Here is a 72089-nt window from a genome sequence, read left to right as displayed (position 1 = left end):
AGATGGTGACTGCAGCCATGAAATTAAAAGACGCTTACTCCTTGAAAGAAAATTTATGACCAACCTGGATAATATATTCAAAAGCAGAGACATTACTTTGCCGACTAAGGTCCGTCTAGTCAAGGCTATGGTTTTTCTAGTAGTCATGTATGGTTGTGAGAGTTGGACTGTGAAGAAGGCTGAGCACCGAAGAAATGATGCTTTGAACTGTGGTGTTGGAGAAGACTCTTGAGAGTGCCTTGGACTGCAAGGAGATCCAACCAGTACATTCTGAAGGAGATCAGCCCTGGGATTTCTTTGGAAGGAATGATGCTGAAGCTGAAACTCCAGTTCTTTGGCCAACTCATGCGAAGAGTTGACTCATTGGAAAAGACTCTGATGCTTGGTGGGGTTGGGGGCAGGAGGAGAAGGGGACGACAGAGTATGAGATGGCTGGATGGCATCAATGACTCGATGGACATGAGTCTGAGTGAACTCCAGAAGTTAGTGATGGACAGGGAGGCGTGGCATGCTGCGATTCATGGGGTCGCAAAGAGTGGGACATGACTGAGCGACTGAACAGAACTGAACTGAGAAGAGGTTTAAAAAAAAAAAAAGTCTGCTTTCATGAACGAAGCTAAGATGTAGTGGAAAATACTAGAATGGGAAAGACTAGAGACCATTTCAAGAAAATTGGAGATACCATGGAAATATTTCATGCAAGAATGGACACAATGAAGGACAGAAATGGCAAGGACCTAATAATAGCATAAGTTGTTAAGATGTGGCATGGATACACAGCACTATACAACTATGCAAAAGAGATCTTAATGACTTCGATAAGCACCATAGTGTGGTCATTCACAAAGAGCCAGGAATCCTGGAGTATGAAGTTGAATAGGCCTTAGGTAACATTTTTACGAATAAACCTAGTGGAGATGATGTAATCAGTGGAGCTATTTAAAATTCTGTTTCTGATTATTTAAAAGCTATTTTAAAAGATTATGATGTTAAAGTGCTGCACAGATGTGAGAGTTTGACCATAAAAGTTTAAGTGCCATAGAACTGATGCTTTTGAATTGTGATGTTGGAGAAGACTCTTGAGAATCCCTTGAATAACAAGGAGATCAAACCAGTCAATCCTAAAGGATATTCATTGGAAGAACTAATGCTGAAATTGAAGCTCTCATACTTTGGCCACTTGATGGGAAGAGTCGACTCATTGAAAAATATCCAGATGCTGGGAAAAATTGAAAAGGGGAGGAGGGCAGCAGAGGATGAGATTATTAGATACTATCACCGACTCAATGGACATTAATTTCAGCAAACTCTGGGAGAAAGTGAAGGACTGGGAATGGAAAGCCAGGCATACTGCACTCCATAGGTTGGCAAAGAGTTGGTGCCAACTTAGGGACTGAACAACAACAACAACATAGCATAAATATATATGATAATTCTTTATACTTTCCAAGCAATCTAAACTGCGTACACACACACACACACACACACACACAGATACGTACATACACACACATCCAGAAATATTGGCTCCCAAATAAATGGATTTCTAATTTCTATCATTCCTACAATTACCAAGATTGCAGAATTTAGAAGTGTTGGCATGGTTACCTGTGAGAGCTGCTACATAAAACTAGCTTACAAACAAAATTCTGTAACATTAAAGTTTCAGAATATCAATCCTGTGAGTTTTATTCATGTAAATAATCAAGGCATAATATGCATAATATTACTGTTTTAGTTTAATGTCAAAGATAATAATGGTTAGTTCAGTTCAGTTTAGTTCAGTTGCACAGTCGTTTCTGACTCTTTGCAACTCCATGAATTGCAGCACCCCAGGCCTCCCTGTCCATCACCAACTTCCGGAGTTCACTCAGACTCATGTCCATCGAGTCCATGATGCCATCCAGGCATCTCATTCTCGGTCGTCCCCTTCTCCTCCTGCCCCCAATCCCTCCCACCACCACAGTCTTTTCCAATGAGTCAACTCTTCACATGAGGTGGCCAAAGTACTGGACTTTCAGCTTCAGCATCATTCCCTCCAAAGAAATCCCAGGGCTGATCTCCTTCAGAATGGACTGGTTGGATCTCCTTGCAGTCCAAGGGACTCTCAAGAGACTTCTCCAACACCACAGTTCAAATGCATCAATTCTTCAGTGCTCAGCCTTCTTCACAGTCCAACTCTCACATCCATACATGACTACTGGAAAAACCATAGCCTTGACTAGACGGACCTTAGTCGGCAAAGTAATGTCTCTGCTTTTGAATATGCTATCTAGGTTGGTTATAACTTTCTTTCCAAGGAGTAAGCATCTTTTAATTCATGGCTGCAGTCGCCATCTGCAGTGATTTTGGAGCCTCCCCCGCCAAAAAAATAGTCTGACACTGTTTCCACTGTTTCCCCGTCTATTTCCCATGAAGTGATGGGACCGGATGCCATGATCTTCGTTTTCTGAATGTTGAGCTTTAAGCCAACTTTTTCACTCTCCTCTTTCAATTTCACCAAGAGGCTTTTTAGTTCCTCTTCACTTTCTGCCATAAGGGTGGTGTCATCTGCATATCTGAGGTTATTGATATTTCTCCTGGCAATCTTGATTCCAGCTTGTGTTTCTTCCAGTCCAGCGTTGCTCATGGTGTATTCTGCATATAAGTTAAATAAGCAGGGTGACAATATACAGCCTTGACGTACTCCTTTTCCTCTTTGGAACCAGTCTGTTGTTCCATGTCCAGTTCTAACCGTTGCTTCCTGACCTGCATACAGATTTTTCGAGAGGCAGGTCAGGTGGTCTGGTATTCCCATCTCTTTCAGAATTTTCCACAGTTTATTGTGATCCACACAGTCAAAGGCTTTGGCATAGTCAATAAAGCAGAAATAGATGTTTTTTTGAAACTCTCTTGCTTTTTCGATGTTCCAGTAGATGTTGGCAATTTAATCCCTGGTTCCTCTGCCTTTTCTAAAATCAGCTTGAACATCAGGAAGTTCTCGGTTCATGTATTGCTGAAGCCAAAGGTATAAGAAATAAGAATTTGAACAAATGACATGTAAATGTCTGGACATACACAGTCATTACTGAATAGCAAAATTATTCAAAATTAACTAGACAAAAATGTTCAAATAAATGAAAGCAGGCACAAATGAAGTTAAGAGTATGATTTTGTTAAGTACGATACAGTATCCTCTTGTTTTTTGTGAGGACTTAATCAATGATTCCTCAATTGATAATGAAAACGTCAAGGAAGAAATCTTCAAATAAGTTAGATCGTAATACATTTATGTTTATTGACTGAATTGAGAGAAATTCTAAAACACCACTTAGGAGATACATATGTGAATATATACATGAAGGAGGTTAATACCAATGAAGATGACATCACTGTTATAACTCAAGAAAAGTAGAACATTGAATCTGAATATTGAAAACATCTTTAATAATATATAGTATTTGTTGGTCTATTCAAACACTGCCTCTTATTTTATATTATCACAGACAGAACTGCTTCATGCTTGTGGCCTTAAGACATACATGAGAGTTTGCATTTACAATAATATTCGATAGTTGTATTGAGTTTTAATGAATCTTAAGTACGTTTAATTTAGCAAGGAACTTCCAGATTGTGCTGCAGAAGAGTAAGATTTTTTTTTTACCCACAGTAAACAAGAAAAATAATCCTGTTTCTGCTTTGCAACATTCACACTAAAATTATGTGTCCTTCTGATTTTTATCAATTGTATATTTGCAATTTTATTTTAATTTTCATGTGACTTTTTCATTAATTAAACCAATCAACTTTTCAAATACGTGTTAGTCATGAATTATTCTCTTTGAAAAATGTCTATTTTTATGATTCATCAGATTTTCACACATAGTTTTACTTTTCTGTTTTGTTTTTGTTTATGGAAACATCTAAACTTGTGGCCACAAGTATATGTTACAAAACTATGCATGGACGGTTTTGTTTTTGTGTGTGTGTGTGTGTGTGTTTATGCTTGCTTTTGCTTCTAATTTACATGTTGTACAATTTATATATTGTGATGAAATTGTTAGTACTCAGTCATGCCCAACTCTTTCCAACCCTATGAATTATATCCCACCCGGCGCCATTGTCCACAGAATTTTCCAGGCAAAAATACCAGAGTGGGTTGTCATTTCCTTTTACAAGGATTAAATATATTACTCTTAATATTTCTATTGTTTTCAATAGAAATTTTCTAATAGCATTTCTAATTAGGTCCTATTTTTACTCCTAATATTCATTATTTGTAATTTATTTAGTATTGTTTAGATTATCTTAATATTTTGTCTATTTCATTATTTTTATTTCAAAGAAAAATTATTTGTTCTTGGACTATTTTGTTTTACATTCATTAATTTATGTTTATAGAATTTTTATCTGTATCTTCACAAAGCCTATTTTGTTGCTTTTTTTAAGGTCTATTCTGTGGCTTTTCATAAGATCTGTTATGTGTTCTCTCTTTGTATTTTTGCTTGTGGTCCACTTAGTTAAAATGTTCCATCATTTAAGTCTATTAATATTCTTTAATTACTACTTTAGCTAAATTCCCCAAGTTATCACTTGTTATTTTAAAGATTTCACTATGGAATATTCCATAAATTTCCATCATCATTTCTTTTGTAATCAATTAAATATCCAGGTGTGTGTTATTGAGACCCAAGCTTCTTGTTTATTTTTGTACTTAGTTTTTTGATATTTTTCAGAGTTCTAGTGTATATTATAAAATATTTACATTTTATAAATTTTTCATGAGTAAACAAGGAACGTTTTCTAACTGTGAGATACAGGGTTCTACATATTTCTATTAACTGAAACACAGTGAGTATATTGTGCAGAAAGATACATTCTCTTCTTTCTAAATATACTTTTGCTTTCTCATTATTTGTAAAAGTATGTTAGAAAACCTTAACATTCTTGATGTTTAGACTGTATTATATTAGTTGTTTCATGCAAAAAAATATGTGTATATAAATGTAATACTTTATTACAATTTTATTATTTTATTCTTTGTAGTTTAATTCTGCTTTTTTAAAAAAATTTTAATTGGTGCAAAATTACTTTACAATGCTGTGTTACATTGTAAGTGCTGTTCTGCTATACAACAATGTAAATCAGCCATCATTTTATATATATATTTATATATCCCCTCAAATTTGAGCCTCCCTCCCCTCCCCATCCCACCTTTCTAGTTCATCACAGAAAGCAGGGATCGCCAGGCTGGGCTCCCTCTGTTATATAGCAACTTCCTGCTAACTATCTATTTTATGCATGGTAGTGTATATATGTCAGTATATATGTCAGTGCTACTGTCTCAATTCATCTCACCGTTACCTTCACCCTTCTGTGTCCACAAATCCATTCTCTACTAAGTTCATCAGTACCATTTTCCTAGATTCTATATATATGTGTTAATACAAAATTCTTATTTTCTTTTTTTGACTCACTTCACTGTGTTTAAGAGGCTGTAGGTTTATCTAACTTACTACAGCTGACTCAAATTTGTTCCTTTTTAAACTGAGTAATATTCCATTGTGTATGTGTACAACATTTTCTTCTTTATGCATTCATCTGTAGACAGACATCTAAGTTGCTTCCATGCTCTGGCTATTACAAATAGTTCTGCAATGAACAATGGAGTACGTTTGTCTTTTTTAAAATTGTGACTTTCTCAGAGTATATGTCCTGTAATGGGATTGCTGACTCTTATGGTAGATTCAGCCCTATTTTTTTTTTGTAAAGAATCCCAAACTATTTTCAATAATGACTGTATCAGCTTACATTCAGACCAAAAATACAGAAGTGTTTCCTTTTTTCCACATCTGCTTCTGCTATTTTTTAGCTTAATTTTCCCTTTTTTTGATAGTCAAATTTCTGTTCTGTTCAATTATCTCTAAGGTAGATGCATTTATTTTGAGTATATTTTGACATTTTTCAACACACATGATATGTTGACTAAATTTCTATTGCTGGGTTCTATTGAGATTTTTTTTTTTTCCAAAATACTAAATAACAATTTTTATGTGTCTTACAAGTATAGTCAAAATGAATGCACATTACTTCTGGAATCTGAATGATTTTTATATTAAATCATCTTGTTAAAACATTAATAACTTTTATACTTGTATCAACTTTGTAATTTTACTCTTCAACTTTAATAGACATGATCTAAAATATTGTACTCATAATTGGATAAGTTTTGGTTAAGATTTTGAGCCTTTTTCATCAAGAACATATCAATTTATGATATTTCATAATATATGTGATCTATTCCTTTCAGTATTATATAGTGACTTCTGTATCAGTCATTGTCAAGAGGAAACAGGATATATTATCTCATTAAAAAAGCTGAAAATAGCTTCTTTTTTCAAATACGACTAATGACAAATGTGTGGGAACTGTTTAGAGAAAATCTAAAGGATGATGAATGAATGCAGGGTCAAAATGTGAACTTGGAGGCCTAGAGGGCTGTGGGAATAAACAGAAAAGCTTTTCTTCAGGGACACATTCAAGAGGCAAAGTCCATCACAGGAAACTTTCAGGAAGACAAATTGATCATTATCTAGGTTCATTCTCCTCTCTCCCTTCAATTTTCCATAGAGATTCCCCCTTGCCTAAACTCAACCAGAAAGCACTAGTAATGAAGGCCATGTAATTTCAATGCCTTGATCCAAGTGTAGGTTGGAGAAAGATGGGGACATAACACAAAGGTCCCAAGAACATCCATGCACCCTTTACTATCATAATAGTGACACTCCTAAGTATCAATAACTATTATAAGGTTTCTATCATTTATTAATTTTAATCTTAGCTGTATATTTCACAGCTAAGTATGGAAAACATTTATAGTACAGATCTACTATTAAATATGTTAGATTCAAAACATGATCTATATCCTAACCTCTTTACATCTTTCCTAGAGATCCTTTAAATCCTTCCTTAAATCCTTCCACACTCTCACTCAGGTCTCTAAAGATCAGTATAAGTTCAGAGTTAATATCTAATAACTCGAATAATATTATTATTTCTCTCTACCTGGTACATTACTTACTGCTGATTTCTCTTGGGAAGGTAGGAGAAAGATCTGTATACTTGAGAGTACACTAAAGAATATTTCCTAAAGCAGATCTGGAATACTAATCAGGTGACTGTTTCTTGGTCTTATGAATTGCTCTGTGAACTGAGATATGAAAAGAGTGTGTGAAACTTCACAGTAGTTATTTCAGTTAGATTTCTGTCCAGTTTTCTTCCTATATATACTACATAGAATCTTAGCACACTGTTCTTTATTTCATTTCTAGGATTCCAGTGTTTAATCAGCTATTCACTAAGATGTCTGAGAATCAAAATAATCTGAGAGCTACTTGTTCTCGTGATCTATAGTTATAATTACTATCATTTCTGTGGTGATGGATAAGCAACAAGATTATCTGTCCTTCTCTACTCTGGGATCCCAATATTCTTATTGAGATTAGAAATAAAATTTCTCTGAAGAATAAATCACTGTCAGCCCTTGATATAGTCTGCAGCTACCATAGTGTACCTAAGGGATGCTATTTCTTCCTTCACTACAAATTAATTTCTTAAAGAAAAAAGTATAATCCAGACCTTCTTGGAAGCAATGATAACGGCAATACAGAAAAACTTGCCATAACAAATTTATCTGAGTATGTCCATTTCCCTGAATCATTGTAAATCTTCATTTGCATGCCAGGAATGTCCTGACATTTCCACTTCCACTTAATAGTTGTGCATGGTTTCGTCTCGGCTCTTAGTAAGGAATCTAGAAGACCAGTCCTTACCTCTCTGTCAAGAATATGTTTAACTTGTCTCATTATTAACTTAAAACCAGAGGTGATAGAAGTGTATCCTAAGATCAAGGATGATATCAATAAGCTGTTTCCCCAAAGATAGTCATTGAAAGATTTTATGTGAAAGTTGCAAGAAATTCTTAAGTTAAAAATTTTCTTCCTCATTTATGTTATCTTGGTCTTCCCTGATAAGCTAAGTTGGTAATGAATCTTCCTGTGATGCAGGAGACCCCAGTTTGATTGTTGGGTTGGTAAGATCCTCTGGAGAAAGCATAGGCTACCCACTCTAGTATTCTTGGGCTTCATTGTGGCTCAGCTGGTAAAGAATCCACCTGCAATGTGGGAGACCTGGGTAGATCCCTGAGTTGGGAAGATCACCTGGAGAAGGGGAAGGCCACCCATCCCAGTATTCTGGCCTGGAGAATTCCATGGACTATATAGTCCATGGGGCTGCAAAGAATTGGACACTACTGAGTGACTTTTACTAAGTATTTTACTATTTGCTCATCTCATGCCCTAGTTCCCTCTCCATCCACATAAGTAACTTTCACTGTCTTCAATGTAAGCAAATTCATGAGACTGAGCACTAATCAGTATTGCAATTCACAGTTAAACCCTAGGTTTGGCTTTCAGCCTTTCTGGGTACAACTACAGGAATTGAGAGCTCCTTCAACCAGGGATACCGATGATTTGTGACACACAAGTAGGTATATACTTATATGCCGGGGTCCAGCCCCCACAGGATCCAGGGGAACTCAAAGGAGAAACAGTGTCGGTGGATGATTTAGAGAGAGATAAGGAAATAATGTTTAGATAAGAAAATAGAGGAGAGAAAGAGGCTGATATTCTTTGGCTTACACAGAAAGCTAATAAAGTCTTAGAAGCTCAGGCAGGAAAGTGAATGCAGAGAGCCTCTGTGTTCCAAGGGATCAGCCTGAAAAAGAGAGGGAGGGAGAGGGAGGGAGAAAGAAAGAGAGAGAGAAAAAAAGAAAAACACGGGGTGACCAAGCTTCTTCAGTGAGTGAGGCCCTTTATTTTATTTTTTAAAAGGGACTTTTATACCTTAATTTGTACATAGAGGGAAATGAAAGATGCAAAGTCATACAGAGTCAGCCCAAACATTACATCTGTTTTGTCTTTATCTACACCAGTATTTTTTCTGCATACCTTTCCCATAAACAATATTGTGTACATTATCTTCTGGCCTTGGAGGCCTGTGAACATTTTATGACCCTCTTTTGATAAAGGCTGTTCAACCAGAAAACTTATTTTCCCTTGAAATGTTTTTTTCTCTTTACATTTCTAATCTATGTCAGCCTCAGAAAATGTTAAACAGAGTTCCATTTCTCATGGAGCAAAGGTGCAGTACAGATCAAAGGTGCAGTGAGTTACAAGAAAGAACAAATTAGCTTAAAAGTCTGATGTGGTTAATTTCAAGGCTACATTTGTTTTTCTTACATTCCAACTATGTTAACTAATGCACTCCCAGGTGCACAGTGGATAAGAGATATGGGAACTTAGCAACAAGCATTGGCCCAATAATGAAATCTTACACCAGCACTACTCTAATAACTTTTAACTCTTTGAAAGGCTCTATGTTTTAGGCTTCTTGTGCCTCTCACAGTTGGGAGGCTGTAAATAATCACATGCATAGCTGTAAGAGTCTGGATAAACCTGCCAAGCAAGCTAGAATGCTAACAGAGGGGGTTTGATTTGAAATATTCCTCTCATGTCCAGGAGACTTATTAGCTAGAACCCTAAGTTGATTTTCTCCAGAGAAAGGTGGTCGGGGATGGCCCCCTGTATGTCAAGAGAGTTGGTGAAAGGCACAAAATAGTAAGACAGACAGATTCTGATTTTGGGGTAGATGCTCAAGCAGGTCTAGGGAGCCCCTCAAGTCCTGAAGCCTTGCTTAACAATTCTCTTCCACATGACCTTTGCCATGGGTGGGATCTCCCATGCTGGCTCCTGGGACTTATATTATAGCTTTTAATTTTGTATTCTCAGTATAGATGCTTTAGATTCTTCACAGGAAGCCAGAGGATACAGTTCTTATAAGTTTTGCCATAGTGATAAATCTGCATATCCACTAAATTTTTCAAGTACCTCCTCTCCATTTGCCTTTTATCACATGATGCCAACAGTAATAAAATTACTTGTGCTGCTAACACAAATCATAGATTATTTGTGTCCCATCTCTTATGATAAGCAAGATATTTATCTCTACTCTTCTTATATAGGTGTTCAAGCCAATCCATGAAGACCATTTTTGAGTTGTGGCCAGTTTCCACTTCCTAACTTCTGTATCTGAACTTCTCTGGTGATTCAGTGGTAAAGAATCTGCCTGCTAGTGAAGGAGACTTGAGTTCAATACCTGGGTCAGGAAGATTCCCTGGAGAAGGAAATGGCTACCCACTCCAGTATTTCTGCCTGAGTAACCTTTGGACAGAGAAACCTGGTGGGCTACAGTTCATGAGGTTGCAGAAGAGTCAGACATGACTCATCTCATGGCCACTGCTGAGTTTTCCAAATTTGCTGGCATATTAAATGAAGCACTTTCACAGTATTGTCTTTTAGGATTTGAAATAGCTCCATTGGAATTCCATCACCTCCACTAGCTCTGTTTGTAGTGATACTTCCTAAGGCCCACTTGACTTCACATTCCAGGATGTCTGGCTCTAGGTGAGTGATCACATCGTCATAATTACCTGGGACATTAAGATCTTTTTTGTATAGTTCTTCTGGATATCCTTTACACCGCTTCTAAATATCTTCTGCTTCTGTTAGGTCCATACCATTTCTGTCCTTTATTGTGCCCATCCTTTGCATGAAAAGTTCCCTTGGAATCCCTAATTTTCTTGAAGAGATCTCTCGTCTTTCCTGTTCTATTGTTTGCCTCTATTTCTGGGCACTGATCACCGAGGAAGGCTTTCTTATCTCTCCTTGCTATTCTTTGGAAGTCTACAATGAAATGGGTATATCTTTCCTTTTCTCCTTTGTCTGTTGCTTCTCTTCTTTTCATAGCTATCAGTAAGGCCTCCTCAGACAACCATTTCGCTTTTTGCATTTCTTTTACTTGGGGATGATCTTGATCCGTGCCTCCTGTACAATGTCACAAACCTCTGTCCATAGTTCTTCAAGCACTCTGTCAATCAGATGTAATCCCTTGAATCTATTTGTCACTTCCCCTATATAATCGTAAGAGATTTGATTTAGTTCATACCTGAATGGTGCAGTGGTTCTTCTTACTTTCTTCAATTTAAGTCTGGATTTGGAAATAAGGAGCTCATGATCTGAGCCACAGTCAGCTCTTGGTCTTTTTTTGTAGAATAGAGTTTCTCCATCGTTGGCTGCAAAGAATATAATCAATCTGATTTTGGTATTGACCATCTGGTGATATCCATGTGTAGAGTCTTCTCTTGTGTTGTGTGAAGAGGGTGTTTGTTGTGACCAGTGCATTCTCTTGGAAAAACTCTGTTAGCCTTTGCCCTACTTCATTCTATATTCCAAGGACAAATTTACCTGTTACTCCAGATGTTTCTTGACTCCCTACTTTTACATTCCAGTCCCCAATAATGAAAAGGACCTCTTTTAGGGGTGTTAGTTCTAGAAGGTCTTATAGGTCTTCATAGAACCATTCAACTTCAGCTTCTTCAGCATTACTGGTCGAGGTATAGACTTGGATTACTGTGATATTGAATGCTTTGCCTTGGAAAAGAACAGAGATCATTCTGTCATTTTTGAGTTTGCACCCAAGTACTGTATTTCAGGCTCTTTTGTTGACTATGATGGCCATTCCATTTCTTCTAAGGGATTCTTGCCCACAGTAGTGGATATAATGGTCATCTGAATTAAATTCACCCATTGCAGTCCATTTTAGTTCGCTGATTCTTGAAATGTCGATGTTCATGCTTGCCAGCTCGTGTTTGACCACTTTGCAATTTGCCTTGATTCATGGACCTAACATTCCAGGTTCCTATGCAATATTGCTCTTTACAGCATTGGACTTGACTTACATCACCAGTCACATCCACAACTGGGTGCTGTTTTTACTTTGGCTCCATCTCTTCATTCTTTCTGGATTTATTTCTCCACTGATTTCCAATAGCATATTGGGCACCCACCGATCTGGGGAGTTCATCTTTCAGTGTCTTATCTTTTTGCTTTTTCATTCTTTTCATGGGGTTCTCAAGGCAAGAATACTGAAATGGTTTGCTAATCCCCTCTCTAGTGGACCATGTTTTGTCAGAAGTCTCCACCATGGCCTATCTGTCTTGGGTGCCCCTACACAGAATGTTTTATAGCTTCATTGAGTTAGACAAGGCTGTGGTCTATGTAATCAGATTGGTTAGTTTTCTGTGATTGTGGTTTTTAGACTATCTGCCCTCTGATGGAGAAGGATAAGAGGCTTATGGAAGCTTCCTGATGGGTGAGATTGAGGGGGAAACTGGCTCTTGTTTTGATAGGTAGGGCCATGCTCAGTATATCTTTAATCCAAGTTTCTGTTGAAGAGTAGGGCTGTGTTTCCTCCCTGTTATTTGACCTGAGTCCAAACTATGGTAGAGGCAATGAAGATAATGATGATCTCCTTCAAAAGGTCCCATGAAGGCACTGCTATACTCAGTGCCCCTAAACCTGTAGCAGGCCACCACCAACTCATGCCCCCACCAGACATTCCTGGACACTCACAGGCAAGTCTGGGTCAGTGTCTTGTGGGTCCCTTTTTCCTGGATCCTGGTGCACACAAGGTTCTGTTTGTGCCCTCTAAGAGTCTTTTTCCCCAGTCCTATGTAAGTTCTGGCAACTCTATGATGGGGTTAACGGTGACCTCCTCCAAGAAGGTTTATGCCATACCCAGGTCTACTGCACCCAGAGACCCTGACCCCACAGCAGTCCACTGCTGACCCATACCTCCTTACGAGACATTCAAACACAGTTCTGTCTCAGTCTCTGTGGGGTCTCTGGGTCCTGGTGTGCACAAGGTATGTTTGAGTCCTCTGAGCATCTCTGGCAGGTATGGGGTTTGATTCTAACCATGATCTTGCTCCTCCTACCATCTTGTTGGGGCTTTTCCCTTGCCCTGAGATGTGGGGTATCTCCTCAAAGTCACTCTAGCACCATACAGCCACTGCCCTTGGATGTGTGGTATCTTCTCACAGTTTTCCAGCCACACAGCCTACAATTAGGGGTAATATATTGACTCAATGGACATGAGATTGGATAAACTCCAGGAGATGGTGATGGACAGGGAGGCCTGGCATGCTGTGGTTCATGGGGTCGCAAAGAGTTGGACATGATTGAGTGATTGAACTGAACTGAACTGAATATATTGTGGCTAAAAATGTGATCTCCTACAGTGATACTTTGTGATTAGTATCCACTCCTTTATTTTATCAGCCCCTTATTTTCTCTATTCTTTCACCTTCTGGTCTTCTGTGAAGTTGATTTCTTTTCTTTTTTTTCCTCATCCCTTTCCTTCTCTCTGATATTTTGGAATTTTTTTTTTATATTACTTCTATTTGAGAGCATAAAATCTATAGATACTCATGTAATAATGCAGTTTTATGACATATTCTAAAGTAATAGAATATATGCTTTATTGCATGTTGCTATGTATCAGTCCAGTTCAGTTCAGTCGCTCAGTCGTGTCTGACTCTTTGCGACCCCATGAATCGCAGCATGCCAGGCCTCCCTGTCCATCACCATCTCCCAGAGTTCACCCAGACTCACATTCATTGAGTCTGTGATGCCATCCAGCCATCTCATCCTTGGTCGTCCCCTTCTTCTCCTGCCCCCAATCCCTCCCAATATCAGTCTTTTCCAATGAGTCAACTCTTTGCATGAGGTGGCCAAAGTATTGGAGTTTCAGCTTTAGCATCATTCCCTCCAAAGACATCCCAAGGCTGATCTCTTTCAGAATGGACTGGTTGGATCCTTGCAGTCCAAGGGACTCTCAAAAGTCTTCTCGAACACCACAGTTCAAAAACATCAATTCTTCGGTGCTCAGCTTTCTTCACACTCCAACTCTCACATCCATACATGACCACTGGAAAAACCATAACCTTGACTAGATGGACCTTTGTTGGCAAAGTAATGTCTCTGCATTTCAGTATGTTGCTATGTATATACTATATTAAATGATCTATATGTACATAAAGTTATTCTACCTTTCTTTCCTTCCCCTAAGATAAAGGCCTTATCATGGTTAATCTCACATTAATCAGTTAACTTTTTCTTACTTTATGATTTGATACATCACCAATGGATATGAGTTTGAGCAGGCTCCAGGAGTTGATGATGGACAGGAAAAGCTGGTGTGCTATAAACCATGGGGTCACAAAGAATTGGACATGACTAATTGACTGAACTGAACTGAATTGTATTTTCACCATTTGCTTGTGATGTGCTCAGTTGTGTCTGACTGTGATCACATGGACGGTAGCCCACCAGGTTCTTCTGTCCATGGAAATCCTCAGGAAGAATGCTGGAGCAGGTTGTCATTTCCTTCCCCAGGGGGTCTTTTGGACCCAGGGATTGAAACTGCAGCTTCTGCAGCTCCTGCGCTGACAGCCTGATTCTTTACCACTTGAGCCACCAGGAAGCCCATTTCTACTATTCTGCCCCCATCTCTTTGTTCCCATCTCCCCTTCTTCTCCCTTTCTCCTCCCCTCCTTACCTCCTCCTCCTTCTTCTCCTCGTTCTTTGTTTTCTCTCTCTTTCTCTCTTGGTCAATATTTTTGCCTCTTTGTGTTGGTTTCTACACGACATATCAACATTGTCTTTTAATACACTATGTAGTGCAGTACAATTATTAGTGCATCACTAATTTTTTATTGATTCTTCAATTCTGCCACCCTTTATTTTTAGATCGATTTTACTCTCCTATAATTTAAGCACAATAAACCACACACATTTTGAATGTATAGTTTAACAAGTTCTGACAGTTGCACAATCATGTAACCACCTCATCACACATCACTCAAAATATGAAATACATCTATTAAATCAGAAATTTTATCCATGATCTTAATGGTGTTTTGCAATTAATCAACCATCTCCCCACCCAGGGAACATAATCTGATTTCTGTCATGACAAATTAGTTCAGCCCGTTCTAGATTTTCAAACAAATTGAGCTATTCAATATTTACTTTTCTGTTTCTGGTTTTTAATAATATATATTAGATTCACCATTGTTGTGTTATGGATAGATGGCTCATTTCATTTTACTGTTGAGTAGTATCAAATTGTACTTATCCATCTATCAGTTGATTGACATTTGGGTTGTTTTCTTTTGAGCTATTATGAATATAGCTTTTATGTGTATTTGCATATAAACATTATAAGCATTACATTTTCTGATTATATGGTTAGTGATATTTCACTTTATGAGAAGCTGCAAACTAGTTTTTGAAAATAGTTTCATGTTTTAGACACTCACCAGCAGTGTGTAAAAATTGTAGTTATTCTGTATCTTCACATTTTATATTTTAGACCAGCGGTCCCCTACCTTTTTAGCATCAGGAACCATGGACTAAGGGGGTAGGGGATGGTTTTGGGATGATTCAGGCACATTATACTTACTGTGAACTTTATTTTTCATGATTATTACATCAGTTCCACCTCAGAATACCAGGCATTGGATTCTGGAATTTGGGAACTTCTGTTTTAGACAATTCTAGGATTTCCCTGATAGCTCAGTTGCTAAAGAATCTGCCTAGAATGCAGGAGACCCCAGTTTGATTCCTGGGTCAGGAAGATCCCCTGGAGAAGGGATAGGCTACCCACTTCAGTATTTTTGGGCTTCCCTTGTGGCTCAGCTGGTAAAGTATTCACCTGCAATGCAGGAGACCTTGGTTCAATCCCTGAATTGGGATGATCCCCTGGAGAATGGAAAGGCTACTCACTCCAGTATTCTGGCCTAGAGAATCCCATGGACTGTATAGTCCATTGGATTGCAAAGAGTTGAACATGACTAAGCAACTTTCACTTTCACTTTCAATGCATTTAAAGTGGTGCCTCATTGTGGTTTGAATTTGCATTTTTTGGAAACTAATGATGATGAAAAACTTTTTTTATTAATTTTGGTTATTTGAAATCTTCTATTGTGGTGTTTCAGCTATTTGCCCACTATAAATTTAGCTATTTGTTTCTATACTTCTTGTGCATGTCTAATTTGAATGACACTTTTTCACTGTCAAGCTTTTTAAACATTTTTGTACAAAATAAACTCTATTCCAAATATGAATTTTGGTCTTTTTTTTTTTTTTTGAGTGTCAGAGTTTTTCATGAATTTTGCAATTACAGTCTGTGAACTCATTCTAAGAGGAACATTTTTCCCCTGGTTTATTTTTCTTATTTTTTATTTTATTATTATTTTTTTTTCTTCTCAATATAAACTTCAGTGAGGGAAACTTTGAGTGGTTGACTCAGTATCTGTTGGTCTGTATTTTCCAATAAGCTTTAGTTACATTAATGACTTAGCAAGTTTTTGTTGTTGTTGTTGTTTGTTTATTTGTTTGTTTTTCACTGGCAGTGAGCCTGCATTAGCTTTTTCTTCAAAAATGAGGATTTTTGCTTTCAAAATTTCATGAAAGTTGTCAAACTTTAAATCCACAGCTTAAGCCATATTCACTGATTTACACTGTTTCATTTCTAGGTCTTAGAAAATTTTATTTTGCATTTGATTCTGAATACTTCATTTCTGGTTGTCTTTTTTTATAGGATGGCTGCATTTTGATATGTTTCCTTAGGATAGTGAAGCAATGGGTGCTATCTTCCTGCTTTTACACTTTTTTAAGGAAGATTATCAATAAGAAAATATATTTTGAAAAAAAAAATTAGATGACCTTTTAAATTTTTATGGGAGAATGAGTAGTAAAAGCATAAGAGTGTAATCTTCATACACACAAACAAAATGAGATAAGTAATAGCTCATTGGTTAAGATATTGTGAATAGAAGTGGTGAAAATTCTTTGCAAATAGAAAAATTGTGCTTTTCAAAAATTATTTCTGATAAACTATAGGTTAAAATAATCAATGTGTACATAGACTTTTAAATTTCTATTTTGCTCTGAAATTTACTAATTCTACATATATCAACTCAAGTTAATAACTGCAATGACAAATGCAGTATATTTGTACAAGTATGTTTTTAAATAGATAAATCATTATATTCCTTGTGGGTATATATTTGTGAATATATGATATTCAGGTAGTATATTCACATATATGTTTATTGTATATAAAATGCATACCTTCTTAAAATATAAAAAATATGTGTTCACACTTATTTTAAATTATTTTTTAATTTTAATTCTATTTATTTTAATATAAATTTATTTTAATTTTTAATTTTTCTTAAAATATAAATTTATTTATTTTAATTGGACGTTAATTACTTTACATTAATTGTATTCATTTTGCCCCAAACTCAGCAATATTTTTTTGTCAAATCAAATCAAAAATCTACTCTGGGACCAATACACCATTACACTTTAAAAATTATTTATTCACTATAGGAAGCAACAGTTAGAACTGGAGATGGAACAACAGACTGGTTCCAAATAGGAAAAGGAGTACGTCAAGCCTGTATATTGTCACCCTGCTTATTTAACTTATATGCAGAGTACATCATGAGAAATGCTGGACTGGAAGAAACACAAGCTGGAATCAAGATTGCCAGGAGAAATATCAATAACCTCAGATATGCAGATGACACCACCCTTATGGCAGAAAGTGAAGAGGAGCTAAAAAGCCTCTTGATGAAAGTGAAAGAGGAGAGTGAAAAAGTTGGCTTAAAGCTCAACATTCAGAAAAGGAAGATCATGGCATCTGGTCCCATCACTTCATGGTAAATAGATGGAGAAACAGTGGAAACAGTGTCAGACTTTATTTTTGGGGGCTCTAAAATCACTGCAGATGGTGACTGCAGCCATGAAATTAAAAGACGCTTACTCCTTGGAAGAAAATTTATGACCAACCTAGACAGCATATTCAAAAGCAGAGACATTACTTTTGACTAAGATCCATCTAGTCAAGGCTATAGTTTTTCCAGTAGTCATGTATAGAAGTGAGAGTTGGACTGTGAAGAAGGCTGAGTGCCGAAGAATTGATGCTTTTGAACTGTGGTGTTGGAGAAGACTTTTGAGAGTCCCTTGGACTGCAAGGAGATCCAACCAGTCCGTTCTGAAAATCAACCCTGGGATTTCTTTGGAAGGACTGATGCTAAAGCTGAAACTCTAGTATTTTGGCCACCTCATGTGAAGAGTTGACTCACTGGAAAAGACTCTGATGCTGGGAGGGATTGGGGGCAGGAGGGAGAAAGGGACGACAGAGGATGAGATGGCTGGATGGCATCACTGACTCCATGGACATGAGTCTGAGTGAACTACAGGAGTTAGTGATGGACAGGGAGGCCTGGCATGCTGCGATTCATGGGGTCACAAAGAGTCGGACACGACTGAGCAACTGAACTGAAATGAACTGAACTGAACTGATATGATAAATATATTTTCCCAAAGTGAGGCTTCAAGTGTAATAATAATCCTATTTAGTCATACCATTTGAATTCATAATCTGAATGATGGAAAGGGCTGTGGTTATTACCCTGTAATTACATCAAGTGATTTGAAGCATATGGTATTGATGGTGTTGCTTCAGCACAATACTATAGTCAATGAATACAAGTATTCATTATAAATAGTAAGGATATCATGAATGACTGAGCAGATGGAAAGATGACTTTTAATAGTTCAGTTATGCCACCTGCCAGTCTTAACAAATGACCAGAAAAAGTCAAAACTATCACTTTTAAAAACTCTTAAATATGGTTTAAATGCAAAAACTTTGAATTTTGTATGCTCATTTTGCATATTAAAATACTGCCCATGGATATTTGTTTAATAGTGTGTCTTCACAGATGTGTTGTTTGGTCCTAAACTTGAACAATATAATGTTTTCAAAATAAATACGAATCAGATTGTTGAAAATATTTTGACATTATTTTGAAATTTGACAATTTTTTACATGAATCTTTGTTTTCTAATAAGTATACATTCACAATCCATTTATCTCTTCATGTTATCATAACAAATTAAAGAAGCAAACTCACTTTGTTGACTTGTTTTCCAAAATAAAATTAAATTACATTAAAAAGTTAAGAAATGTGGTTATTTGCTATAGAATATAGAAAAATCAAAATGTCTATCTGGTGACATCAAACTTCCAGCAGAGAGAAATAGAAAGATGATGAAAGAGTTATTTTTGGAGTGAAAAGAGCACAGAGTCTAAAAGGTTATATAATCCTGGAGTTGAGAGGAACATCAGGGACTTCTTTTAAATATAAACGAATGGTGGGGAATATCTGAGTCAAAATATATGGAGCTCAAAGTACTGGTGTAGCTAGTTTACTTTTGTGAATTTATCCCTATATTTCGTATATTATTTATACATATTCTGCTTTATCTGGAATATACTCATTCTAGTTTCCAGAGGAAAGAGGATGTGTTCCAACTACAAAAGTCAAAATTCTAAAGCAGTTCAGAAATGCTTTGTATGATGAAAAGCTGAAGAAATCAGGCAAGTTTACCTTGTAGAAAATCATGTAGTGTTATAAAGACTTTTTATTGGGAAAAAAAATAATAGAAAGATGTTTGTCATGAAGAATCTTCTCTTACTTGAGAATTTCCTACATTTCCATCATAATTTGAAGCTTTGTTGATATCATCTCCTCTACTTAGCTTTATTTGATCATTTTTTCCTGGTGGGGAAGTAATCTACATCAATGTGTGTATTATATTTATAACATATTTTAAAAAACACATATTTTTTCTGGAAATTAAAAAAAAAAGCTTATGAATTCAATTATATGTATATGTGTATATATCTACACACACACACACACATATACACACATATATTTGTCAATTTTATTTTGGGTCTGGAAATACCTATACCAGCAGTGATTATGAGAACTTTAGCTTTTATTTTGGAAGTGTAGTATTTTTAAAGGAAATTACAAAGTTTCTCGAACATGAGTTATTTTTTTTATTTTAAAGAATTTATTTATTTTTTAATTGAAGGATAATTGCTTTACCAAATTTAGTTGTTTGAAGTTTCTATAATAAATGAACCAGTGAGTTTTTCAGAGACAAAAGCTATGCTTTTCTCATTAACTTCTTGCATAGAGAATAGATTTTTTAATACATATTTTATTGAAGTACAATTGAATCACAGTGTTTCAGGTGCACAGCAAGGTGATCCATTTATACACATGCACACATATTATTTTTCAGATTGTTTTCCATTATAGGTTATTGAAAGATATTTACTATAATTCCTTGCACTATACAGTAAACCTTTGTTGCTTTTTGAATATCTATTTTCTTTTAATTCAAAATCTAACGTTCTACTCGTATTAAGTGAAACAATAGGAATGCAAATGTCATAAATTTAATAGTTAGGCAAAAAGTCATAAGTTTTCTAAAATATATATATTATACATTCTATTCATATGTATGTGTGTGTGTGTGTGTGTGTGTGTGTGCAAAAGCTTTTCTACTATTCTTAATAAAGACTTGAGAAGGAATATCATAAAAGAGAGATGGAGTAATTAGAAAATATGAATTAAATGAATTGGGAGTACTGAATATGAGATAGAAGAAGTGAAATAAACTAGATAGCAGTAAAAGATCACCATATAGTCAAGTTGATTTTAAACATGTTTGCTCATTAGAAATATATCTGGAGCTTTGAAATTCAATTGTTTTTCTATTGACTAATCATGATACAATGGTATTAAGTGAATAATACATAATCACAATAGTAAAAGATGTTTATCAGTTTTCACAATCAATAGCCAGACCAAAAAATAAAAGATAATTATAATTGCAAGCCATAATGAGAACATGATTAACCTAACAATATAACATAATTACATATAATTGGGAGGGGGGTGTCAAGCAGAGTGGTGTGGCAAGTGAAAGTGCATACATGCATATGTTTTCATCTTCCTAGCCAGCCTATGTCACTTGGTTGGTGCGTTTAATCCATTTTCATTATATATGATCTTATTACCATTTTGTTTTGGGTTTATTTTTTTGGTCTTTTCCTTCCCTTTTCTTGTATTTCCTGCTTAAGAAAGTTCCTTTAGAATTTGTTTTAAAGCTGGTTTGATGGTGCTGAATTCTCTTGACTTTTGCTTGTTTGGAAAGCTTTTGATTTCTCCATCAAATTTGAATGACAGTCTTGCTGGGTAGAGTAGTCTTGGTTGTAGGTTCTTACCTTTCATCACTTTAAATATATAGTGCCATTCCCTTCTGGTTTGTAGACCTTCTGTTGAGAAATCAGCTGATAACCTGATGAGGATTCCCTTGTAAGTTATTTGCCATTTTTCCCTTGTTGCTTTTAATATTTTATCTTTGTATTTGATTTTTGTAAGTTTGATTACTTTATGTCTTGGTATGTTCCTCCTTGGGTTTATCTTGCCTGGGACTCTGAGTTTTCTGGACTTGGTTGACTATTTCCTTTCCCAAATTAGGGAAGTTTTCGGCTATTATCTCTTCAAACATTTTCTCAGGTCCCTTTTCTCTCTCTTTTCCTTCTGGGACAACTATAATGCAATTGATGGTGCACTTAATGTTGTTCCAGACTTCTCTTATGTTGTCATCATTTTTCTATACTTTGTTCTATGGCAGTGATTTCCACCAATTTGTCCTTTGGTCACTTATCCACTATTCAGTTTCAGTTATTCTGCTATTGATTCCTGTTAGTGTATTGTTCATCTCTGTTTGTTTGTTCTTTAGTTCTTCTAGGTCTTTGGTAAACATTCTTTGCATCTTTTCCATTGTTTTCCTGAGATCTTGAATCATCTTCACTATCATTATTCTGAGTTCTTTTTCAGAATGTTTGCCTACCTCTACTTCATTTAGCTGTTTTTCTGGGATTTTACATTATTCCTTCTTTTGGGACATAATTATCTGCTTTTTCATCCTGATTAACTTTCTGTAATCTGTTTTTTTGTTCTGTGGGATTGTGATTCTTCTTGCTTCTTTACAGTCCCTTTTGTCAGATGCCCAGTCTGAATCCCCTGATGTGGGGCTCAGAACTTTCACAGCAGTAGGAGAACTTTTTTGGTATTATTGTTCTCCAGTTTCTGGGTCACTCTCCTGGCAGTTATTGGATTTGATTTTATTGTGATTGCACCCCAATTACCATTTAACTGCACTATCTTATTTGTCTTTGGACATGAGGTATCTTTTTTTGCAGATTCCAGCATCCTTTTGTCAATGGTTGTTCAGCAGCTAGTTTTGATTTTGGTGCTCTTGCAGGAAATGAGCACACATCCTTCTACTCCTATGTCTTGAACTGGAAGTCCATACAAATTGAAGGAATTTCTCTTTGGATAGAGTGGTTAGCCCATGCTCAGTAGAAAAGTGAGAATGGATTCTTAATAAATACAATATGTTGGAAGTGATTGAGTTGATAAATGACAAGATTTATTTCTATTTGACACACAAAATAAATTGCTAAGAATCACAAAGAGCTAACATTTTAAGTGAATTTTCTATTGTTCTCCAGTTGCATGTAAGGTTTTATGTACACTATTGTTCACTATATAGAAAAAAATATGTAGAGGAAATTCAAATATTTATGTAGTAGTTGCATTAAGTTTTCTTCAATTCTGCTCTCTGAAAATTCCAATCATTCTCATATCAACAAAACACAAAGAAGCAAAAAACAAAAATAAAACAAAAAACCTTTCAAATATTTAAACTTGCCAAATACATGTTAAATGACAAATGATTCTTTGAATTTCCATGTAAAGCCTTCTTTCTGTATTGTCAAGTCTGTCATCTGGGCCTTTCTATGTATATGATGAGTTCTGGTCTTCATCCATGGTCATAAAGGCATTTACATGTTGTTGACATTAATATGTCAATACTTATGATCCATACACTTTTTTATTCCATCTTTGGATAGATAAAAATAATTTATGGTAATGTTTTCCTTTCCTAAACTACTTTTACACAAGAAGAAAACAAGTCACTATTTTATCAATGGCTTTGAAGTATACCCAAGTAATGCACAAAAATATTGAAAGAGAAATATTTATACCTTATCCAATTTCACCTATAACATCAGTATTTCACCTTTTACCACTGTGAACTGACTGTACATATATGCAGTCCTGCAACAGCATTTCAAGTGCTGAACTCATTATCTTCTCACTGCAAACAGGTTCATTTTTGAACTACTGCTGTCTTTAGAATATTCTTCTGCCCTTCTTTCTGACCTTGAGATCTTGAAGTTTCATCATTTCTGCTGGTCTTAACTGTTTCTTGCAGAAATATAAGATTTTTTAAAATTAATTTGAAGTCTCTCTTAAATGGCTAAACAGTGTCTATTTAAAATATTGTGTTATAGTTCTAATGCTAGTAATTTAAAGCACTTTTCATAGTAATACATTAGAAATAATCCAGTTATTGAGTTTAGATCTAAGTGTTTAGATAACTATTTAATAACTCAGATTATTAGTTTCTTTGTCTGCATTTTCTTTTGTTATACAGGTTTTATTTTCAGTTATTCATATTTGGATGGTAAAAATATAAAATTGTACAATATAAGGAAAGGCAAAAACATCACAGTTTAATTGATTAAGCAATGTAAAATATATTGCCATTTGATTAATTAGAAGCAAAACTTTCTAAATATTAAAAAGGGAAATACATGTCCAAATACCTTTAAGTAAAACAAGTTAAATATACATCTTTTTTTTGAAATTTATAACAGTTACATCAGGCCATAAAATGTAAAGAACTCATGGGCTTCTCTGGCATCTCAGTGTCAAAGAATTAACTTGCAATATAGGAGATTCATCAGACACAGGTTCAGTTCCTGGGTCCAGGGAAGATCCCCTGGAATAGGAAATGACTACCCACTCCAGTGTTCTTGCCTGGAGAATCCCAATGACAGAGAAACCTGGCAGGCTACAGTCTACAGAGTCACAAAGAGTTGGACATGATTAAACACACAAGCACTGAGTTTCCAAAGCCTCAATAAGATAAAAAATATGAAATATTAAGAGAAACAAAATGAAGGCAAAAACAAAGAGTTTCACCTTCAGGCACAGTTCCTCAGGCATCTTTTCAGTTGCCAAAGATACATTGTATATTTGCTTTGGGAATCACAGTATACACATGAGAAGAGGCAAAGCACCTGTTCACTGAGGCATTTGAATACTCTACTGGTCATGTATCTAAAACCAAGCTCTGTAACCTGTTAGGCCAGATGAAAATCATCTATGTTTTCAATAAATAGCGTAGACAAGGTGGTAAAGCAATACTCCAGGGTACTTTCAAACTTTAAATAGCATATTATAAATTGCTAGCTAAGTCATTTTATCCTAATTTTAGCCAAGAGTCAGTACTACGGTTTCAGGCATTTCAGAAATAAATGGGGAAATACCACAGACCAGCTGCAAGTTAACCCTATTTTAAACAAAATTGAATTTAATAAGAAGTGATATGTTGAATAATATGATCCATTCAGTTCACATTAATAATTTTTAACAGTAGCAACAGTGGATTTTTTACTGGAGACCGTGGTAGAGTCTTTTAATGATAATAACATTCCTTGGAAGATTTAAGGATAGACAAAATGTCACTAATTTTCACAAAGGATTAATTTATAGAAGAATTAATCCATTGCTTTATATGATTATTGTAATGTATTTGAAATATAATATTGTGCAAATTTGAAACATACAATGTGTTGATTTGTAATGTGATTGCCATTGTACCTATGGGCTTTCCAGGTAACTCAGATTGTAAACAATCTGCCCACAGTTGGAGAGAACTGGATTCAACCCTGGGTCAGGAAGATCCCCTGGAGAACAGAATGGCAACCCATTCCAGTATTATTACCTAGAGAATGCCATAGACAGAGAAGCCTTATGGGCTACAGTCCATGGGTTGCAAAGTCAGACAGTTGAGTGACTAACACACACACACTTTGTATCTATGTTTAGCACCTCCATCATATCACATAATTATGGTGTGTGTGTGTGTAGTGGAAATAACTGAGATATAGTCTTTTAGAAATGTTGATGATTATAATACAGTATTGTTTATATTCATTATCCTGTACATTAGATCTCCAGGACATATTTATATCCTAGTTGCAAGTGTGTTAACGTTAAACAACATCTCTTCCATTGCCCCATCCTTCGGTTTCTGGTAATTACCATGTTACTCTCTGTATTAAATAGTGTGACAGCAAACCAAGAATAACTTATAAAGCAATAAATGATGACTCTGGGATCAGTAGATGATTGTAACATGGAAACATACAATCTTCAGTTGAATAGCTAATAAGAACCAAGGATGTGGAAGTACTTACAATTAGAGAAATTCAGCTTTCTTTCATGGATAGAGTCTTTTAGTTATTCAAACTTTGGTGCATTCAATAATTATTCAGTGTTTGCTTACAAATTGAATTTTATCAGCTGAATATTTAAGAGATATCAATAAATAAACAGTAGTAGCATTGTTATATTAGTTAACTAACATATGTGAATGTAAGTACTCATCACTTTCATAGACTACTCCATTCTGATGGATTGAAAAAAATTAAAACCTTCATTAGTTTTACAAACGGTATTATGAAAAGGAGATCATATCTGTTAAAATGTATATCCTATATGCAGGACAGCAAAAAAGACACAGATGTGTATAGCGGACTTTTGGACTCAGAGGGAGAGGGAGAGGGTGTGATGATTTGAGAGAATGGCATTGAAACATGTATAATAACATGTAAGAATCAAAGTGCCAGTCTATGTCTGATGCAGGATATGACACGCTTGGGGCTGACGCGCGGGGATGACCCAGAGAGATGTTGTGGGGAGGGGGGTGGGAGGGGGGTTCATGTTTGGGAACGCATGTACACCTGTGGTGGATTCATGTCAATCTATGCTAAAACCAATACAGAATTGTAAAGTAAAAATTAAAAATAAATTAATTAATTAAAAAAAAATAAAAAAAAAATAAAATAGCAAAAAAAAAAAATGTATATCCTATTGTACTTGCATGCTATTTGTTGGTTGTCCTTGTCTAATTCGATGATGCATATATAGTGCTGAACAGAAAAGAAGACAAGAGAAGTATCTCTGTAAGCTTTGAATCCAAATCTATGGATTTAATGTTTTATTCCCCTCTAGTTATTGATTATAAAATATTTTTCTAGTAGTATAAAACATGCATTCATTTTATATTTGTAATGATTTAGCTTTCATTAAACAAATCTTTAATAATGGTAGATGATATCTTAATTTTACAGATACTTTAACTGAGAATCACATAGACAGATGCAAATTAACATGCAGACTATGTTCGATGCAGGATACAGGATGCTTGGGCCTGGTGCACGGGGATGATCCAGAGAGATGATATGGGGTGGGAGGTGGGAGGGGGGTTCATGTTTGGGAACTCATGTACACCCGTGGCGGATTCATGTCAATGTATGGCAAAACCAATACAGTATTGTAAAGTAAAATAAAGTAAAAATAAAAATAATAATTAAAAAAAGCATATCAGCTATAGAACTAGCCTTTGCTGAAACAGGGATTCAGTGCCTTTCATTATCTAGAGGGTAGTTTCCATCTTTTCCACATATTCAAACCCTCTGAATCCTTAAGTCTCATTCTCACCAAAATCTTTTCCAGATCATTGGCTATAAATCTTTTTTTCCCTTTTCAAATGCCTATGGGATTTACTCTTTTTATCAGACATTTAGATGTGATATAAGAGACAAATAATGAGTTTATTCATTTTCTCTATGGCATTTCTTGGAGTAAGCTCTCAACTTTCTGGTATAGTATTACCAGTTCAATTGCTCAATTGGATAATTATTGCCTCTGGAGCAGGATTTTCTCTGAAAGTACCGATTAGACTTCAGCACATTGATAATTTATCAGGGGATATGATTTGACTAGTTACTGCCACAAACATGTGAGTGGATCACTGACCCCAAGAAGGGCTACCAAAATGTTACTTGATGAAGCTCATATTCACCTAATGTGTATAGTGGCTCATTAGTGTCACTGAAATAAAAAGAAGTATAACGTTAAAGTCATTTTCAGGTTTCTTTTTCCAATTCCAATAACAAAATGCTAAATGTCACAGAATAACAAGATTATCTGACAAGTCCTGTCTATGTAAATCATTGACCTTATTTCTGACCATCCTGTTTTGGTTAAAGAGTTTATAGATCTGCCAGAATCTCACAAATTGTTCCAGTGCAAGATTGACCCTCCAAGAATAATAAAGAAGTGAGAGATGTATTGCAATTTACATACTATTCTTATAATTGGCATGTGAATAAATATTTTTTTTCTGTCAAAGCAATATTATTTCAAGAAAATTCAGTATCTGTTTAAACAAATTTCAATAATTGTCTACCTGTAATCCCTGACTAACTAAATCTACAATTCCAAATGTTCTAAAGATCTGAGGATGCTTGTTAAACAGAACTTGAGAAGGTAATGTAGAAGCTGCTAATTAGTAAGAAATGCATTATTTATGAATATCTAACATATTATTTAAATAACCCTTAATTTAACTATGTAGTAGAATTAAATTTTAATTGGATATGGTCTCAATGTTTCTGAGCTCTAATTGAAGTTTTTTTAAACATACTTTTTAATAGAGAAAAAAATATAGAAACATCATTCTGCCCAAAGTTTCTTTGCTTAAGACACTCTCCATTAGAGATCCTATCTTACTTGCATAAAAGAGCTCTGTATGGGTGTATAAGCATGAATGTGGTAATTTGTCTAGAAAGTATATGTTCAAAATTATATTAAGTATGTTTCTTAAGTATATTAATTAGACATGTTTGCTGCATGTATTCACTAAATTGTAGAGAATATCCTTGGTATATACTTACTCAACATAGTTTCCTCCATTTTTCCTAACCCAGCTATAATTTGCAAAAGTAAAATAGACACTACATACTACAGGCAATAAAGAGAATACAGAACCTATCTGGCCTTCCTGAAAAGCAAATGATGGTAAAAGCTAAACAACTACAGAAACAATCAAAGTAAAAAATGAAAGAAACAAAGTCACCCTACTGAAATGAGCAAAGGAGGGAATGATGCTAAAGCTGAAACTCCAGTACTTTGGCCACCTCATACGAAGAGTTTACTCATTGGAAAGACTCTGATGCTGGGAGGGATTGGGGGCAGGAGGAGAAGGGGACGACAGAAGATGAGATGGCTGGATGGCATCACCGACTCGATGGACATGACTTTGAGTGAACTCTGGGAGATGGTGATGGACAGGGAAGCCTGGCGTGCTGTGATTCATGGGGTCACAAAGAGTCGGACATGACTGAACGACTGAGTACATTATATTTTTGTTTTTATGTTTTATGCAGCTATACAGGTTTTGGACGTTTTTAACAATTGTATATTATTTCTATACAATTGACAAATTATTATTTTGTTTTAAAATCTCTGTGTGTGTAACAGTACTGGCATCTCTATGTTTCAAGTGCTGACATAGATTTTTTTTTTTTAAATATTTACTTATTGGCTATACTGGGTATTCATTGCCGTGCACAGACTTTATCTAGTTGCTGCCAGCCAGAGTTACTCTTCATTACAGTGCATGGGTTTCTCACTGCTATGGCTTCTCTTGTGTGGGAAACAGGCTCTAAAGCACACAGGCTCATAAATTGCAGCACCCAGGCTTAGTGCTTCTGCAGCATGGGGATCTTCGCAGACCAGGGAAGGAAACTGTGTCCCTTGCATTGCCAGGCAGATTCTTAACCATTGCACCACCAGAGAATTCCTAGATTAGGCATTCTTAAGGGTCAAGTTTGTGCCCTTCTGTGAGCCATCTAAATTGAAGATTAAATACTGTGATTCTCTGAACAATGTGATATAAGTTAACTCCTGCTCCAGTGTTTCATTTTTTTCCTTGGAAGAAAGACAATGTTGACATACATATTCACTATGTGCTAGTATCAATCTTTTAGGAAGCGTTATGCAGTTTTCTTCATTGCTTAGGACAGATATAATTCTAGATATTTTCAATCATAATGTAGAATTATTATAAAACATAATGAGATATTAAGCAATGTTAAAGAAGATGGTTTAATAAGCCATATCAGATTATATTTTCCAACTCTTTTTGTGTCAAAAACTAAAACTAACTTATTTTCAGTGCACTGAATACCACTTCATTGTAGCAACTTTTTCCTTATATTCAATTAGTAGTTTTGAGAATGTAAATATATCATACATATGAAAGTGAAAGTGTTAGTCACTGAGTCATGTCTAATCCTACAGTGTCATGGACTGTATCCCACCAGGTTCCTCTGTCCATTGTATTCTCCAGGCAAGAATACTGGAGTGGGTACTTGTTCCCTTCTCCATGGGAGCTTCCCAAGCTAGGTATCAAACCCAAGTCTCCCATATTGCAGACAGATTGTTTACCATCTGAGCCACCAGAGAAAGCATGTTATTAAAGATATTACTTCAATGATTTAATTCTTCTATCTACTAATAAATAAATAAATATATGTTATACAAATAATATACATATATGTATTGTTTTGTTATTGGGTAAAATAAATAAATCATCGAAGTAATATCTTTAATTCTCAACTACAATAATCAAAATATAAAGGTGTGTATCAATTATAAATTCTCATTATGGATATTGTTTGCCTGTTACCTAAAATGTTTATCCACCTTGGTCTGTGTTAGCTGTAGTGTGTTCCTGTTTTGTTTTTTTTTTTGCTTGTTTGTTTGTTTGTTTGTTTACTGGTACTTTTATTGTGTTGGCAGATATACCACAATTATTTTATCCATTTACCTGTTGATGGATATTTGTGTTAGTTCTCTTTCTGGATATTAAAAATAAGGCCTCTATAGCCATAGGCTCGCATAAGCCCCAACAACCCTGAGAATCAACCCTTCTCACTAGAGAGACCAGGATCCAAACTATCACACGAGTGAAATAATAACAGTCTCAGTACCAGAGGCACTCCCCTGCAACCCCAAGCCAGCTGTCTTTGGATTCAGCTCTGCCCACCAGTGAGTCCTCACTAACTCCAGAACAAGCCTCAGTCTCAGATGACCCAAGCATCACACATCAGAGGACCAACATCAGTTATGGACTCCAATAGTCACAGCCAGCTGCCCCAGGATCAGCTTCATAAGAAATATTAAAGAGAATATTCTTAAGTCAAAAAAAGGCCAAAATTAGAAATATGACACATAGACTGGGATGCAATACATCTTTCTATGGTCTGCATACAAATAACATGTTAGATGTGTTTATAACAATCATGTAGAGTGCTTTGGGACTATGTTATTGTTCAGATGCTCAGTAATGTTCAACTCTTTGTGACCCCATGGAATGCAGCATGCCAGGCTTCCCTGTCCCTCACCAACTCCTGGAGCCTGCTCAAACTCATGATTGAGTCAATTATGCCATCCACCACCTCAACTTCTGTCACCCCTTCTCCTCCTGCCTTCAATTTTGCCCAGCATCAAGGTCTTTTCTAATGAGTTGGCTCTTCATGTTGAGTGACCAAAATTTTAGAGCTTCAGCTTTAGCATCAGTCGTTTCAATGAACATTCAAGGTTGATTTCCTTTAGGATTAACTCATTTGATTGCCTTTCAGTCCAAGGAACTCTCGAGAGTCTTCTTCAACACCACAAAAGCAACATGTTCAAAAGCATCAGTTTTTTGGTGCTCAGTCTTCTTTATGGTCAAACTCTCACATCCATACATGCCTACTGGAAAAACCGTAGCTTTGACTATATGAACCTTTGTCAGTAGTGTCTTTGATTTTTAACACGCTGCCTAGGTTTGTCATTGCTTTTCTTCCAAGGAGCAAGTGTCTTTTAATTTCAAGGCTATGGTCACCACCTGCAGTGATTTTGGAGCCCAGAAAAATAAACTTAGCTACTGTTTCCACTGTTTCCCCATCTATTTGCCATGAAGTGATGGGACCAGATGCCATGATCTTAGTTTTAAGAATGGTGAGCTTTAAGCTAACTTTTTCACTCTCCTCTTTCACATTCATCAAGAAGCTCTTTAGTTCCTCTTCACTTTCTGCCATAAGAGTGGTACCATCTGCATATCTGAGGTTATTGATATTTCTCCTCCCAATCTTGATTCCAGCTTGTGCTTCATCCAAGCCCTGCATTTCACATGATGAAATGACTACCCACTCCAGTACTCTTGCCTGGAAAATTTCATGGAGGGAGGAGCCTGGTAGGCTACAGTCCATGTGGTCTCAAAAAGTCAGACACAGCTGAGCGACTTCACTTTCTTTTTCTTTCTTTCTTTCTTTCTTTCTTTCTCATACCTCAGTTGGTGAGGGATCTGCCTGTAGTGCAAGTGACCCAGATTCAATTCCTGGGTTGGGAATATCCCCTGGAGAAGGAAATGGCAGCCCACTCCAGTATTCTTGCCTGGAGAATCCCATGGACAGAGGAGCCTGGCAGGCTACTGTTCATGGGGTCTCAAGAGTCGGACATACTACTACTGCTCTGAATATAAGTTAAATCATCAGGGTGACAATATTCTGCCTTAACGTACTCCTCTCCCAATTTGGAACCAGTCCATTGTTCCATATCTGGTTCTCAATGCTGCTTCTTGACCTGCATACAGGTTTCTCAGGAGACAGGTAAGGTGGTCTGTTATTCCCGCCTTTTTAAGAATTTTCCACAGTTGGTTGTGATCTACACAGTAGAAGACTTTAGTGTAGTCAATGAAACGGAAGAAGATGTTTATCTGGAATTCTCTTGCTTTTTCAATGTTCCAACAGATGTTGGAAATTTGATCTCTGGTTCCTCTCCCTTTTCTAAAACCAGCTTGAACATCTGGAAGTTCATGGTTCATATACTATTGAAGTCTAGCTTTAAAGACTTTGAGTACAACTTTCCTAGCATGTTAAATGAATACTTTTGTGCTGTAGGTTGAAGATTTTTTAGTATTGTCCTTCTTTGGGATTGGAATGAAAACTGACCTTTTCCAGTTCTGTGGCCACTGCAGACTTTTCCAAATTTACTGACATATTGCATACAGTACTTTAACAGGACTATCTTTTAGGATTTGAAATAGGTCAGCTGGAATTCCACCACCTCCACTGGCTTTGTTTGTAGTGATACTTTCTAAGGCCCACTTGACTTCATATTCCTGGATGTCTGGCTCTAGCTGAGTGATCACATCATCATGGTTATCTGGGTCATTAAGATCTTTTTTGTATTTTGTGTAGTCTTACCACCTCTTATTAATATCCTCTGCTTGTATCAAGTCCATATGTTTATTGTGCCTATCTTTGTATGAAATGCTCCCTTTGTATTTCTATTTTTTAGAAGGGATCTATATTCTTTACCATTCTGTTGTTTTCATTTATTTCTTTGTATTGTTCATTTAGGAAGGCTTTCTTATCTCTCTTTGCTATTTGTTTGGAACTCAGATGTGTATATCTTTCCTTTTCTCCCTTGCCTTTTGCATCTCTTCTTTTCTTAGCTACATGTAAGTCTTCCTCAGACAACCATTTTTCTTTTTTGCATTCCTTTTTCTTGGGGATGATTTTGATCACAACCTCCTGTACAATTTTAAGAACTTCTGTCCATAGTTCTTCAAGCACTCTGTCAATCAGATGTAATCTCTTGAATCTATTTGTCACTGCCACTGTATAATAATAAGGGATTTGATTTAGGTCATATCTGAATGGCCTAGTGGTTTTCCCTACTCTCTTCAATTTAAATCTGAATTTTACAAGAAGGAGTTCATGATCTGAGCTACAGTCAGCTTCAGGTCTTGTTTTTACTGACTGTAAGGAGCTTTTCCATCTTCGGATGCAAATAATGTAATCAGTCTGATTTTGGTATTGACAATCTGGTGATGTTCATGTGTAGAGTCGTCTCTTGTGTTGGAAGAGGGTGTTTGCTATGACCAGTGCGTTCTCTTGGCAAAACTCAGTTAGTCTTTGTCCCGCTTCATTTTGTGCTCCAAGGCCAAACTTGCCTGTTACTCCAGGTATCTCTTGCCTTCCTACTTTGAATACCAGTCTCCTATGTTTAAAAAGGACTTCTTTGATTGGTGTTAGTTCCAAAAGGTCTTATAGGTCTTCACAGAACTGTTGTTTAACTTCACCTTCTTGGCATTAGTGGTTTGGAGCATAGACTTGGATTACTGTGATATATAATGCTTTGCCTTGGAAACAGATCGAGATCCTGAACTTATATTCTTATGTCATTGTCATCCACACTATTAATTTAGCATTTTTTATACTCAGATAATTGAGTTTTCACTATATTGAATCACAATATTTTAAATGTTTGGCTAATAAATAATCATATGATTTAATGTAATCTTTCACTTTATTTCATCCCAGTTTAAACCTCAGTGGCACTGTCACTGTTTCCAAATTTAACAAATTTGTCACTTGGGGAAACTATGGACTTTGAATGTGAATTTGGGGTAAGATATATCACATGTTAGCATTTTGACTATGTTCATTTTTCATGAGTTCTGTAAGATTTACTTCTTCATTTGCATGATGCACAATAACATACCTGACTTTCAGAATGATATGCAGATAAGCAATGTTCAGTTCAGTTCAGTTCAGTCACTCAGTCATGTCCGACTCTTTGCAACCCCATGAATCACAGCACACCAGGCCTCCCTGTCCATAAGCAATGTAATACAGGTAAAATCTGAAGCAATTTGTCTGAGATAAAGTTAATACCAGTAGTTATCACCATCATCAACTTCACCACTCTTAGCTGTAGATGAGAGGAATATATATATATATATAATGATATATAATATATATTATAATATATAACAAATTATAATGCATGGTATATATTATAATATATTATATGTAATATAATACATTATAGCTCATATATTCATCTCATATGTATTATGATAATTTGTATATTATGTGTATTATAGTATGTTGAATATTATATATAATACATACATAATACAAATTATAGATATAGCATTTAGTATAATTTTATATATATATAATACAATGTAGTACAATATATGATGTGATGTACAATACACAAGTATATATTAGAATACAGCATATATTTATTTTATCATGTACCATATATTTATAGTATTATATAATATATGTAATATATTATACACATATAATCATAGGGACAGCCCAGCAGTCCAGTTCTTAAAACTCCATGCTTGCAATGCAGGGGTCAAGGGTTCTATCTCTTCTCAGAGTACTAAGATCCCACATGTTGCATAGCATGGTCAAGAATTAAATTAAAAATTATCATCTCTCTCTATATATATACATATATATATATGTATACACACATCTATATAATTATAAAAGAATGTGTGAGTATGAGCATATCTGCTGGCAAAAATGCATATATATATTTATATATATATGTATGATGTAAAGATGGGTATTGTCAAGAGAAACTTGGTTTACAAAAGGAAGTATTGGAGACCTTTTAGTGTGTTTTGCTATATCCATTCTATTTCTTTCTTTTTTGTATAGTGAGGAGAGGAAAGACTTTCTGGAAATAAAACAAATTTTGGGTTTGTACCTTAGTATGATGTAGTCATTATCCAGGCCAATGAAACCAGTGGAGTAAAGAAGGTTTGAGTTATGAGTTATGATTTCCATTAAGTATTTTGGTTAGGGGTAAATTTAACTTGGTAGTTTAAAAATTCATCCTCTGTGTATTCTTGCTGTTATATAAATTCACCTAAATTAACTCATTTTTTAAAGAAAACCCCTTAAAATTTAAAAGTACCAATCACATGAGTATTAAAAATAAATGTTACTTAGTTTAACAATCAAATAACTTTTGACAGATTATTCTCTGTATCCACAGTATACTTCCAAAGATATACAGACTCTCAAATAAAGTGTCTTGCTATGTAAATCTTGAAACAGGCAAATAAATTATGCTGTTAAATAAACATTGGTTAAAAAAAAGAAAAAAAAGATAAAAGATAAACTCAGTTGCCTTACAACAATTAATCAACCCTGTGTAGACAGCACCATAATTTTTTTTTTTTGCCTTTCTTTTTTTTTTTTTTTTAATTTACTTTTTTATTTTACTTTACAATTCTGTATTGGTTTTGCCATACATTGACATGAATCCACCACGGGTGTACATGCGCTCCCAAACATGAACTCCCCTCCCACCCGCCTCCCCACAACATCTCTCTGGGTCATCCCCGTGTACCAGCCCCAAGCGTGCCGTATCCTGCATCGGACATAGACTGGCGATTCGATTCTTACATGATATTATACATGTTTCAATGCCATTCTCCCAAATCATCTCACCCTCTCCCTCTCCCACTGAGTCCAAAAGTCCTCTATACACATCTGTGTCTTTTTTGCTGTCCTGCATACAGGGTCATCATTGCCATCTTTCTAAATTCCATATATATGTGTTAGTATACTGTATTGGTGTTTTTCTTTCTGGCTTACTTCACTCTGTATAATCGGCTCCAGTTTCATCCATCTCATCAGAACTGATTCAAATGTATTCTTTTTAACGGCTGAGTAATACTCCATTGTGTACCATCTTTTGTAAAATTTTTGAAATTAGAATTTTGTTGTTTTTTAATTGATCCATAGGTACTCTGAGTCAAGTTGCAATAAATGTGAAATTCTTGAATTGATATACTATGTATGCATTCTAGCATGGCTAGTTAAGTTAATGAGAGTGTGAGGTTCAGGAGGCAAGCCATTGGTTATTCTCCCCACACTGTCTGAGCCTCAAGTAGTTACACACTAAATATTAACTTTATGAACTCTGGTCATCTGTCTTACAAATGTGTGTCATTGATGATAAAAAATTACCTTAATAGTATAGATAGCACTATTTACTCATTCTAATATCTAGCGAATAAAGCAATAGTCTGTCGCTCAAAACGCTGAGTTTTCATTCTAAGGAAAAAAAAATCTGTTTTCAAAGACTGCAGTTATAAGATTTTGGACATATTTTTCTTTCTTTTTTTATTTTGTTCAAAGATACTCAAAACTGGTAAAAATACGAAAAGCTGTCTGAATATATGTTTTGGACATAACTATAAGGCCTAGAAAGCAAAACTTCTGAAATATTTTTAAATGAGAAAATTAATTACCACTGTCAACATTTTGGTGCTATTTTGTTGTCTTGTTCATATAGACATCACTACAAAAATCCCTTTTTTCCATAGTTTAGTTCAGTCACTCAGTCGTGTCTGACTCTTTGCGACCCAGTGGACTGCAACACGCCAGGCCTCCCTGTCCATCACCAACTCCCGGAGTTTACTCAAACTCATGTCCATTGAGTTGGTGATGCCATCCAAACATCTTATCCTTTGTCATCCCCTTATCCTCCCACCTTCAATCTTTCCCAGCATCAGGGTCTTTTCAAATGAGTCATTTCTTCTCATCAGGTGGCCAAAGCAGTGGAGTTTCAGCTTCAGCATCAGTCCTACAAATGAATATTCAGGACTGATTTCCTTTAGGATGCACTGGTTGGGTCTCCTTGCAGTCCAAGGGACTCACAAGAGTCTTCTCCAACACTGCAGTTCAAAAGCATCAATTCTTTGGCACTCAGCTTTCTTTGTAGTCCAACTCTCACATCCATACATGACTACTGGAAAAACCACAGCTTTGACTAGATGGACCTTGGTTGGCAAAGTAATGTCTCTGCTTTTTAATATGCTGTCTATGTTGGTCATAACTTTTCTTCCAAGGAGTAAGCATCTTTTAATTTAATGTTGACCAAAAAATAAAGTTGACAAATAAGAATTTTCCTACACTGATTCTTAGTATCCTGATTTTTAAAAATGGGCATTACTATATGCCTAGAAATGTTGTAAGAAATAAATATTTTTTATGAAGTAAGTATTTTCTGGAACACCCTTGATTTTCTCCATGATCCACTGAATGTTGGTAATTTGATCTCTGGTTCCTTTGCTTCTTCAAAACATAGCTTGTACATCTGAAAGTTCTTGGTTCACATATTGCTGAAGCCTAGCATGAAGGATTTGGGGCATAATTTTACTAGCACATCTAATGAGTGCAATTGTATGGTAGTTTGAACATATTTTTACATTGTGTCTCTTTGAACTGGAATGAAAATTGACATTTTCCAGTCCTGTGGGCACTGTTGAGTTTTCCAAATTTGCTGGCATATTGAGTGCAGCACTTTCACAGCATCATCTTTTAGGATTTGAAATAGCGCAACTGGAATTCCATCACCTCCACTAGCTTTGTTCATAGTGATGCTTCCTAAAGCCCACTTGATTTCACACTGTAGGATGTCCAGCTCTAGCTGAGTAACCATACTGTCATGATTGTCTGGGTCACTGAGACCCTTTTTGTATAGTTCTTCTGTGTATTTTTGACATGTCTTCTTTATCACTTCTGCTTTTGTTAAGTCCTTGCAATTTTTTCCTTTATGATGCACATCCTTGCATGAAGTGGCCCCTTGATATCTCCAGTTTTCTTGAAGAGATGTCTATGTTTCCCACTCTATTGTTCCCCTTTTTTTTTTTGCACTGCTCATTTAAAAAGGCCTTCTTATCTCTCCTTGCTGTTCTATGGAAATCTGTATTCAGTTGGATATGTCTTCCCCTTTCTCTCTTGACTTTTGCTTCTCTTCTTTCCTCAGCATTTGTAAAGCCTCCTCAGACAACCACTTGGCCTTCTTGCATTTCTTTTTCTTTGAGATGGTTTTGGTCACTGCTTCCTGTACAATGTTGCAAACCTCTGTCCATAGTTCTTTAGGCACTCTGTCTATCACATTTAATCCCTTGAATATCTTGACTTCCTACTTCTGCATTCCAGTCCCCTATGATGAAAAAGACATCTTTTTTGGTGTTAGTTCCAGAAGGTCTTATATGTCTTCACAGAACTGGACAACTTCAGCTCCTTTGGCATCAGTGGTTGGCACATAAACTTGGATTGCCCTGATATGAATGGTTTACCTTGGAAATAAACCTAGATCATTCTGTCGTTTTTGAGATTGCATCCACATAGTGCATTTTGGACTCTTTTGTTGCCCATGAAGGCTACTCTATTTCATCTAAGGGATTCTTACCCACAATAACAGATATAATGGGTTTATCTGAATTAAATTTACCCATTCCTGTCCATTTAGTTCTCTGAGAGCTTCCCTTGTGGCTCAGCTGGTAAAGAATCCACTTACAATGTGGGAAACCTGGGTTCAATCTCTAGGTTGGGAAGATCCCCTGGAGAAGGGAAAGACTGCCCACTCCAATATTCTGGCCTGGAAAATTCCATGGACTATAAAGTCCATGGGGTGCCAAAGAGTCAGACACGACTGAATGATTTTTGCTTTCACTTTTCACTTAGTTCTTTGATTCCTCAATGTTGATGTTCAACCTTGCCACCTCCCACTTTATCACATTCAATTAATCTTTATTCATGGACCTAAACTTCCAGGTTCCTATGCAATATTGTTCTTTACAGCATCGGACTCTACTTTTCAAAACCAGTCACATCCACAACTATCATTTTCACTTTGACCCAGTCACTTCATTCTTATTGGTACTATTAGTAATTGCCCTCTGTTCTTCCCCAGTAATATACTGGATACCCTCCAACCTGGGGGTGCTCATCTTCCAGTATCATTTTTTTTCTTTTCATACTATCCATGGGGTTCTCCAGGCAATAATACTGAATGGGGTGGCCATTTCCTTGTCCAGTGGCCCTCATTTTGTCAGAACTCTTCACTATGACCCATCTACTTTTGTGACCCTTTTTCCACATTTTTCCTAGTTTTCCTAGTAAATGGCCAACAGTTCTATGTTGAGGCCGTCCTGGGACAGGACTTCCCTTATATTCTCTGCTTTAACTCCTGTCTGAAGAACCTACATAATAGTATGTACGTGTGAGCAGGCATGCATGTGTGCTTAGTCATGTCAAACTCTTTGTGACCCCAAGGACTGTAGCCTGACAGACTCCTCTGTCCATGAAATTTTCCAGTCAAGAATACTAGAGCGGGATGTCATTTTCTCCTCCAAGGGATCTTCCCAACTCAGAGACAAATCCTCCCTCATCTCCATGAGACTCCTAGGAAGCACAGACCATGTTTATTTTTCTAAACTCTATTGCCTATGACATTGCTTGACAGAGAAGACAATGTTTCATAGATCATTGTTAAATGTGTGATAGAAAGAAATAGTTAATGAATAATTAAATTATTGTTGTTACAGTAATTGTTATACATGTGGAACTATAAAATTGATTCTCACATAATAAGGTCAAAAACATTAATTTTCACATAGACAAAGATATACATGTGGATTTTAAAATTTATCAGTGTAGAAGAAAATATAGAGCATACTTTCAACTTTATAACTGGATGGATTTAAAGATAAAAACACAAATATTGAATAATGGAACCTGCTTACCAAAGATTTTAAATAATTTTAGAACAGAGGTACTATGAGCAGAATGAAAATCTGAGATACATGCTGGAAGAAGATACCTACAATATTAAAAAAAAAAAATAGTACCCAGGGAAGCCCTGTATATATACAGGGAGTGAATCATATATGCTTTTATATCTTATGCATGGCATGCATTCAACCTCATAAAAATAGTTGCATGGTAAATTAAAATAAATTCACATTTGAATAGTAGTTGATTATGTATAAAATATACAAGTTTATAAAAGTAGCTTATATCAATAAAAACTGATAAATCATTAATAATTCATTTACTTATTCTGCCATATTATTCTTTGGATATAATCATAAAGGCAATAACATTTGCAAGGTGACACACAGAAATTAAAGTTCAAATTTCTTTTTCCAAACATTCAGGCTTCTAACTGACAAAAAAGAATCTTTGGCATCTTATTCTATCATCAAGATTTTTCCACAAACATATTCTAATATTTATATTTTATTAATCAACAAGAAAAGAAATTCAGATACTGAAATAGACAAAGTAAATGAATATACAATTCTTATGATGGAAATATGACCAGGCAGTAAAAGTAAAGACATAAATCAATAAAACTTATTAGAGAAATTACAAAATGCAGATTAAAACAAATATGATATACTATTTAGTTGGCAAAAAATGTAAAATCTTATAATACACATTGTTGGAAAACTCACAGAAATTAAAACTTTCACATTGTCTTTTATCTATGGGTGAACTTCCTAAAGCAGCTTTGAATAGCAAAGCTAATTATCAATTAATTCAGTACAGTGCAGTCACTGAGTCTTGTCCGACTCTTTGCGACCCCATGAATCGCAGCACGCCAGGCCTCCCTGTCCATCACCAACTCCTGGAGTTCACTCAGACTCATGTCCATCGAGTCAGTGATGCCATCCAGCTATCTCATCCTCTGTCCTTCCCTTCTCCTCCTGCCCCCAATCCCTCCCAGCATCAGTCTTTTCCAATGAGTCAACTCTTCACATGAGGTGGCCAAAGTACTGGAGTTTCAGCTTCAGCATCATTACTTCCAAAGAAATCCCAGAGCTGATCTCCTTTAGAATGGACTGGTTGGATCTCCTTGCAGTCCAAGGGACTCTCAAGAGTCTTCTCCAACACCACAGTTCAAAAGCATCAATTCTTCAGTGCTCAGCCTTCTCCACAGTCCAACTCTCACATCCATACATGACCACAGGAAAAACCATAGCCTTGACTAGACAGACCTTAGTCGCCAAAGTAATGTCTCTGCTTTTGAATATGCTATCTAGGTTTGTCAATTAATTAAATAAAACTATATTAAAGGTAAAAGTGCACTTGTCCTACCACTATCAATTCCACCCTAAAATGTTATTTCTGAGCAATTCTAAATGTGTGTTTAAGAAGATATTTACATACATTTTTAGTTTTGAAATGTTTATAATAAAACTATTTGGAAAAAGCATAAATGTCAAAAACTGGTGATTGTGAGGTATGAGATAGATGAGCCCCTTACTGGACGCCTGGTAATGTCAAGTGGAGTATAATTCAAGCTTTGTTCTCAACCAGACACTCCAAGGATAAAGCTAGTGGCAAAAACTGAACTCTGCTAAAGCAAAGAAATAAAATGGCCACTTCAGAGATTAACGGGGACTTCCTTGTCAACTCCCAACTGGAAAAGTGGGGGTTGAAAAGTAAGGTGGCCCTATTCCATAAGAAGTTTGGACATGTGCCCATAGGCCTCTGCGGTGGGATCTATCTTAGAAAAAAGCTGCACGTGCATCTTGGGGAGGATTCATGGACCTAAGGTGTGATGAAAGAAAGAAGATAATAAGCCAAAGGTAAACAAACACCTGGAAGGACTGTTCTACATAACTAATTTACACTGCCACCTTACTGTGCTCCTCCTCACTCAGAATGCCAGCACTCCTCTCAGGATGTGTATCTCTGCCTAGCTTCTGAGTGCTGATGTACTGTTCTCCTCAATAGGGAGGGTGCTCATATCCTTTATCTCCAGGTGTGTAACTCTGCCTGGTTTTTGACTGACTGCACTTTTGACTTAGGATGTCCCCACTCTCTTCGGGTGTGAAGTTTTGCCTTGCTTTTGGCTTATATAAGCAACCTGCTTTTCTATGTGCTCCCCTATACATTATGCCATGTCTCTAATACTAAACTTTTTACTGTTTTTACAGTTTTTGCCTCCTTGAGATATTCTTGCTTTCACACGGGGTAAACAACCAGGGCCACTTTGCCTCTAGCCTCTAGCCCCTGGTGGTATAGTGTCTAGGACTCTTAGTTTTCATCCAGGTTACCCAGATTTAATCCTGGGCAAGGAACTAAAATCTCTTTTCAGGATGTTCACTGTTCTCCTTCCAAGATAAATTGCATAATTAAATTATAAAATAGTCACAAAATGTGCTATGCACTCAGTCACTCATTGTGTCTGATTCTTTGTGGTCCCATGGACTGTGGTCCACCAGACACCTCTATCCATGGAATTTCCCAGGCAAGAATTCTGGAGAGAGTTGTCATTTCCCACTCCAGGGAATCTTCCCAAATCAGAGATTGAACCCAGGTTTCTTGCATCTCCTGCGTTGGCAGGAAAATATTTTACCACTGTGCCCCCTGGGAAGCCTCATTCACAAAACATAACAATGCAAAATATTGATGTATTGCTACAGATATATTTAAGAATTATTTTTAAATTTGTAGTTAAAAAATAAGTTTTAGAATCATACATGTGAAGATGATTTATATTGTAAATCATACATGTGAAGATGATTTATATTGTACTTTAAAATATTAAAACAATTATATTTTACTAATATTATGCTATATAACATGTATATTATATATATATATGTATATATATATATATACACACACACACATATAAGGTTTACATAGCTTTAGAAATATTTAACTTTATAGTAGTTTTGAACCTTGAAGTAGGAGAAAAAGGATAAAATCAGGAAGAGACATATTGTGGATCGAACTTTATAATTCTATACCTTAAGTCTGCAACCTGATTAAGATATAGAACAGACATGAAACTATTATTTGAAACGAAATATATAAAAATTAAATATATGAAACTTGGTTGAATAAATGAATGTTCAGGTATATGGAACATGCAGTCTCATTGATCACATAATTGTGTTTTATTCTTATTACCCAACATTTTCTACATAGGGACGTGGTAAGGACTAAGTGTATTTACACTGAAAGCATTTGAGACTTATAAGCAGTGCTTTGAATCTCCAAACTATTATTCCTTCTTTCTACTGTATCAAGTGGGAAATTAAGGGGAAGGAAGAACCAAATAATTGAGTTTGTGATCTCTGACTACCAGAGCCAGTGCTGGAGATGCTCTTCCAAGTGAGTCCATATCTATAATGAAATCACTAATTGAATCTTCTACATATACCTTTCTGCCTAAAGTATGAAACATGTATTAAGAGATATCTAATAATACTTATACAGCCAAGAAAATATCAAATATGTCAAAAATATTAATATTTTAAATAATTTTAATACTGTTCTTCCAATGTTAACATGGGATTTTTTTTCATTTGTTGAAGTTCTTTATTTATTTTGTACCAATTAATATTACTTATTTTAATTTTTTCCTCCTTTTTTTGCACCAAGATTTCTAACAATTATTTTCCCAGGCAGTCATGTCTACCATACACAATTCTCAAAAACAAACCATGAGACAAGTAATTGAATGCTGGTAGTTTTTATGGAAAGTGATTTTGGGAAGAATCAGTGAAGATCAGGCAGAGTGTGACAGGAAGGGAAGATATGCAATCCTTAGTTCCCACTTAGCAGGTTACCACTGTGGATGCATGGCATGCATGCATGTGTGCTCACTCATGTCTGAATCTGTGAGTTTATGGGTTTTAGGCCACCACCTCTTCTATCTATGAAATGTTCCAGGCAAGAATACTGAAATGAGTTACAGTTTCCTACTCCAGGGGATCTTCCCACTCCTGACCCAGGATAATTGAAACTGAACCCTTTAGAAGAACCCCAAGAAGCTGGTAAAACCATCTCAAGATCAAACAACCATTAAATGTGAAAGTAGCATTTATTTGAACGTCCAGTCCTTATTTCTTACTTATATGACATTCATTTATCATCAAATCAGGATGCTTTGCTAACACTGAGCAGATCCTCATGGTGCCAGAGGAAGACTTTGGATCAAGAAGCAGCTGAGAGACTTGAGTGCTTGAGATAAGAAGCTACGGGCAAAGCAGCTGTCCACCAGCTTTGTACCTGAGGGTGAACTCGGGTGTGTAGAAGGAAATGGAGTGAGACATCAACTGCATTCACTTCAGCCAGCCTCCCAATTTTCCTTATACCTATGTTTTCATTTTCTTATTTTCAAGACTTATACAATTTCCACTTTTCCAATATTTTTAAAATCTCTCTTCCATTTCTTTAAATATCAGATTCCCTAATTGGCCACAGTAAATTACAGGATAAGAGAACCCTGAGAATTTTAAAGAAGAATGCATTTTTCTCTACAGTATATGCTCTTCATTGTTTTAATACTACTAAAGTTTGGAGTCATATTATGTTTTTAGTCAGGAGAATCTTCACTGAGCAAATGATATTCAATAATTTATTGCTCAACTGCTCAGTCATGTGTGACTCTGTGACCCCATGGGCCAGGCTTTCCTGTCTTTCACTCTCTACTGGAGTTTGCTCAAACTCATGTCTGTTGAGTCGGTGAGGTGATTTAACCATCCCATCCTCTGTCATCCCCTTCTTCTCCTGCCTTCAATCATTCCCAGCATCATGGTCTTTTCCAACGAGTCAGCTCTTCACATTAAGTGGCTGAAGTCTTGAAGTTTCAAGGACATAAAACAATATGGATTCAGACATGTAGATCCTACAGGATCACAGTCAAAGGCTTATAGATGCAAAATATTAGGCTACATATCCTGTGTGCTATAAATTCAAAACACTTTCTGTGGCTTATAAAGTACTCTCTTACCTGTTTCACAGATGTTTCGCTAACTCTCTTCTCCCTAACTTTCTCCCTAATTTGCTACACTCAAGCCAACCAGCTTCCTTTTATCTCAAACATATCAAAAATGCTTCTGCTTCTGTGCTTTCTTTTTCCCCTACACCAGGAACTCTGCTTCCAAGGACTTTGCAAGAATCTTTCCAATTTGTGTGCATTATTTGAAACAATGCTCAAACATATCACCTCTTCCAGGAAGTCTCCCTTGATTCTACTATTAAAAAAGAGCACCACACAGATGACTCTATATCCCATTTACTATGATTTTTTTTTCTTCAAATAAACAAGCCAAAAATATTTATTTTTTACTGCTTATTAGCTATGTCACCCATCTTGAATGTAAGCTACTTCATAGGAAAGACATTGTCTCTATTTATTGCTGTATTTCCAGTATCTGGTAAAGTTTCTTGGATACAAATAAGCAGAAAATATTTTTGAATACATAAACATACCACTTCTTAATTAGTTCTTTCATAGTATTAATGTATAATATCAGTGTATATAATCTCTAAGGAGGATCTTTGTTTTATTTGCTTTTACCGCCAAGGCATAATATAAACTCAGGTACATGTATTTACTCAATGTTGAATATATTAATCACGACCCTAAAAAAAGCAATGTATCTAAGGTACCCATATAACTGAAGTCAACAAACTATCATTAGACTAAAGCTTTATGTGCCTCTACTGAGTGAATAGTCATTTCTTTCATTAAATGCATCCTGCTCTTGGGAATACTAAAAACTACCTAGAATAATGAAAGAATGGTTTAATTGCTTACACAGGAAGTTTTGTCCACCAAACTGATGAAGACATTGATATTTTCTGAGGTCCAGAGTTTTGTTTTGTTTCTTTGCTTTGTTTGATCTTTGAGTTCTGAAACTTTTTTTTTTAACACAACTATCTGCAGTCACAATATAATAATCAAAGATAATCTAAATATCAACAAACTAATTCTAAAGTTTATATGGAAAGGAGAAATATCCTGAATAGCTAATACAAGATTGAAAAAGTTGAAGAGCATTGGAGAATTGACACTATCATACTTCAACAGTTATATAAAGTGACGGTAATCAAGACAATGTGAAAGAAAACACATCAGTGAAACAGAACAGAGGACCCAGAGGTACAACAAAATAGACATAGTAAAATATACACTGATCTTTGACAAAGTAATGAAAGCAATACAATAAAGCAAAGAAATATTTTCAACATATGTTGCTGAAAAACTGGATATTCACATGGGGATAAAAGACCTTACACCCTTCATAAAAATTAACTAAAAATGGAAATTAAATATAAATGTAAAATACAAAACTACAAAGCTTCTTAAATGCAACATAGGAGAAAAATTGGAGGATCTTGGGTATAGTGGTGGTTACTCTTTAGATAAAACTCCAAAGGCATGACACATGAAGAAATAACTGATTAGCTGGACTGCATTAAAATTAAGAACTTCTGCACAGTGAAAGAAAATATAAAGAGAATGAGAAGACAAGTCACACTGGGGGAAGAAGGTTTGCAAGACACATTTGATAAAGTTCTGTTATCCAAAAATACACAAACATATTTTAAATTCAACAGTAAGGAAGTAAATACTCTGATTAAAAATAGACAAATTGTACAGGAGGCAGTAATAAAAATCATCTCCAAGAAAAAGAAATGCAAAAAGGCAAAATGCTTGTCTGAGAAGGAATTGCAAATAGTTGAGAAAAGAAGAGAAGCAAAAGGCAAAGAAGAAAAGGAAAGATATATCCATCTGAATGCAGAGTTCCAAAGAACAGCAAAATGGAATAAGAAAGCATTCCTAAGTGATCAGTGAAAAGAAACAGAGGAAAACAATAGAATAGGGATATCTTCAAGAAATTTTAGAGATCTCTTAAGAAAATTACAGATATACCAAGGGAACATTTCATGCTAAGATGGGCACAATAAAGGAAAAAATGTTATCTACCTAACAGAAGCAGAAGATATTAAAAAGATTTGCAAGAATACACGGAAGAAATATACAAAATATCCTAATGACTCATATAACTGCAATGATGTGATCACTCATCTAGAGCCGGACAACCTGGAGCGTGAAGTCAAGCGAGCCTTAAGAAGCATCACTACAAACAAAGCTAGTGGAGGTGATAGTATTCCAGCTGAGCTATTTCAAGTTCTAAATGATGATGTTGTAAAAGTGCTGCTCTCAATATGCCAGCAAACTTGAAAAACTCAATAGTGGCCACAGGACTGGAAAAGGGCAGTTTTCATTCTAATCCCAAAGAAAAGCAATGTCAAAGAATGTTAAATCTACCAGACAATTGCACTCATCTCATATGCTAGCAAAGTAATGCTGAAAATTCTACAAGCTAAGCTTCAACAGTGCATGAACTGAGAACTTCCAGATATTCAAGCTGGATTTAGAAAAGGCATTGGAATCAGATATCAAATTGCCAATATATTTTGGATTATAGAAAAAGCAAGAGAATTCCAGAAAAAGATCTACTTCTGCTTAACTGACTACACTAAAGCCTTTTACTATGTGGATCACAAGAAACTGTGGGAACTTCTTCAAGAGGTGAGAATACCAGACCACCCTTCCTGCCTTGTGAGAAACCAGTATGCAGGTCAAGAAGCAAAAAACATTGAACAGACATTAGAGCAACAGACATTATAACCAGACATGAACAAAGGACTAGTTCCAAATTGGGAAAGGAGTACATCAAGGTTGTATATTGTCACATTGCTTAACTTTTATGCAAAGTATATCATGCCAGGCTGGATGAAGCACAATCCAGAATCAAGATTGCCAAGAGAAATATCAGTAACCTCAAATATGCAGATGACACCATGCTAATGGCCAAAAGCAAAGAGGAACTAAAGAGCCTTTTGATGAAGGTGAAAGAGGAAAGTAAAATAACTGGCTTAAAACTCAACATTTCGAAAACCAAGATCATGGCATTGGGTCCCAATAATTCATGGTAAACAGATGGAGAAACAAGGGAAAAAGTGACAGATTTTATGTTCTTGGGCTCCAAAATCACTGCAGATAGTGACTGTAGCCATGGAATTAAAAGACACTTGCTTCCAAGAAGAAAAACTATGACAAACCTAGACAGTATATTAAAATGAAGAGTTATTACTTTGCCAACAAAGGTACATACAGTCAAAGCTATGACTTTTCCAGTAGTCATGTACAGATGTGAGAGTTGGACCATAAAGAAGGCTGCACACCAAGAAACTGATGCTTTTAAACTGTGGTTTTGGAGAAGACTCTTGGGACTCACTTGGACTGCAAACCAGCCAATCCTAAAGGAAATCAACTCTGAATATTCATTAGAAGGACTGATTCTGCAGCTGAAGCTACAATACTTTGGCCATGTGATTCAAAGAGCCGACTCATTAGAGAAAGTCCTTATGCTGGGAAAGAGTGAAGCCAGGAGGAGAAGGGGATGACAGAGGATGAGATGGTTGGATGGCATCACCAACTCAATGGACATGAGTTTAAGCCAGCTCCAGGAGATGATGAAGGATAGGGAAGCCTGGCATGCTTCAATCCATGGAGTGGGGAAGATTTGGTATGACTGGGCGACTAAACAATAGCAAAGATCTTAAGAGGCATGTCACAAAAGAAGATCTAAAAATGGAAAAATTAGCATGTGAGAAGATGCTCCATATTTTATGTCATCAGGGAAATGCAAATTACAATGAAATTCCAGTACACATCTATCAGAATGGCCAAATTCCACACCACTGACAAGACCTGATGTTAGTGAAGCAAGAGGAAATCTAATTCATTGCTGGTGGGAATGCAAAATGGTACAGCCACTTTGGATGCAGGGTGCAGGATGCTTGGGGCTGGTGCACCGGGATGACCCAGAGGGATGGTGTGTGTGGGGGGGAGGTGGGAGAGGGGTTCGGGATTGGGAACATGTATACACCCATGGTGGATTCATGTTGATGTGTGGCAAAACCAATACAATATTGTAAAGAAAAAAATAATAATAAATAAAATTTTAAAAAGACATATTTGGAACACTGAACATATTCTTAGACAATCCAGCAATTGTACTCTCAGGTGTTTGCTCAAACAATTTGAAAATTTATGTCCACACAAAATCTGTATACAAACATATAGCAGCTTTATTAATAATTGTAGTAACTTGGATTCAACCAAGATGTGTTTCAGTAGGGGAATGGGTAAACTGTATTACAGTCACACACTGGAATATTTTTCATACTAAGCAGAAATGAGTTATCAAGGCATGAAATTACATGGGAGAATATTAAATACATTTTACTAAATGAAAGAAAATAATGGGTGCTATATGATTCTAAGTATGTAATAGGCCTCCCTGGTACCTCAGACAGTAAAGAGTCTGTCTGCAATGCAGGAGACCTGGATTCTGTCCCTGAATTTGGAAAATCTCCTGGAGAAAGGATTGGCAACCCACTCCAGGACTGTTGCCTGGAAAATCCAATGGATAGAGGAGTATGGTGGGCTACAGTCCATAGGATTGCAAAGAGTTGAATACAACTGAAGGAAATGACAACCCACTCCAATGTTCTTGCCTGGAGAATCCCAGGGACAGAGGAGCCTGGTAGGCTGCCGTCTATGGGGTTGCACAGAGTCGGACACAACTGAAGCGACTTAGCAGCAGCAGCAGAGCAACTAACACACACACAAGTATGTGACATCCTGGAAAAATATGAAACTACAGAGACAATAAAGAGATCAGTGGTTGTTAGTTGTAGGTAAGGTGGGTTTTGAGATAAACAGGTAAAGCAAACAAGATATTTAGGATAGTGAAAATATTCTGTATTATACAAATATGGTAGATACATATCATTATAGATTTTCTAAACCCATAGAATGTATAACACCAAGAGTGAACCATAATGTAAACTATGGTCTTTGAGTTGCTATGATATGTCAGTATAGGCTCAGCAAGTATAACAGATGTACCACTCTCAGGAGAGATGTTGATAATGTGGGAAGCTATGCATGCATGGGAGGCAGAAGATATGGGGAGTCTCTGTGCTTCTACCCTATTTTTCTGTGAACCTAAAGCTGCTTTCAGAAAAGGAAGTCTTATGAAAAACAAAACAAAACTAGCAACTTGTTATAGGAATGGGATTTAGAATTTGTCAAAATATCTTGAGCTTTTGTAGTCCCAATTGACATACAAAGTAGAGGAAAGCTTTTGAAATCTGAGAAAAATCCTTGGTGAGGATATACAAGATGCTTACGTGCTTAGGAAGCAGTGATAAAAGGCACATAATATCTCTCCAAATGTAAGTAATGAAGCTTAAGGTGTCCTTACAATTGCTGAGTCTAATATGAGCATATTTTAGTGAAATTTTAAAATTTGAAATCCCAGAAAAATTCCTTATTGGGTCAGGAAGCTAAATAAATTCAGGGCATTCAGACAGCATTTACAAAAGGGTCAAACTTTGTCCAAATGTGTTTCCAGATAGGCCGTGTATCAAAATCAGTGTGTTGTTGCTGTGTTTCCATCTAAATTGCAGTGAGAAGTTTTTGTTTTGGAGGCTTTTTGTTTGTTTGTTTGTTTCTAATAGAGTCATTTTATGAATGCTATGGGCCTACCCGGTGGCTCAGTGACAAATAACCCAACTGCAATGTAGGAGATGAAGGATACAGAAGTTTGATTCCTGGGTTGGGAAGATCCTCTAGAGGAGGGCATGCAATCCACTCCAGTATTCTTGCCTGGAGAATCCCATGGACAGAGGAGACTGGTGGGCTACAGTCTATAAGGTCACAAAGAGTCGGAAACAACTGAAATGACTTAGCACGCATGCATGAATGCTATGTTCTCTGAGTTCTAATTATTATTTGATTTCTTGAATATCTGGAAGGGGAAAAAGACCAAAAACAAAATTTGAAGGAGATTGCTATAAACTCTGAAGGGCTAGGGATAGATCTCTGGTTTGAGAGACACAAAATCAAAATAGTCCCAAAGAACTAAATCTGCATTTAGTAACTATGGTGTCTGAAACTTAGTCTGAGAATTGGAAATATCACCATTGACCAAATGCTTTTCCATAACCCAATGAAACATACATTGAAGAGGGTATGACTGTGTCTAATAAAATTCAACTAAAGGGAAAGGAAGGCATAAATTAAAGCATAGTAGACCACATAGTAGAATATTTTTAAGAGTTACTTTTAAATGAATGAAGCAAGAATGGTATGAATGAAAATAAAATATTGTTTACAGTATTATAGAAAGTCAGAATCTTGTTCCTACAAAGTACTCTACATTTGGCAAAAAAGAATGGTGACCAGAATGAGAACATGCAATTTGACAATAAACCTGATCAGCTTTACTTATTTTGTTGGAAGGCAATTACAGGCAGGGGACCTAAAATCAAGTCACATATTTGTTAATTATACTATGAGTCCAGGAAAAATTGCTTAACTTTTCTAGGCCTGTTTAGTTTTCTGTAGATGTCAAAGTTCCCTCTGTCCTTACATCACCATCAGACCCATTCCTGTCAATGGGGGCAAAATAAAACAAACAAAATTGAGTAGTGAGGTCAATAGCTTGATATCTACAATAACTGCCCATTAAGTTGATAAAGATTTAGTAAGATAGAACACTCTAATACATAAGCATTCTAATCTAGATTTTATAAAGTCAACTTGCTAGTTTTGAAATGTTGTTTCATTTTTATTCAACTTTTTTCATCTTCTTATGCATTCCCTTCTCACTCTGATCTTTTCTTTCTTCATTCTTTCTTCATTGCTCAGTATGATTTGAATGTAGTTCTTCCATTCAGAATGTGTCAGGGATTGTTGTTTATCCTGGAAATCTATGGGTAAAATTGCAAGGATGAGGTGAGCAAACCATAATTGTTGAAAAAAGAATGAAAGAAAACAAAAAAGAAAAGAAAAGAGTAGAAACAAAAGTTATAGACAGAAGGAATGCTTTTCTCTCTATTTCAAAAATATTTTTCTAAGCATTAGATACACTGTTTCAGAGTTGGCTAAAATAATACAAAGTTCAGTGGATTTATTAAAAAGCTCTATGCTTCCCTGGTGGCTCAGAGGTTAAAGCGTCTGTCTGCAATGTGGGAGACCCGGGTTCAATCCCTGGGTCGGGAAGATCCCCTGCAGAAGGAAATGGCAACCCACTCCAGTATTCTTGCCTGGAGAATCCCAAGGATGGAGGAGCCTGGTGGGCCACAGTCTTCGGGGTTGCAAAGAGTCGGACACGACTGAGCGACTTCACTTTCATGAAGAATTTTAAGTCTATTTTTAGCATTTTATTTTTATCTTTGAAAATAAGTATGCTCATAACTCAATTTTACTACACATTTTTCACAACCTCTTACATGCAACTGTATCATATGCACAGTTTTCTTCCCTTTAGTTGCAAAAACACTTCTTCCGTCTCAAGTTCATTTACTAATGGAGTTTGATATTTTTCCTCCTCCATATGTCCTATTTTAAGATACTAAAATTGGATCTCTTAAAGAAGATTTGGCTATACCTTTTCATTAGCAATTTAAAGTATATGTTTGTGTGTATCTAATGTATTCTTGCCAACTTTATTTTACTTAAAATTTCTTAATTTTAAAAAGTCTCAATATATCTGATTAGTATAAAAATGACATAATAATTCTTTGTTGTTTCATTAATGTAGACTTTTTTTATTTGTCCAGTCCACTCTATTTAGGATTCCTATATAGTGCCTTCTCCGTAGCAGCATATTTAAATTAGCTTTTCATCAGAGTTAAGTTTTATAAAGGCATTCTTTTTTTAATATAAATTTATTTATTTTAATTAGAGGTTAATTACTTTATAATATTGTATTGATTTTGCCATACATCAACATGAATCCACCACAGGTATACACGTGTTCCCCATCCTGAACCCCCCTCCCACCTCCCTCCCTGTACCATCCCTCTGGGTCATCTCAGTGCATCAGCCCCAAGCATCCAGTATCATGCATTGAACCTGATCCAACAATAAGATGCAATGTGATATAGTTAAGGAATATATTATTGTCTACATTTTTTCCTAACAGGTTTATTTAAAACATCTATGGGCATAAATAATGTGAGCATAAATATTTAAATCCAACACTTGTGAGTATGGCTGAATTTAGCAGGAAAATATAAATACAGGGGAAAACTTTTATTAGCACTGGAAATAAGGAGAAAAGGAATTCTGTACTACAAGCCATGAAGGACTTTATTTATTAATTATAGAAGTGTCAAGATTTTGTGAAGTTACAAAGAATCAAGTGATGCATTATCACTTAAAAATAATAATACCAAAATGAAAATGTGTTAGAATTCCTTAATATGTTTGTAGGACCAAAGAGAAAAAGTGAACATGTGAAAGTGAAAGTCACTCAGTCGTGTCCGACTCTTTGTGACCCCATGGACTATATAGTCTATACAGTTCTCCAGGCCAGGATACTTGAGTGCATATCCGTTCCCTTCTCCAGGGGATCTTCCCAACCCAGGGATCAAACTCAGGTCTCCCGCATTGCAGGCAGATTTTTTACCAGCTGAGCCAGCAAGGAAGCACTGGCCTATGCTCAAATCATAACAGCTGCATTTTAGACAACTTTCCCTTTCAACTAGCTCAGTGAAATTTCAATAGAGTAGCAACAATGAAACCAGAAAAGCAAACATAATTATACCGACCAAGATGAGGTAGGTAATGGCCTTCACTCTGTAAGATATTCTCACTCTGTTGCATGTAGGTCCACATGCAAACTATATCATGCCATTTCCATGCTTAAAGCCTTTCAATCGTTACCCTTATATTTATATGCAGAGTACATTATGTGAAATGCTGGGCTAGATTACTCACAAAATGGAATCTAGATTGCCAGGGAAAATATCAACAACCTCAGAAAGGCAGATGATACCACTCAACTGGCAGAAATAGAAGAAGAACTAACGGCAACCCACTCCAGTATTCTTGCCTGGAGAATCCCATGGACAGAGAAGCCTGGCAGGCTACAGTCCATGGGTTTACAAGAGTCAGACGCAACTTGAGACTAAACCACCAGAGAAAGACTACCCTCAATTTGGCAGCAAGTGACAACTGTCGTTAAGATTTCTTTTTTTTTTTTTCCCTAATAGAAAAAATACTTGGAAAATGAAAATAATAAATTTTCTATTCAAATGTTAAAAAAAAAGAAGAAGAAGAACTAAAGAGCCTCTTGATGAGAGTAAAAGAGGAGAGTGAAAAAGCTGGCTTAAAACTTAACATTCAAAAGACTAAGATCATGGCATCCAGTCCTATCACTTCATGGCAAATAGTTGGGTAAACAGTGACAGATTTTATGTTCTTGGGCTCCAAAATCATGGCAGACACATCATGGTGATCACAGCTATGAAATTAAAAGATGCTTACTACTTGGAAGGAAAGCTATGATATACCTAGACAACATATTAAAAGGAGAGACACACTTTGCACACTAAGGTCCATATAGTCAAGGTTATCATTTTTCCAGTAGTCATGTATGGATGTGACAGTTGGACAATAAAGAAGGTTGAGTGCAGAAGAATTGATTATTTTTAGTTGTGGTGATGGAGGAGACTCTTGAGAGTTCCTTGGACAGCAAGGAGATCAAGCAAGTCAGTCCTAAAGGAAATCAACACTGAATGTTCATTGGATGGAGTGGTTCTGAACCTGAAGTTCTGATATTTGGGCCACCTTATATGAAGAGCCAACTCACTAGAAAAGACCCTGATCTGGGAAAAATTGAGGGCAGGAAACCAAGGAGATGACAGAGACTGAGATACCTTGATGGCATCACTGACTCAATGGACATGAGTTTGAGTGAACTCTAGGACATAGTGAAGGACAGGGAAGTCTGGTATCTGAAGTCTTTGGGGTCACAAAGTATTAGACATGATTTAGTGATTGTACATATTTAGCAACAACAATATACTTAGAAAAGGGCTTCACAGGTGGCTCAGGGGTAAAGAATATATCTGTCAAAGCAAGAAATGCAGGAGATGCAAGAGACAAGAGTTCAATCGCTGGAAGATCTCCTAGAGTAGGAAATTTCAACCTTTTCAGTATTCTTGCCTGGGAAATTCTGTGGACAGAGGAGTCTGGTGGCCTACAGTCCATGAGATTGCAAAGAGTCAGACATGACTAAGTGATTAAGCATGCACACATACTGAGAAAAAAGTGGTTTTACCACATGCAATAATGATATACTATAATGCTGCTGCTGCTGCTAAGAAGCTTCAGTCATGTCTGACTCTGTGAGAGCCCATAGACGGCAGCCCACTAGTTTCCTCCATCCCCAGGATTCTCCAGGCAAGAACACTGGAGTGGGTTGCCATTTCCTTCTCCAATGCATGAAACTGAAAAGTGAAAGTGAAGTAGATCAGTTGTGTCTGACTTTTCACTACTTCAGGAACTGTAACCTACCAGGCTCCTCCGTCCATGGGTTTTTCCAGGCAAGAGTACTGGAGTGGGTTGCCATTGCTTTCTCCAATACTATAATGAGCTGCATGCTTTTTGAGCCCCATCCTTTTTGAGCCCTATCCGTTTTTGTCAAAATTATTAACTAATATAAATTTTTAGACATCTCAAATACATTAAGCCATTATTTCCTCTAAGAATTATGGTTATATTTCCCTTTTCTATAATACTTTCCCTCAATTTATTTTTCTTTTCTTAAGACATAAATCTCACATGCACTCATCTCACATACTAGCAAAGTAATGCTCAAAATTTTCCAAGCCAGGCTTCAACAATATGTGAACCATTAACTTCCAGATGTTCAAGCTGGATTTAGAAAAGACAGAGGAACCAGATATCAAATTGCCAACATCTGTTTGGAACATTGAAAGAACAAGAGATTTCCAGAAAAACTTCCAGTTATGTCTTATTGACTATGCCAAAGCCTTTGACTGTGTGGATCACAATAAATTATGGAAAATTCTTTAAGAGACGGGAATACCAGATCACCTGATCTGCCTCCTGAGAAATCTGTATGCAGGTCAAGCAGCAACAGTTAGAACTGGACATGGAACAGCAGACTGGTTCCAAATCAGGAAAGGAGTACATCAAGGCTGTATATTGTCACATTGCTTATATAAATTTTATGTAGAGTACATCATGAGACACACTGGGCTGGATGAAGTACAAGCTGGAATCAAGATTGCCAGGAGAATTATCAATAACCTCAGATATGCAGATGACACCACCCGTATGACAGAAAGTGAAGAAAAAATAAAGAGCCTTTTGATTCAAGTGAAAGAGGAGAGTGAAAGAGTAGGCTTAAATTTAAGCTCAACATTCAGGCAACTAAGATCATGGCATCTGGTTCCATCACTCCATGGCAAATAGACAAGGAAATAGTGAAAACAGTGACAGACTTTATTTTTTAGGGTTCCATAATCATTGCAGATGGTGACTGTAGTCATGCAATTAAAAGATGTTTACTCCTTGGAAGAAAAGTTATGACTAACCTAGACAGCATATTAAAAAGCAGAGACATTACTTTGCCAACAAAAGTCCATCTCATCAAAACTATGTGTTTTTTTCCAGTAGTCATGTATGGATGTGAGAGCTGGAGTATAAAGAAAGCTGAGCATCAAAGAATTGATGCTTTTGAACTGTGGTGTTGGAAGACTCTCGAGAGTCCCTTGGACTGCAAGGAGACCCAACCAGCCCGTCCTAAAGGAAACCAGTCCTGAATATTCATTGGAAGGACTGATGCTGAAGCTGAAACTCCAGTATTTTGGCCACCTGATGCGAAGAACGGACTCATTGGAAAAGACCCTGATGATAGGAAATATTAAAGGTGGGAGAGGAAGGGGGCAACAGAGGATGAGATGGTTGGATGGCATCACTGACTTGATAGGCATGAGTTTGAATAAGCTCCAGGAGTTGGTAATGGACAGGGAGGCCTGGCGTGCTGCAGTCCATGGGGTTGCAAGGAGTCAGATATGACTGAGTGACTGAACTGAAATGAACTAAGACATTGAAATACCTACTCAAACTGTAACAGTAAATTATTCCCCAGTACAAGGGGAATGAGTGATTAAACACATTTTATTCACACAATGGAGTAACATGAAGCTGTTAGATAATATTTACAGTAAGAGCGTTTTAATATCTATAGTTTTAGTGGAAAAAAAAAGGATGAAAAGGCAATGTGAAATTTTGTGATACAAAGTGTGGAAAAAATTATGCATAAGTGCTTGTAATAGCAAAAGAAAGTAGCAGAAACATTAAGAAATAATAAAGATAAGTACTTATGAGGACAGGTTGAAGAAGTATGGGATCAAAAATTTTTGATGTATACTTATGTAATTTTACTTTTGAAATAATATAAATGTATTCACATATAAAAGGAAGCATAAATTAGAATTGAATTGAACACAACAGTCAAAAGACTGGACATCATCTTCCAACTCAAATGTAAAAAGCTGAGAAAAATATCAGTTCCAATGTAGTTTTGAGAAAATTAAAATTTGTTCAAATCCAGTGAAGGCACTAGGGAAATCAAAACATGTAAATTGCAAGGGTAAGCAGGGCCATGCATGAAGAATGGAACACATGAAGTATCTCACCAAAAGCAGAACACAGGACAAAAATGTGCCGAATACACATTAATAAGGACAGCTTCATGAGAATTTTTTTTTTAAGCTATGAATAGTTAGAAGTTAATAAGTTCTTCTAAAAGCTGTTAAAAACATGCAGTGGAATATCATGAAAATATAGATTTTTCTGGAGCCCTATTTGAAATAAGAGTTTACAATCCTTATACAATCCTTTTTATAGCCTTCACAGATGCTTTTGAGAACTTTGGATGCAACATGGGAAAAAATAATCTTCCTTGTTGTCATAAATGTGGAAAGAAAGATGACCCTGTGCTAGAAAAGGCAAATAGGCCCTACCACCTTCCTTGGAATCATCACTTATAGAAAGCAAAAGTTTTAAGGTGCTGGAATTGGGGCACCAAAACGCACTGCTGCTGAAGTCAGTGTGAAACAAAAAAATGAAAAAACATCATAGAACCAAAGAAAGACAATAAATATATGAATATTACTCAAGTACTGTCTTTAACAAGAAGATATAAGGCAGGTTTTGGCTGCCTTGAATAAGAAGAGAAACACCACACAGAACTATGTAAGATGGGCTCAACAAATTCATAGTGGCAAAAGCTAAGGAAGTGCTCAACAAACTGCACAATGTTGAGAGATAGGCCCATGGGATCAAAGTCAGCTGAAAGTACCCAGTGGAAAAAACTGGAGCAATATGAGCAACAAAATATATAAAGTGTCAATAGAATATCAGTAAAAGTATAAAAAAATTACAATTACTTAATACTAATTGATATATACATATTTTTAAATGATTGTATAGGTAAGTGTGCTAAGTTGCTTCAGTAATGCCCAAGTCTTTGTGACCCCATAGACTGTAGCCCATGAGGCTCTTCTGTCCATGGGATTCTCCAAGCAACATTACTGGAGTGGGTTGCTATTTCCTCCTCCAGTATAGGTAAACAAATGGTAGAAAATAGACAAATCTCTTGTGCAAAATTCCAAGTCATTTATGTAGATACTATGCAATTAAGAAGGTGGAGCATAATTCTCACTCCTAAATTAAGTGTGGGATACACAAAATAACTTCCATCTAAAAAGTTCAGTGTAAGAAAAGGGAAAAACAATAAGCTTAGAGTTCAGAAATCTGACAAACCCTACAACAGACAAGTGATCAATGGCTATAACCAATGAAGTCTGTGTGTTTATGAAACAGGTAAATAAATAAATTCACAAATATATATATATATATTTGAAGACAGATATCAATGTGCTATACCTAATAGCATGGCAATAATTGAGGTATAACAAATTTTCTTTATTTTTTAAGAAGAATGTTCATGAAGGCTTAGTCTCTATTTGTGTTGGCTGTCTCCAAACCACTAGGTTGACTGGCCTTAGGATAAAGTCAGGGAAAACATAGTTGAAAAACAACAATAATGTAAGTAGCAATAAATGAAATCATTAAGAAAAAAGTTTTATGACAATAAGTATCAAAATTCAGGAGAATTTAAAGGGAATAATGATGCAGTTTCAGGAAGATATATATTGCTAATTTCATTTTTTTGAGAAATTGAGGCAAAATACACCAAAATCTTAGTCTTAAGAATCAATTCCTTGCTGATAACCCATTTGATATGTAATTGTTTACATCTGTTAGTCCTACTGTACATAGCACAAGGAAGTATATTCAATATTTCATGATAAAACATAAAATGGAAAAGAACATGCAAAAGAATATATGTATATGTATATATATATGTATAACTGAATCAACTTGCTGTACAGCAGAAATTAACAGAATATGATAAACCAACTGTATGTCAATAAAGTAGATTAAAAATAATCAATTCCTATATTTATTAGATAGAATTGAGAAATATAGAGGGGTCATTATTGAGTTGTATCAAACTGTTAATGGCACATTCTGTTCTGCCACAAGTCATGAGCTCATTAAAGAAATACCTCTGGGAACAAATAGAGAATTTCCCCTTAATTATACTACAAAATGCAGCTTAAGTAAATACAATTCAGAACTTTATGTATCAGCAGGCTACATGTTAATTTTTATTTTTTGAGCCAAAGAAATAAAGTTGAATTAATCTCTACCTATGAGTTAACAAGAATATAAATCCCTGTTTGATTATAGTATTTTAGAAGTATCCTTTAATGAATGGAATGGTATAGTCCCTTATTTTCTATTTCTGTGCTCCATTATACTCCAAGCCAATATAAGATAATATCTCTATGCATTTGTCCTCTGATTATGTTATTGGTCTTAATTTTTAGAATTTAGAAATGTGATTTATACTTGTCTTGGAAGTTCATATTTCATTAGGATATATTGCCATATGTTTCCTTCTGCCTACCTAAATCAAGAAATGATGACCCACTCCAGTATTCTTGCCTGGAAAATCCCATGGATACAGGAGCCTGGTGGATTACAGTTCTTGGAGTTGCAAAGAGTTGGACATGACTGAGCAACTGAATACCCAAATCAATGTCAACTTGTTAAAATCATAAACTATGCCTCTGACATGGGTAACAGCTAAACATGGAAGAAACACAAGCTGGAATTAAGATTGCCGGGAGAAATCTCAATAACTTCAGATATGCAGATGACATCACCCTTATGACAGAAAGAGAGGAGGAGCTAAAAAGCCTCTTGATGAAAGTGAAAGAGGAGAGTGAAAAAGTTGGCTTAAAGCTCAACATTCAGAAAATGAAGATCATGGCATCCGGTCCCATCACTTCATGGGAAATAGATGGGGAAACAGTGGAAACAGGGTCAGATTTTATTTTGGGGGGCTCGAAAATCACTGCAGATGGTGATTGCAGCCACGAAATTAAAAGACACTTACTCCTTGGAAGAAAAGTTATGACCAACCTAGATAGCATATTCAAAAGCAGAGACATTACTTTGCCGACTAAGGTCCGTCTAGGCAAGGCTGTGGTTTTTCCTGCAGTCATGTATAGATGTGAGAGTTGGACTGTGAAGAAGGCTGAGTGCTGAAGAATTCATGCTTTTGAACTGTGGTGTTGGAGAAGACTCTTGAGAGTCCCTTGGACTGCAAGGAGATCCAACCAGTCCATTCTGAAGGAGATCAACCCTGGGACTTCTTTGGAAGGAATGATGCTGAAGCTGAAACTCCAGTACTTTGGCCACCTCTTGCGAAGAGTTGACTCATTGGAAAAAGACTCTGATGCTGGGAGGGATTGGGGGCAGGAGGAGAAAGGGACGAACGAGGATGAGATGGCTGGATGGCATCACGGACTCGATGGACATGAGTCTGAGTGAACTCCGGGAGATGGTGAGGAACAGGGAGGCCTGGTGTGCTGCGATTCATGGGGTCACAAAGAGTGGGACACGACTGAGCGACTGAACTGAACTGAACTGAAAGACTTCCCACAAAAGAGATTCTCAATAAAAGTATATCTTGACAGTGAGGCCCAAACTAGGTTTATTGTGAATTTAAAGATTTGAATTCATCATGGCAATAACCAGTCTTATAAACTACAAAATGAGAGAATAAATTCAAATAGTGTGTTTTCTAGCATTATTTATATCAATGCACTGAATCTGAAATAGACTCAAATTCACTCCATTTCAAATATGAGTTGTTTTTCCTAAAGTTTCTAAGTCTTACAGGTGAAGAACCTAATTTTATAGTAAAGACATTATGCATATGATGGTAAATTCATAATTAATACTGTTTAATTCTATAAATAAGGTAAACAAATCTAATAATTTGAAGTTAAATATCAATAAAATGATAATTAAATATTAATAGCCAAAGCACATAATTCATCTGATAAAAAAGGTTAAATTGCTAAAGAAAGCAGCTATAATAAGAAATAAATAGGCTGACTCTTCCCAATATAGATTTCACTTAATTAAAGGTGCAGAGTAGGTCATTAATCCATGCATTCAATCATATATCTACATGTATAGCCATAAAATATATGACTATCAAAAATGTTTTAATATTTGAACAAAAGACAAGTCTATGCACTGTATATTTCATCTTTGAACAAATGAGAAAAAAAGAGAAACATTTAGTGATAAAGAATACATTTTCAAATGGAACACATATATCTCCTCTCAGCCTAATAATCACTTCAGAGCCTTCCTGACATCCCTCCAATATCAGGATATTAATTCAAATGCCACAGCAAAAAATATGTGCAAATTTTCAAACTGAATCTCCAAGTCAAATCTATTCCCTAGATATTCACTGCACTGTTCTCCATGCATTTGTTTGTGTTTGGTACTTAAATTGTAATCTGTCTCTCTTTTTCCATCTCCAAACATCAAAGTTTTATTGTCATTAAAGAAGATATCTTAAAATGAAATAATGTCATTTGCAACAATATAAATGGAACTAGAGATTATTTTACTAAGGGAAGTAAGGCCCACAGAAATAAATGTTGATATTGCCTATTTGTGAAATCTTAAAGAAAAGGTACAAATTAATGTATTTATAAGACAGAAACATACTCATAGACATAGAAGACAATCTTATGGTTGCCAAAGGTGAAGGAAAGGAGGGATAAATTGGAAGTATGGAATTAACAGATACACATTACTATACACAGAATAGATAAAGAAACAAGGACTTATACTCAGCACCTTGTAATAACCTATACTAAAAAAGAATATAAAAAATAATATATATATATAGTTGAATTACTTTACTATACCCTAGACTAACACAACATTGTAAATCAATTCTACTTCAGTAAAAAAGAAGATATTCTGATGAATAAGGTTAAAGAAAAGTTGTTTAGAAACCCTGTTGTCAGTTTTTGGATTACGTCTAAATGCAAAAGTGGTGGTGAGGGCAAATAAGAAGAGAGACAAGTTACAGTTAATAACTAAGTAAATATAAAATGTATGCAGTTATACACTGTATACATGTATAGATGGTAATGCTATCCATTGAGTCAGCAGCACTGATGGTGAAAGACAGGGAAGCCTAGTGTGCCAGAGTCCATGGGGTTGCAGAGAGTCAGACATGACGGAATGACTGAACAACAGTAGATGTAAAATGAACAGAACAGTTAAGGCAGTTTCACAAAGGCTTCAACCAATTAAACTTCTGTCACCTCTATGTGCCATTTTCAATGGAGTGTGACCTGTGTCTCTCTGATCTGAGGTGACTGCAAGAGCTCCAGCCATAACATCTGTGCTCCAGGCTGCAAACTGGAGAAAACAGTAAGATAATGTACCTCACTAATTCCAGAAGAATTCCCAGAACACTCTAAATCTATAAGCAACACTTTCCTTTAAAAGATGATGATGTAATGGTGTGCTTCTGTTCAGTTTGGTTCAGTCACTCAGTCGTGTCCAACTCTTTGTGACCCCATGGTCTGCAGCACACCAGGTTTACTTGTCCAACACCAACTACCAGAGCTTACTCAAACTCACATCCATTGAGTCTATGATGCCAACCATTTCAACCTCTGTTGCCACTTCTCCTCCCACTTGCTTCAGTTCAGTTCAGTCACTCAGTCATGTCAGACTCTTTGCGACCCCATGAATCGCAGCATGCCAGGCCTCACTGTCCATCACCAACTCCTGGAGTTCACTCAGACTCATGTCCATAGAGTCAGTGATGCCATCCAGCCATCTCATCCTCAGTCGTCCCTTCTCCTCCTGCCCCCAATCCCTCCCAGCATCAGAGTATTTTCCAATGAGTCAACTCTTTGCATGAGGTGGACAAAGTACTGGAGTTTCAGCTTTAGCATCATTCCTTCCAAAGAAATCCCAGGGTTGATCTCCTTCAGAATGGACTGGTTGGATGTCCTTGAAGTCCAAGGGACTCGCAAGAGTCTTCTCCAACACCACAGTTCAGAGGCATCAATTCTTTGGCATTCAGCCTTCTTCACAATTCAACTCTCAAATCCATACATGACCACTGGAAAAACCATAGCCTTGACTAGACAGAACTTAGTCGACAAAGTAACGTCTCTGCTTTCAAAAATGCTATCTAGGTTGATCATAGCTTTCCTTCCAAGGAGTAAGCGTCGTTTCATTTCATGGCTGCAGTCACCATCTGCAGTGATTTTGGAGCCCTCCCCCCCAAAAAAAAAAAAATTCTGACACTGTTTCTACTGTTTCCCCATCTATTTCCCATGAAGTGATGGGACTGGAAGCCATGATCTTCGTTTTCTGAATGTTGAGCTTTAAGCCAACTTTTTCACTCTCCTCTTTCACTTTCATCAAGAGGCTTTTTAGCTCCTCTTCACTTTCTGCCATAAGAGTGGTGTCATGTGCATATCTCAGGTTATTGATATTTCTCCCGGCAATGTTGATTCCAGCTTGTGCTTCTTCCAGCCCAGCGTTTCTCTTGATGTACTTTGCATATAAATTGAATAAGCAGGGTGACAATATACAGCCTTGACATACTCCTTTTCCTATTTGGAACCCCCACCTGCTTACATAATCTGTATATTGATATCTCTAGTTCTCCATTACTAAACAAATTTATCTGTTAACCAGAGAGGATCACTAGAAATTCCTATTTATCTTCCATTCTTTGAGTTAAAATAAACCTAACATTCTATTTTACTGCTTATCTAGAGATTTTTATCCCATTATATGAGACTGTGGCATCCTGTATACAATATAGTCTGAAGGAAATTAATAAAATCAGTGTGTATTTTTGTTCTAATTTCTTTCAGAAAGAAAGTATTTCTCAAGTAGAATAGGATAGAATAACATTATCAATGGCAAATATGTCATAAAAAAAAGCTCTAAAAAATTGTCAGAGATCCTTGTTTCTCTAATTTGATCAACATAGTCTCACTTTTTTATATGTTAATCTCATGTTAAGGCTGTAAATTGTCCCCCTGCTTGTTTAACTTATATGCAGATTGCATCATGCAAAATGCCAGGGTGGATGACTAATAAACTGGAATCAAGATTGCTGGGAGAAATATCAACAATCTCAGATATGCAGAGGGTAACACTCTAATAGCAGAAAATGAAGAGGAAATAAAGACTCTTGATGAAAGTGAGAGGATCAAAACAACCGGTTTAAAACTCAACATAAAAAAACAAAAACAAAAACTAAGACCGTGGCATCTGGTCCCATCACTTCATGGTAAATAGTTAGGGAAAAAAGTGGAAACCGTGACAGATTTTATTTCCTTGGGCTCCAAAATCACTGTGGATGGTGACAGCAGCCATGAAATTAAAGGACACTTGCTCCTTGGAAGGAAAACCATAAGAACCAAGGGGAGGGGGGAATGCATGCATGCATGCTAAGTTGCTTCAGTTGTGTCCACCTCTTTGCAACCGTATAGATCATAGCCCACCAGGCTCCTCTCTCCATGGGATTCTCCAGGCAAGAATACTGGAGTGGGTTGTCATATCCTTCTCCAGGGGATCTTCCTAGCTCAGGGATTGAATTCATGTCTCTTTCATCTCCTGAATTGGCAAGAGGGTCACCTGAGAAGCCCAACAAACCTATACAGTGTATTAAAAATGCAGAGACACCACTTTGTGGACTAAGGTCCATAGAGTCAAAGGTATGTTTTCCACCCCCCACCCCAGGAGTCATGTATGGATGTGAGAGTTGGACCTTGAAGGCTGAGTGCCAAATAATTGATGCTTTTGGACTGTGGAGGAGACTCCTGAGAGTCTCTTGGACTGCAGGGAGATCAAATCAGTCAATCCTAGAGGAAATCAACTTTGGATATTCATTGGAAGAACTGATGTTGAAGTTCCAATGCTTTTGTCACCTCATGGAAAGAGCTGACTCATTAGAAAAGACCCTGATGCTGGGAAAGATTGAAGGCAGAAGGAGAAGGGATGACAGAGTATGAGGTAGTTGGATGGCCTTACAGACTCAATGGATATGAGTTTGAGCAAATTTCAGGCGCTAGTCAGGAAGATCCTCTGGAGAAGGGATAGGCTACCCATTCCAGTGTTTTTGGGCTTCCCCTGTGGCTCAGGTGGTAAAGAATCTGCCTGCAATGCAAGAGACCTGGGTTCAATTCTTGGGTTGGGAAGATCCTCGGAGAAGGAAAAGGCTACCCAGTCCAGTATTTTGGCCTGGATAATTCCATGGATAAGTCCATGGGGTCACAAAGAGTCAGACATGACTGATCAACTTTCACTCGGTAGCTAGAGGGCAGGGAAGCCTGGTGTGCTGCAGTCCATGGGGTTGCAAAGACTCAGACACAACTTAGCCACTGAACAACGGCAACTATCTTATCCCAGGTAAAGAAAGAAGTTGGGGATGGTATGACTTGTCACTATTTTGTATCTATGAAACAATGATTAAAGAAACCCTTGGAAGAATGGAGTTGGGCTTTTCATATTAGTAAAATGTACAAACAGTGAGGCAGATAGAATTTGCAAAGTAGTTAGTGATTTCAATCTTGAGCAAGATAATAAAACAGATAATCAAAGAGACAATTAGCAGGACACCTAGAGCACTGGGAATCACCATGAGAGATGTAAAATGGAAAATGTGGGAAATATCAAAGATATTAAAAACACCACTATAGTATTGTAAAGTAATTAGCCTCCAATTAAAATAAATAAATTAATTTTTTAAGTGTGTAGATCAAGATCCACAAGTATATTTATGGTATTCCAGGAACTGAAAAAAAAAGTTTATCTAGCCTTAAAATAAGTCAATTATTGATATCAGATGCTTGAGAAAGATAGGACTGACAGGACAAGCTAATGATTCTGTATGTAGCCTTTTTTATTAATTTTTATTGGCATATAGTTGCTTTACAATGTATGTTAGTTTCTGCTGTACAGCAAAGAAAACAAGCTATATGTTTACATACATACCCTATATTTTGGATTTCCTTCCCATTTAGGTCACCACAAAGCACTGAATACAGTTCCCTGTGCCATATAGTACATGTGTGCTCAGTGCCTCAAGTTGTGTCTGACTCTGTGACCCCATGGACTGTAGCCTGCCAGGCTCCTCTGTCCATGAAATCCTCCAGGCAAGAATACTGGAGAGGCTTGCCATTTCATTCTCCAGGGGATCTTCCTAACTCAGGGACTGAACACACATCTCCTGCCTTAGCAGGCAGATTCCTTACCACTGGGCACCTGGGAAGCCATGCTACTCAGTAGGTTCTCATTAGTTTTCTATTTTATGTGTGTCCTCAGTCACTCAGTTGTGTCTGATTCTTTGTGACCCTTTGGACTATATTCTCCAGACTCCTCTGCCCATGGGTTTTTCAGGCAATAGTACTGAAGTGGGTTGCCATTTCCTCCTCCAGGGTACCTATTTTACACATAGTATCAATGATGTATACACAGGAATCTCAATCTCCCATTTCATCCCACCCTCCCTTTCCCCCTTGATATAATGTGAAAGTGAAAGTGAAGTCACTCAGTCTGACTCTTTGTGACCCCATGGACTATAGCCCACCAGGTTCCTCCATTCATGGGATTCTCCAGGCAAGAATACTGGAGTGGGTTGCCATTTCCTTCATGTTTGTTATTTTCATCTCTGTCTTTATTTCAGCTCTGCAAATAAATTTGTCTATACCATTTTTCTAGATTACACATGCATGCATTAATATATGAAATTTAATTTTATAGGAATCCCAGAAGAAGAGAATGTATGTTGTATTAAATTCAATGAAAAACTCAAAACTTTTCAGAAAAGAAACTGTAAGATTAGTTTTGTGATTTTACCGAAACCTTACATGTCATAGTAAGATGAGACTATTAAAACAAATACATTTGTAAAGCAGGTGATCCATTAGAAAGATATTATAGTAATTCATCTTGTTGACAAAATTAAATATACACTACCTAAATGTTGATTTATGTTTTATTCCATGGAAATTCTTAGGATTTCAAACCCTATAGGCAGCATCTCAAGAAACCCTGAGAGAACTGTTCTGAGGAAGGGAAGTGGGCAGCCAGAATATATAGGAGTTTTGCAACAAATGTCAGGGAAAGATGGTAACAATAACCCTGTATGGGAGACAGCAAAAGAGACACAGAGGTATAGAACAGTCTTTTGGACTCTGTGGGAGAGAGAGAGTGTGGGATGCTTTGGGAGAATGGCATTGAAACATGTATAATATCATATATGAAACAAATCGCCAGTCCAGGTTCGATGCATGATACGGGATGCTTGGGGATGGTGCACTGAGATGACCCAGAGGGATGATAAGGGGAAGAGGGAAGAAGGGGGGTTCAGGATGGGGTACACGTGTATACCTGTGGCAGATTCATGTTGATGTATGGCAAAACCAATACAATATTCTAAAGTAATTAACCTCCAATTAAAATAAATAAAATTATATTAAAAAAAAAAACAACAAAGTATTGGACAAAAAAAAAAAAAGTCAGGTAGTCAGAATATCAAAATGTCACTGTTAATAAAAGAAAACCAGATATCTCAAGTTAGTGCTTTTCTGTATTTTCACATCCTGAGTTTTCTCAGGGCTCATCATGGGGAGTGGCTACAGTCTAATGGCTGGTAGATGGAAGATATTCTTCTCCTTTCTGAGTTCCCTCAGGGCTCACCAGCTCATCTTTGCTGTGGCTGCAACTGCTGATGACTGTGATATACTTTGTTTACTGATATGACAGTCAATATAGTTTTTCCCAATCTAAATAAGACAAGTAGCAGTGGCAATGCTTAAGTGGTCAGATTGAAAAGAGACTCCAACAGTAGAATCACAGGTCTTAGTAACTAGATGCATTAGAGTGTAAGGGAGAAATTGTCAATCATATTTCTCAGCTTTACCAACTGTCTACACTTCAACTCTTGACATTATCCTTATTGGTTTTAATACTTGAATGAGAAACTTATTCAAAAACCTCAATCCTGAATAGCTTGACCTCATTTCCAATGAACTTCTCTTGATTTTAGCACACAGCTCTCAGCTACATCTAAGACTTTGACATTCATATCGAACTAATCAAAATGTAGTTATTTAGTTCCAAAATTTCACTGTATGATGTTTTTCCTCTCAGTTATCCTCCTGATCAAGAGTTCTAATTTATTGACATGCATAGTTATTTTTTACATTATCTTCTTTTGTCTTCCATTTTTCATTCTTAGTCCATGTGTGTTTTTTTTTTTTTTTACTTTTTTAATCAGTATTAAAGAATACTGATTAAAGTATTTACTACTTTAATCAGTATTAAAAACTCTCATGCCACTCTGTTAATTCCATGCCCTCTCCTGGCATTCTGGTTGCACTCAACTATTGCTTTTTCTTTTTTTTGGTATAATTCTGCCTTTTTTTTAAATTTAGTTATTTTAATTGGAGGCTAATTACTTTACAATATTGTAGTGGTTTTTGCCATACATTGACATGAATCAGCCATAGATTTACATGTTTTTCTCATCCTGAACCCCCCTCTCACCTCCCTCCCCATCCCATTCCTCTTGGTCATCCAGTGCACCAGCCCTGAGTACCCTGTCTCATTCCTCGAACCTGGACTGGGAATCTGTTTCAGAAATGATAATATACATGTTTCAATGCTATTCTCTCAGATCATCCCACCCTCACCTTTTTCCACACTGTGCTTTGGTTTTGGTGTTTCGCTGAATCTTTATGAGTCTGTTGCCACTTCAGATTTTTTTTAATTGGGGAATCATTGCTGTACAATGTTGTGTTGGTTTCTGCCATACGACATGAATCAGCCCTAAGTGTACATATAGTCCCTCTCTCTTGAGCCTCCTTCCTACTACCCATCCCACTTCTCAGTGTCATCACAGAGTATCAAGTTGAACTCCCTATGTTATATAGCAACTTCTCAGTAGCTATTTATTTTACTCATGATAATGTATATATTTCAATGCCTCTCTCTGTTTGTCCCATCCCCTCCTTCCCCTGCTGTGTCCACAAGTCCATTTCTACATCTGTGTCTCTTTTTCTTCCCTAAAAATAAGATCATCATACCATTTTTTTAGATTCCACATATATACAGAAAATATACATTTGTTTTTATATTTTTCTATTTATATAAAATAGACATATTTGTTTTTCTGTTTCTGACTTACTTCACTCTGTATAACAGACTCTAGGTTCATCTACTTCAATCAAATTCATTCGATTTTATGACTAATACTCCATTTCATATACGTACCATATTTTCTTTATCCATTCATCTGTCAATGTATATCTAGGTTGCTTCTATGGCTATTGTAAGAAATGCTGCAATGAATACTGAGGTACATATGTCTTTTGAAATATGGTTTTCTAAGAGCATATGCCCATTAGTGTAAATATTTATCCTCCAGTTATCCTTCAATTATTTTTTTAAGTGATACTCTGCTGCTGCTACTAAGTCGCTTCAGTCGTGTCTGACTCTGTGAGACCCCATAGACAGCAGCCCACCAGGCTCCCCCGTCCCTGAGATTCTCCAGGCAAGAACACTGGAGTGGGTTGCCTTTTACTTCTCCAATGCAGGAAAGTGAAAAGTGAAAGTGAAGTCGTTCAGTCTTGTCTGACTCTTAGCGACCCCATGGACTGCAGCCTACCTACCAGGCTCCTCTGTCCATGGGATTTTCCAGGCAATAGTACAGGAGTGGGTTGCCATTGCCTTCTCCGAGTGATACTCTACTAGAATAACAAATCTTCAATGAATATTTGGGAGAAATTAGTGATTCTTTTCAATAAGCTATTGGAAATACTTGGTCAAACTTCCATATTTTTTACTTGTAAAAAATGAAGCCAAGAAAGGAAAGTGACAAATGGATTTAGTGAAGCACTATATATGCACCAGTTTCAAAGTAGTATCATTGTCCTGTATTAAATTACTATATCAAACTAAAATAAGGAACTAAAGATAAAAAACAAACACACAAAAAAAGAGACTCTTTCAGTTAAAGTATACGACCTCAAGATCAGTGTTTAGAAGCAGTCTTTCTTACTTGTTCCACTAGTGAGTTTAGAGGAAATAATCTACTATGACTACGAGTATAGACTCTTGCTGCTTCTCAGTTCTTACTGTAGCTGCAGATGCTAAATCTTTCTATTTACGAGGCTGGCCTGAAGGAACCATTTGGGGAGTAGTGAGAAAAGTAATTTGTCACCTACTGCATTGAGTCAACATGGAATATTGACTCCCTCATTATCACTCCATGCGAGTCATCCACTAGCCCAAATGAACACATTTGTCATAGGGCCCTGTGGGAGAAAGCAACTGTACTGCTGTGGAATTTTACAATTTCTTGAATTCTTAATTACACTTAAAATAATCTACAGATATTAATGTAATTCCCAGTTTCCTGAATATCCAACCTAATGTAAAATAGTTCTTTCTTTGGGAAGAATATGATTTTTGTGAGGAAAAATACTGTGTTTGCTAACCCAGAGAATCATAGCTTAAGTTCTAAGAAGAGGTAAACAAAAGGGTCTAGAAACTTAACCTTCTTTATTCTCTCTCTTCTATTTGTTCTGATTACTCTGTGCTTATTTTAATCTGGTCATAAAGTACATAATTATGTGTAACATTTTAATTATTTTTCAAAAATAAGGAAAAACATAAACACAAGTTAATAAATATAGATATTGATGAAGAGATTTATTTTTTCTCCTATCTGATGATTGGTGGTGTAGATAGCAATAAAATACAGAAGAACATTTTCAGTTATTAACAAGGCAGTAAAATTAGCTACTTTTTTATTTGCCTGAATACAGTGGACGTTAGCTTTCTTTGGCTTATACATTCCTCCAGGGTACAGATAGATGAGTTTATAAAACAGAAGAACCAGAAACACGAAGTTTTTGATAGACTGGAAGTCATTGAAGACTATCCTCTGCTTCTGAAATTTTACAACTTTCAAGGCCACTTATGAAGTTTTCCAAATGTGGAAAGGTTGAGTCTATTTACAGAGTAAACTCAGATTGATAAATGTGATAATGTGGGAATTGGGAAAAGAGGATTAGATAGAATATAAACCCTTTGGAGCTAGTTGTGAAAGCTAACACACAGGCAAATATTCTTGTTTCCAAAGACATGATTTGTTTCCTTACTAGATAATAGGTAACCAAATACTGCTCACTGCTTTAAATTACTACCAGTTTAAAATGATCTGGGTTAGTGTAATTTTGATTAATTATTTATCTAGTCATAAGAAGACATCAGAATTACCTATGTTCTGTCATAAACACTGAGGTGACAAATATGAAATAGTCCAAGTACTCTGTGAAACATGGTAAAGTTGAATTGCAAGGATATGTTCCCAGGCAGATGAATTTCAGTGGCAGGATGTTGTCTGAATGTGTGTAGATAATTTAATAAGCTTATAGATGTGCCTGTGATTGATAGATGAGGAGTAGAGGGATAGAGAAAGGACTGAAGAAGTTACATTAATTTATTTCCTCTCTTAATCTTCTCTACTTCCTCTCTTGAGCAATCATTACTGAAAACTATGGAGAAATACATTCAATTTTAAAGCTTTGCATATTATATTTGCATGTGTTATAATGTTTTATATACTATAGCTGGAGGAGGGAATGGCTATCTATTCCAGTATTTTTGCCAGGACAGAGGAGCCTGGCAGGCTACAGTCCATAGGGGCACAAAGAGTCAGACATGACTGACCAACTAACATTTTCACTTCTAAAAATAATAATAGTAACTTAGTTTTTTAATAGGAAGCTAATTACTTTACAGTATTGTGGTGGGTTTTGCCATACATCGACATGAATCAGCCACAGGTGTACTTTTAAGCATTATCGTGAACACACTAGGTAAGGGCATTGTTATTGCCCACCGCGAGCTTTTAATCTACCTAGAGTTGTAAAAGAACACATAAATAGCTAAACAGGACTGTATAAATGGTAGAAATAAATAGCATATAGATTTAACTGTTTGAATAATGCTCTACACCTGTATTTTTACACTAGACATGCAACCCTATTTCTTTGCAAAAATATGGATACTGGCTGTGAAAATTATTCACCTAGTCTTTTGATCAAGCCCAGACTAGATTTAAAAATGAATGTCCTTTCAGAAAGCTGTAGCATTTACAAAGCAGACATTCCTATTTCTTAATCTTGAGTCATCTATCTTTTAAAGATGTGAGAGAACTTATTGAGGAGTTGTGCATGTAGAGCTTTGGAAAAGAGTATTTGGATGATGTTTTGAAAACTGTTTAGCATTTTCAGAAAGCCCTTTATTGTCTCATTCCAATAGCCTTGAGCCTGAATGTTCTTTCTTAGGAGCAGGGCCATCTACAGGGAAATGTTGGGTCAAATGATAGGCCGGAGTCACTGTA

This window comes from Oryx dammah, unplaced genomic scaffold (assembly GCF_014754425.2).
Source record: "Oryx dammah isolate SB20612 unplaced genomic scaffold, SCBI_Odam_1.1 HiC_scaffold_25, whole genome shotgun sequence".
NCBI lineage: Eukaryota > Metazoa > Chordata > Mammalia > Artiodactyla > Bovidae > Oryx > Oryx dammah.
Note: the sequence above shows the minus strand (reverse complement) of the source record.